The sequence below is a fragment of the Euleptes europaea genome, chromosome 8 (assembly GCF_029931775.1).
Source record: "Euleptes europaea isolate rEulEur1 chromosome 8, rEulEur1.hap1, whole genome shotgun sequence".
Taxonomy (NCBI): Eukaryota; Metazoa; Chordata; class Lepidosauria; order Squamata; family Sphaerodactylidae; genus Euleptes; species Euleptes europaea.
The window spans coordinates 14187012-14252608 of record NC_079319.1 but is presented as its reverse complement, the minus strand read 5'-3'; the positions used below and the strand labels follow the sequence as shown (position 1 = coordinate 14252608).

Genomic DNA, 65597 nt, shown 5'->3' with positions numbered 1-65597 from the left:
ACTGAATTGCCCAAGCAGCAGTCATCCCCCCACCCCATGCCAAGAGGAGTGGTCAAAAGCATTTTGTGCACAGGGGATTGGCCATTCATCAGACAACCCCTAACTGGGAACTTTGGCTGAACCGGTGACATGGTCGACTGGCCTAATTGAGTATTCTGACAAGGTACACACGCAAGTATTCAAGTTACCTAGAGATCTCTTCATCAGGCAGAGCGGAACGCTTGGACTCTCTTGGAGTCCTATTGTTACAACTCAATAATCTTGAAATTTAGACGCATGTAATATGATTTGCGTGGCATTTCCATAAGCAGATGAAATGACAAATTGGGAGTTGGCAAACATGAAATTGACTGGGGGGAGGTGGATAATGATAATTCATGGAATAAATACAGGGTTCTGTTTTACTGCCCTTTGTTTTTTGTACATCTATATACACAGTGACAAAAAAACCTGAATTTCTAGTACTGTGAAAACCACAAAGATATTTTTATATTTCACTGACCCCCTTCTAGATGGAACTAAAGAGTATTAGGCTATAATTTCAGGCACTGGGCTCCTTCTAAAACAATTAAAAAGAAACAGTTCTTTAGACAACAAGACATTGGATGCATTACAGGATCGCCATCAGATGTTTGCTTGATCTCTTCTGGCGAGCTGGAATTCCCTCCTGGCCGTTGCTTGAAAAGCAAGGTCAAGCCGATCCATTAAAGTGAGAAAAATATTGATCAAAGTTTTCTTTTTGGCCTTCTAAAACTCCATATATTCTGCATATGCCTGTGTCTTGACTAGAATAACTGTCCTGTTTCATCCTCTCCCTCCAATCACTTGTAAGTTGTTGGGGTTTTTTTGGGGGGGGGGGAAGGGGGAACGTTAACTGTAGTGCATACGTCAATTTTTCTTATTTATTTAAAACATTTGTATGCCTCCTTTCCACTCAGCTTACAGTCCTCAAGGCAGGGAACAATTAAAAACACTAAAAACTGCTTTAAAAATACACACACCAAACAACAATGAAACAAAACACCTAAACGGGACGGAGGGTCAGTGAGGGACTAGAGGAACACACAAATATCCCTGGGGAAGGAGTTCCATAACCTTGGTGCCACAAACGAGAAGGCCCTTTCTCAGGTTGCCACCATCCTAACCTCCGAAGGCAGGGCCTCCAATGAAAACTGGAGTGGTTGCGTAAAGTAATAGGAGAGTAGGGGAGTCCTTACGGTACGCCGGCCCCAAGCTGTATAGGGCTTTCAAGTTTAATAGCAGCACCATGAATCGAGCCTGGAAGTCAACTGTGAACCAGTGTTACTTTATTATTATAGTTTATCTGGATAGACCAGGCCAGCTCGATCTCATCAGACCTCAGACGTTAAACAGGGTCAGCCCTGGTTAGTATTTGGATGGGAGACCACCAAGGAAGTCCAGGGTTGCTACACAGAGGAAGGCAATGGCAAACCACCTCTGAATATCTGTTCCCTTGAAAACCTTATGGGGTCGCCATAAGACAGCTGTGACTTGACAGCAATATATTCCCCTTTTCGGGAAAAGGGTTTTATAAGTTTCCCCAGGCTATTGCCTCTCCCCAAGACTGATTACAATTCTCCTCCAGAATGGGTACAATTTCCCTTCAGAAGGGCCAATTCCCAAGTCCCAGATTTCTACTGTGAGCTCTTTGGCAGGAAGAGAAAGACAAATCCCTTGTCACCATAGAGAGAAATTCTGCATTAAGCACATGGTCCCTATTAAGTAGTCCAAATGCATTAAAAAAAGGAGTTGCCCCGAGAGTTTATGAGGGCAACAGGGGCCAGGTACCCTTGCAAAACAGGGGAAATCATAATTAACTTGGGGACTCAACCCACAGTTCATGACCATGACTTTTTTGTGTGGCCTGTTTCTGCATTTCCCAACCTGTGGGTTCCGACTCAAAAGCGTGTCACAAAGCCTGCGAAAATGGGACACGGGTCTTGCAGTTTTATTGATTTAAGTAAAAAATGTTGGATGCCTCAAATGATAGTTATAAAATAGAGAAACTTAAAAATGCATGAAACCAATAGCTGCTACAGGCCAAAGGTCCAAAATTCATAGCCATAAACTGATGGGTCACCATAACTAAGGTAATTTGGGCTTGTGAATCACTGTATCAAAAAGGTTGGGAACCACTGCTCTATTTCAGAAGTGTCAAACATAAGGCCCGAGGGCCAGATCCAGTCTCTTATCTGGCCCGCAAGCCAACCACCCCCTTCCCCACTCTCAATCTGGGCTGGCGTGGCATGACCCAGCCCAACCAAGTGAAATTTATGACATATCCAGCCCTCGTAACAATTGTGTTTGACACCCCTGGTCTATTTGATCCGCACACCAAATTAGTCATATAAATTCAGATTAGCCAAAGGCTAAGCAGCCAGTCAAAAAAAGTTTCTGGTGAACTGGAAGAGAGTTGGGTCTTATTTTTCTGTTCCACCATTTATGCCATCTCTATGTTAACTCGATAGACTATGAGGCAACGAAAAGCCGGGTACTGAAAGGCAGTGCTTCATTGATGGAAAGAAGGCGGGGAAAGTGAGTAGCCTACATAACTGGTTTGCTAGCCTGCCTACCTACGCATGGCTCGTATTAGTCATTTGTTGTGGAACCTTTCACAAACAAAGAAAATTCTACCTTCCCAATGGCATTTGAAAAGTCCTTTTCTACAGCAGCTTCATCTAAATTCAGCTTTTGTCGTCGTTGAGATCTGGACTCACTGTGTGCAAGCCCTAGCATTATGGCATGGCAGCTACCTGGCAACCTCCGCTGCCCATGTTTGTAGTCCCAGGCAGGCAATGGTGGCCACAATACAGATCAGGTGCATCGCATGTGGCTTTGTGGGTCACAAGTTGAGTGGCTCTGACTTACAGAAGTCTCAGCTAAGCATTAGATTTGAAGAATGTGGAAAAAAAATGAGAAAATGTACTATGATTAAATGTATTAAGAATCCTAACTGGTCTTCTTCATGCGTAGATATATACTCGCAAGATATACATGACTTAGATGTAGTTAAAAATGCTAAATACCGGTAAGTCCAGTGACTCAAGAAATTTATTTCAAATGTGTTGAGGATGAATTGAATGTATAAGATAGTGTGGAGAATATGCAGATAAATAAGTTGCTATAAACTCAAATATTAACAGTACCATTCCTTTTTGTCTATAAAGGTAGGTATTAACTTAGTAGAGGGGTATAAAATGTATTGTTTAGATATATTGGCTAACAGGCTTGATTTATAACATAATATAATATAATATAGTGGAGTAAGGTAGCTAATTATATGCAAGGATGGAAGGCTGAGTCAACCTTGAGCCAGCTAACTGAAACTGACTTCCGTCAGGATCGAACTCAGGTCGTGAGCAGAGCTTTTGACTGCAGTACTACAGCTTACCACTCTGTGCTACGGGGCTTCTACTTTTAGCTATACCATTTTAGAGCTACAAACCTATGATTTTTTCCCCTGCTTTATCTCCTTGGCTACAGCAATGATACTCAACTTATGATAGTCGCCATCCATGCAGTGTGGGCCTAAACGCCGAGACAAAGGGAGGGTGGGATTTACCACACAGATGCAGTGACAAAATATCTGTTGCAACCCAAATTTATTCAGGGAGGGAAGGGGCTGTGGCTCAGTAGGAAAACATCTGCTTGGCACACAGAAGGTCCCAGGTTCAACCCCCAGCATCTCCAGTAAAAGGATCTAACAGTAGATGACGTGAAAGACCTCTACCTGAGACCCTGGAGAGCCACTGCCAGTATGAGCAGACAAATACTGACCTTCATGGGCCAACAGTCTGATTTGGTATAAGGCAGCTTCATGTGTACAATATGTGCTTAACACTGTTTATATAGAAAATGTATTTCAAGCAATGTATATGGGTGCTTCCACACGAACGTCTTCAGCATTAGGAGAACCAAATTCAATGCCGATTAGTGGAGAATGGAGTTGGGTGGGCAAGCACAATTTGAGCCAAGGGTTGTCCTGCTTCTCAAGCATAGGGCTGGCTAGCATAGAGGTCAACAACGGGATACTTCCAAGCCAAACCAGTCCCACTGAAAGACACCACCAGCCCTTTGCTGCTGATTTTTGAGTTGCGAACGATGCAGTGTTTGCGGCAACAGAACTTGAAGAGGGCAAATGGGACTGAAGCATAGATCACTACCCATTACTCTCTTCTCAAAATTGTTCTCCAGTTACAGATGAGGGTTTTTAGTTCACTTCTCACAACTACAAGGACGGGAACAGCCGTCTGGAAACAACCAAAGGCAGAATAATAATAGTAATAATAATTTTATATTGTCTTTCCTTCATGGAGCTCAGCATGGTGTACATCGTCTTCTCCTCAAAACAACACTGTGATAATGAAAGAGAGTGACTGTCCCAAGATCACCCAGCGTGCTTCATGACCAAACGGGGCATCTGAACCAGGGTCTCCCCCATCTGATATCAGCACCCTAACCCACTCTACCATGCCAGCTCTCATCCTCCTCATGGGCACAGTGAACTTTTTAGCAATGTCCAGGGTTAGCAGCTTGGAGACTATTTTTCACACCCTTCTGTCTGCCGTATGATTGCTCTCACTTTTAGCAATTATTTCCAAAGTAGCACTTCCACTTTACACAGGCATTTAACACCTCCATTTCTCAAGCTGTGATTTTTTTAAAAAAGGCGGACAGGCAAAAGATGCGTTGTTCAGTTCCTATTATATAGTGGCATCGATGACAGAAGCAAAAGCAGGCATCCTGGACAGGGACAGAAGAGAGGGAAAGGGAAGTTGCAAGAGACTAGGGGATGAATGCAAGAAACTGCCTTCTACTGAGTCAGGCTGCTGGTCTACCCAAGTCACTCTTGACTTCTCTGGCTGGCAGCAGCTCTCCAGGGTCTCAGGCGGAGGTCTTGAATCTTTTCACAGGACATGCCAGGGACTGAACCTGGGAGTATCTGCATGCCAAGCAGATGCTCTACCACTGAGCCACGGGTCTTCCACAATGACTGTAAGCAGTTATGCATGGTGACAAAAAGTGTTATCAAGACGTAGCCAACCCCGTAGGGCTTTCAGCGCAAGAGATGAACAGAGGAGGTCTGCCATCACCTACCTCGGCATAGTAACCCTGGACTTCCTCGGTGCTCTCCCATCCAAGTTCTAAAAAGGGCTGGCCCTGCTTAGCTTCCAAGATCTGACGAGATCAGGCTAACCTGGGACACGCAGGTCAGAGCAAGCAGCTATACATAAACAACTCATTTTGTGTAGCTGGAGTATTTAAGCAAGGTGAATTTTGAAGAGGAGGACCAAGATGTGTATGATTTAGTTGTCTGAGATTATCAGGGGTAACTAAGGATAGAGGGTGGAGCTCTCTGGAAAATCCAGAGGACTGCAGGTAACCAAAGAGCAGTGAGGATTACAAGCAAGGATACAGAAAATAAGTTAGTAAAGATGGGGCAGAGTACGGCCACAGGAAGTACTAAAGGTCAAGAAAATAGTGTTGCATTGGTTGAAGAAGGCACTGCAATTTGAGGAGGGGGTGTCTCAAAGTAGGAGCAATAGGAGATGCGAACTTTCTTAGCAGCAGAGTTGCGGTCAGAGATGAGGGAATGGAGGCAGGATAAGGGAGGGCCAAGGAGGAGGAGCCTGCAGTAGTCAAGACAAGAGATGTCAGAGCACAGCCCAGGGTTTTAACTGCGTAGCCATAAAATTAGCAAGAGTACCCACCACTCTGAGTTCAGGCCCACTTTCAACTACACCCTTTTGTTTGCTTTTGCCAAATCTCCTCTGAGACTCCAGCTCATTACGACCACCATATTCTTGGGGACAGACGACGGACCATAACGTACATCACTCAGTAACCCAAAAAACCGACGGGCACTCTGAAAAACAAAATTATAATTCCGTTTTTACATAGGCTTGCCTTCTTTACACTGCTACAGCCTACCTCAAGAGCACCCCCTAATCCCTAAAGTCCACAATAACTGATATTTATGTACACTTTGTAAAGAGGGTTGGATTTTGACAGGGAATACAGCAAAATACAAACCCTTGGCCCAGTGAACTGTGTTGTGCATGTAGGCAATTTCTCTCTCTCTCTGACTTACCTCCAACACAGGGTCATGAGGGCCTAACTTCACGCATGCCACCCTTAGATGTGAATGACAAATTTAAATGATGCTATCTCTCTCCCTCTAGCCTGTTGGTTCAAGAAGCCCCGGCCATAAAAACACCCCACCGCCCAACACGTAAGCTCCTCCCTCCCGAACAGCCATCGAAGAACAACAACTGGCTCTATGTGCAAGAGAGAAAAGGCAGCTTCTTTCCCAGCCTGTGGCAGCGAGCATGTTTAGCGCCCACATTGCAAAGTAGGTTTTTGCAAAGCGCTATCAAATGGTCAAGGCACGGCACACATCTTGGCAGAACTCCTGTCCAGTCCGGCACCTCTCTATCCGGCTCAGGGCCCAGGCTCTGGGTACCACCCTGTCGACAGTGTCCAATCTCCCTCTGAAGCACCATAACCGGAGAACACGGCATGCGCCCATGCAAACAATAGGGGAAGGGGGCAGAGAGCCTGGGCCAGAAGCGAAGCGCAGAAATCGCCCCCGCCCCCTTCCACATCCCAAAATATATATATATATTTTGCAGAGATTTCTTTGACACATTTGGCCAAGACTTTCCTCATCTGCACGCATGGATTTTTTAGGGTGGTGGCGGTCCGCCCTTCTTTCCTCTCTTACAGGCGAAACTCCCTTTTTCTTTTCCAGTTTCCTACAAACAGCACAAAGGGGTGGGAGAGGGGAGGGAAAAGGGGTGTCGTCCCCCCCCCACAGCCCCTTCTCACCCCACCACTCCAGAAGTCAACTTAGAAGCTCTGAGGAAGGCGGAGAGGAAACATCCGAGCCTTTTCTCCTAGTCCTCAGCGTCAGGAACAACGGCTTTGCAGAGGGGAGGACGCTTTTGCAAACCACACCAGGGAGGGAGGCAGGGAAAGGGGGGGAATACACAGCCCAAAAGCTTGCAGCCCAAACCTTCAGACCCTGCCGTCCCTCAAGCGTTAAGGACTATACAAAACCCCTACCTTGCAGTTTTTGCTGGCTGCCTTTTTTCCTGCCTCCTCTTCAGTGCAAGGCCGCCATCTTGCATTTTTACCCAAAAAAAAAAAATCGACTGCACTTTTGGGAGGGGGGAGGGAAGGAGGGTGATGCTGGGCGAACTTTGAACTTTTGCACACAAAAAAGAAAAAAAAAGGAAGAAGCAGAAGCAGCCCAGCCGCCCCTCCGGGGTCCCCTTTCTGCGCCCCGCTAGAGACCTGGAGGGGCCTCAGGCCCCCCCTCCATCCCCATGTGTCATTTTTTGGGAGAAGGAGCCCGGGGAGGGAGGGGAGCGCGCGGCAGCCAATTGCACGGGCGGCATGCACGCGCGCGCCCCGGGCAGAGAAAGAAGCAGGAAGGCGCCGCGGGGGCGGGGCCAAAGGCAGCCCTGGAAAGAGCCCAGGCGGCTCCCCCCTCCTCCCCTCCCCTCCCCAGAGCGTGAGAAACTAGGGAGTGGGTGGGGTCAGCCCCCCCCCCGCTGCAGCAAGCCGGCCCAGGAGAAAGCCGCCCTCTGATTGGCCGCGGGGAGCTTTCCCACTCGCCATGGGGAATTGGAGCCACGAGGGGGGGCGGCGTGGGGAGGGACGACAAGGGGGGGGGGAAGCAGTTGGTGGACGTCGCATGCAAATACTGGGTGGTACTCTAGGAGGGAAAGGGAAAGTGAGGAGGGGGGAGGAGTTAAACATCAGTACAGCCCCCCCCCCCGTAAAGTTTCTTCAGAAAACCGAGGAGGGTGGGCGCTTTCGCACATGCCAAATAATAAAAATAATTATTTTTTTTAAAAAAGTGCATTATTTTCCATGATTCAGCAAAATTAAACATCTCAACAATATATTCAGTTGTAACTACTTATAACAAAAAAAACCCTCATTGCTATTACTGAGAATGTTATCTATAGTATTCAATGCTATCTATAGTATTCAATGCCAAATAATGCACTTTCAATACACTTTAACGATCGTTTGCTAGTGGATTTTGCCAGTTCGCACAGTAAAATCCAGCTTCAAAGTGCCTTGAAAGTGGATTACTCGGCAAGTGTGAAAGTGCCTATCCTCTCCAGGATCAGAGGAGCATGCCTATTATATTAGGTGCTGTGGAACACAGGCAGGACAATGCTGCTGCCGTCGTCTTGTTTGGGGGCTTCCTGGAGGCACCCAGTTGGCCACTGTGTGAACAGGCTGCTGGACTTGATGGGCCTTGGTCTGATCCAGCATGGCCTTTCTTATGTTATGAAGCTGGAACACACATGAAGCTGCCTTATACTGAATCAGACCCCTGGTCCATCAAGGTCGGTATTGTCTGCTCAGACTGGCAGCGGCTCTCCGGGGTCTCAGGCAGGTCTTTCACATCACCTACTTGCCTAGTCCCTTTAACTGGGGATGCCGGGGATTGGAAAGATGAATGCATTGCCATGAGCCAATGCTCTTTGCATTCGGCAAGCATCGGAGTTAGTCGTCTCTGGCTCAGCAGTATATTTATTTCTGCTTGCTTAATTTATAGCCCACCTTTCTCCCCGTTGGGGACACAGGATGCCTTACATAATCCCAGTGTCTGGTTGAAAGTTGCTTAGCAGGAGTCTCAAATCACCACTTTTAATAATCTGGAGTTAATTTCTTTGCTTGGAGAGAAGTTGGATGACCACACTAAAACCACATTCCACCAAACAGGATGTTGGAAATGAAACAGTGGCTTCTTAATTACTGCCCATAGCGCAGGCTAGCGATCAGAATTTTTTTCTGTAAACAAAACTCTAGGTACGATTTCTTAAACTTTGGCTTTAGCTCAATGTCATTTTGTAGCTCAATTAGTTCTTCTTCCACTACCCTTACTTCCTCTGTATATGAAAATGGATTTAACTCCCGGACTGGAATTTCCATTGAACAAAGATCTTCAAATTGCTTCATGCAGCATATCCAATTAGCAAAAAAACATAAAAAATAAAAAATTGCAGATCTTGTAGCCCACTTTTATCTTATTTGCTACATATTTACAAATTTTTATAAAATTCATTCACCCATAGAATAAAGCTTGACTGGGAATGTGTTTCTATGTCTGAAAATACAAAAACTATTGATGGATACTGGGTAATAGTTTGCAATAGTTTCTCACCTATTGGCTTTCAACCACATTTTTCAAGCAGATAATTTGAAATATTCCCAGTTTTTCTGTCACATTGTCCACGTATAAGGGCTGCTTCTTCATGAGATGATATGCAGCCAGGTAGCATACATACTTAAATATCTGCCATTTACAATAAAATACCTTTATTGGCATCTTCAAATATCTGACATTTAACATTGTTGTTTCTCCTTTGTCACATTACTTCACTGCTTCTGTTTTGGAAATTAAAACCACCATTTTGGTGCTAAGCCATGTCCCTGCCTGATACACTGAAAGGGTTTGAGGTAATGCAAAGATAAGGAAGAATGGGGCTGTGCCTAATGCAATCAATTTTCTGGAAAGAAAACACCCAAGACAGTTTCTTACCCAGCCATCAGGACCCACGCATCAGTGCTGGACTCTGCTGGACTGGAGTCTCAGAAACTATGCCAATACAGTGTTTAATGTTCAACCAGTTACCCATCCATGTTTTAATGTGTAAAAATATAAAGAAAACACACCTGCCCAATGAATTATGTCAAGAGTATATAAATTTATTTTGTTCATTAACATATATTATGCAATATTTAGAGCATTAACAGTCATATTGACATTGGAATTAGTGCAGCGATAAAAACAGATGATGATGAAAGCTTGAGAAACTAGAATACCACAAAGAACGCTGTCAGAAAGCATGTGAGATGTTAAGATACCAACTGGCTTCTTAAAAATAGATATTTCAACATATATACATGATTTGACTGAAGAAAACAGTACAGAATGATAAATTAGCATGCACTTCAATTGTAAAAACACACACAAACAAGCTGTACAGGGATCGCCAGGCACACAGTCTTGACCATTCAGCATCTTTTAAGCTTGTATCTTGACCAATTTGTCACAAACCGCAGCTTCTGAAGCCAGTCTGATTAGAATCAAGATTACAGGACGCTGGAAGAGTCTTGAATTAATCGTCGAGAACACTTTAAATCAGAAGACTTCGTTAAAGGAGTTAATTGAAGACTGTAATTTCTCTTTCCATTTCCTGAAAACGGGGGGGAAAAAGAATGCTCACAAATGACAAAAGTAGAATCAAGCAGTGGGCAAAATTCCTGCTCACACTGCAGCGCCCGCACAAGCAGAAATGCAAGAAAAAGGTTGTGGTAGTAACTTGAGCCAAGTCAAACTTATTGTATCCCCACTTGAGTGCCTGCTTATGCAATCTCTTGTGCAACCAATTTCTGGCCACTGTATCGTATAGGGAGGAAAGTGCTAGGTCTGTTAGAACAAGACTGTGAACAAATGGAGCTGCGCTAACTCAGTTTGTGTTTCCACTTGCACATCACTGGATCCAAGCCTGTATTTTCAATACAACAAGTTTGCTAAAATATTGTTGCTACTGAATTTTATACATTAAATATGGTAATGTTTGCAAATTTGTACTGTGGAATTTTAGCGGGCAGCATACCCTAATCTCTTGTGTGCATTTTCACTCAACTTGGTGGTGAAAAGTGCTGTCAAGTTTCAGCCAACTCATGGCGACCCTGTAGGGTTTTCAAGGCAGGAGATGTTCAGAGATGGTTTGCTATTGCCTGTCTCTGCACAGCAACCCTACACTTCATTGGTGGTCTCCCATCCAAATACTAACCAGGGCTGACCCTGTTCAGTTCCTGAGATGGCTAGACTGGGCCATCCAGGTAAAGGATCATTCAGTTTAGGGAGCCAAATTTGCAAGAAACTGGCTATGTAAGCATACTGTGAAAAGGTTAGCTAAAAGTCCACTGTAACAAAGCCTAGTAATACCAAAAGATATTACTAACTATCCAAAGTTACTGTTGATTCACCGAGAATGATCTGAGTTCTTGTTTAGTTATGTGAAGGTTTTAAGATGGCAACTGAGCATGGTTGCTATATTCAAGTGGGGCCTGCAGTCGTTCAGAAATCAAGCCACCAAAAATAGGCAGCAAGGCAAACCTCCAAACACAGAACCATGAGTTCAGAAACCTACATTCAATATGTAGAAAGGAAACCAGGCTGCATATTGCAAATGCCTGTAATAGACACAATTTGTTATGTTATCCTCCTTTGACTGTACTGCCAGTGGTGAGAGTTTGACCTGGGAGCAAGCTCTCCTTCAACTGCATGTGCACTAAATAAATGCAGACAACTTTTAAATTGATTAGCCTTGATTCTGTACTGAGTACAAAACAAGATCAAGTGCTATAACACTAACCTGAAACTTGGTTCACAACTAAACATTTGTACAACTTATGAAGTCTGATAGTCTCTAAAATATATATAAAGACACAAAATTAGCTTGTTTAAAACATCTCTGCCATGAAGGAAATTGGTATTCAGTGCTATTTTAAAATTGAGGGGAAACCACGACAATGCAAATCAAACTAAGTTCCCACATATAATATCCACAGAAGCTGATATATACAACCATGGCCTCTACTGCAAATGGCAATGTAGTAAGAAATATGTCAACGAATGTGCAATGTGTGCCGCTTAATTCCATCTTGCATTCTTAAAAAAAAGATTGTTAGGACAAAGAGCTACAACAGGGAAGTTAATGTCCCTTACTTGCATCTCGATACCCTCTATGAGGGACTAGCACTAATACAATAGAATGCATAAGTTTAAAAATTCAGAAGGGGATAGCTATGCACAAGTTATCATACCTGGATCAATTTGGTTTTATCATAGTCACTGCGATGTCGGTAAATACATTGACTGAGCAAGGCATACAGCTTTTCCAACTGAAACAGAGTGTGGCTTTTAGTTTTCTGAACAACGGTTTGCAATAATGCCTGGGAAAGGAAAAGAATAGTACAAGATGTTGTACAGAACACATTCATGACATAGACCACAATACAGAGGATAGACATATGGTGCACAAGAACACAGTTTCTCAGTTCCATCCCACCCCCATAAACTTTGAAATTTATACTGTAATTCGGGGCTTAGTGCAGGAACTAGAAGAAATTTTTTGGTATTTGTACATATATATTTCAGTTTTATTAAATGGCAAATAGTCTCTGCGTAGAACGGAACCTTAGATACTCACCGTGAGGGTTCCTTCTGCTCTGAGGTAAGGAGGGCATCTTGAATCTGAGTTTATTCCCACAGCTGCTCAGGGAGGACAGTAAACAACTTGTGCAACAAAGTGGCAAGGGAAAACAGATTATATACCTAAATTTTCCCTAAAATAGCTCTTCTTCCTTGTTACCTAATACTTTCCTATGTTATAACAAAGTTTTCCGCCTGTTCTTGTTAATGTTCTATAGGTGTTATATCCTTCCTGTCATCGATCTAGCTCCGGGAGTATTCAAACTGAGCTCTAGGGTTTCCTGTGCGAGAGACAGGAAATGATGAAGTTAGCCCTGCCTCCCTGAGCAGCCGGTGGGAATAACCCAGATTCAAGATGCCTTCCTCCTTACAGCAAGAAAGTTTATTGCACAACTTATACTTCAGGCAAGTTGCTTTTTGCCCATTGCAGTATTGCGCGCTGGCCTAGGAGTGTGTGTCCAAGGCATCAGAAGCCACATTTATTCTAAAATAAGGATTCTGTTTAGTTCATTTCATCAATTTCTTGTTAATTGAGCATTCAGAAGGAAAAGAAATAGTATACATACATTGAGCTTTTCATAGTCCACAATAAGCGGTGGTGTCTGCTCTGAAAGAATCTCCATTGCTTTCTCAACGCTGATGAGATGCTGTTGTTCCACCTGAGAGCGCCTAGCACGAGTCATGTGAAGCACACATACATCTACAGTGGAAAAGATGTAGTTATATTGAATGCTGGTACTACTGGAAGGCAACCTCTCTTCACAGCGGCAAAGACTGAGGAAGGAATGCTTCCCCCCTTTCCTGTCTTATGCCGGTTTTGGTGGGAACTGCTGGCTCTGAGCAGAAGAGGGAGAGCACCCTGCAGCTTAGAAAGCTCTAGGAAGCTCGACAACTCCTCTCCATAGTCGCCCTGCACAGTCCCATGAGGACACGCGGAAGCCACAACGATGAACTAATGAGCTGCATTTTTCAAGGAGGAAGGGAAACAAGCTTCCAACATTGAGATGTGAATGCTGAAAACTGTGTGGGGGGGTGCTTTTCTGCCCCCCCAAAGACTTCCCTCCAATTTTTCTAAAGGAAAACTGGGAAATTTGTGGAGTACTGGAAAAACCTCCCATGAAATATTTTCTCTTTTTAAGTGAGAAAGTCTGTATCTTAAAACGCATTTCCTTTTTTTGTTTTTGTTTAAATGTAAGTACCGTTGGCAGCAATTCGTATGCTATGATGTTTAATCAATATTTTCAATGTTACAAGGTTTAGCTTAATATCCAAACATGCCGGCAGTCCTACTTACTGCAACTCTATCACAGAGTTTCTGTCCAAATAATATTCTTTTAGTTCATAACAGAATTTGTTTTCTACTTTTATTTCCCCCTACATCTCAGATGGCAAACATTAAAGATACATGTGCTATGGTAGCACAGGGTGTAGCAGTTTGGCTTCAAAGTTTCCAGAAATTTTGTTAGTCTGCTAGGAGGGTTCCAAAAAAGCCTTTGCAGATTAGTAGTGATATAGCTTACTATATATTACTACTAATAATATATCTTCATTTTTGCCACCTGAGATTTAGGGGGGGGGGGGAAAGGTAGAGAACTGCTGTAGTAAAACAAAAGAAACTGTGCTACTTAGATGGAAACACATTCATAAGTCACAATCTGTAACTGATTCTTAATAGAAGAATTTTAGATACAAATGCTTCCTTTTGGGCTTTGATCTAGCTTCAGAGGATAAAAGATCAACCTTGCTTTACTTTTCTAGTAGATTCAGTACAACGAGTACTGCCAATTGTATGCATGCTTACTTGGAAATAACTCCAATTGAACAGTATTTACTCTCCAGAACATGGGGAATAGTACAGTGCACGTCTAAAGTTGCAATCCTATGCACAAAGGCATGCAACAGGTATGCTTTAAAAACCACAAATTCTAACACAAAATCCCAAACCAAATGTTAAAAGCACAGCCTTACCAGTCTAGGGCTCGTGAGGTGTAGTGGTTAGAGCATTGGACTAAGACCTAGAATGACAGGGTTCAAATTCCTCACTCAACCATGGAAGCCTGAGCTCATCACAATCTTTCAGCCTAACCTACCCTCACAAGGTTGGTGTGAAGATTAAGTGGGGGGGAATGATCAGAAAAGCCACTTTGGTCCCCCAGTCAGGGAGAAAAGTGGGATATAAATAAAAATAAAAAGCACCCTAAATCATGATTCACCCCAGCCACTGAATCCCATTCTAACGGAAAGGTTTAAAAAGTTATTTTTGGACAGGACAAATCTTTCAGCCCACATCTACAATTTTTCAGTGCAACTAAACCTGACAATCCGGATTTCACTGAATAGGATTTCTTGATCAGTCTTACAAGTATAGCCAGACAAGTACTTAAAGAACATACTATGGTTAGTTAGGAAGAATGCTTGAAAACAATAATGCAAAGCCATACAATGTTGTCACCAAGAGAATGTAGGAGACCGAGGAAGTGGAAAGGTTACATGTAATAAAATAAATGCTTTGTTGCCACTGGAGTTGAGACATGTTAACAGATGATTGATTATTCACTTACCATTAGTATCCTTGTCTGACAAATGTTCTCTTAGGTCTCCATTGTATCTTTTGCTCTTTTCTGAACATTCAGTATCTTTGTCGCCCTCCTCCGATTTAGACTTGGCAGTATCACCATCAGCCTGCTCATTCTCATTTTCTGCATCAGATTTATTTTCATAGCCGTTGGCTTGCTCCTCTGGAGATGCCATTTCAGATTCTTCCAGCGAAGTCTGAATTGTTTCGTTCTGTTCCATGCTGGAATCGTTATTTTCCAGACACTCCTCTCCATCACTGTCTGGTTCATCTTGATCTTCTCCCGGGGCTTTATTCTCTTTGTTGAAATGAGAAGTCTTCTTTCTCTTTGCTAGGTTACCCAGGCACCACCTGCTCTTTCTTCGGAGTTTTCTCTTGGATAGGGCTATGGAGGAAGGAGCGATAAACTCTAAAATATATACCGTATTTTCCGGCGTATAAGACGACTGGGCGTATAAGACGACCCCCAACTTTTCAAGCTAAAATATAGAGTTTGGGATATACTTGCCGTATAAGACTACCCTCTCCCATAATACTAGAAGGCGGGGACATCTACTCAAGCTGGAAGGGGAAGAGATTCAAAACAGAAGTTTTTTTTTTTACACACAACACACAGTTAAATGGTGGCCGGGTTCTGAGCCGAGAGCAAGGCGAGTGGGTAGAAGTGCCCGAAGAGAAACCGAGGCACGCTGGGAAGTGTAGTTCGCACTCTGCCCCGACCGGGTTCTGAGCCCAGAGCGAGGCGAGTGGGTAGAAGCGCCCGTAGAGAAACCGCCTCTAGCAGTCGCAGCCGGGCAGGTGATCACCCGTGCAAATCTCCTGCCCCAAAGAGTTTCTCTGACCCCATAGGGGAGGGGCCATGGCTCAATGGCAGAGCACCCGCTCAGCGAGCAGAAGGTCCCACCCCTATGGTGTCAGAGAAACTCTTTGCGGCAGGAGATTTGCACGGGTGATCATCCGCCCGGCTGCGACTGCTAGAGGCGGTTTCTCTACGGCAGGGGTGGGGAACCTTTTTTCTGCCAAGGGCCATTTGCATATTTATCACATCATTCGGGGGCCATACCAATGCCATACCGGTTGCAGATCTCCCAGCGGGGGGGTGGGGGGTCGGGTTGACACTAGGGAGGTTTTTGGGGAGAAAGAAAGAAAGAAAGAAAGAAAGAAAGAAAGAAAGAAAGAAAGAAAGAAAGAAAGAAAGAAAGAAAGAAAGAAAGAAAGAAAGAAAGAAAGAAAGAAAGAAAGAAAGAAAGAAAGAAAGAAAGAAAGAAAGAAAGAAAGAAAGGCCATTTATGCATGGGAGGTTTTGCCTTGGATTTGCTGCTCTCTAGATGCACATTTTTCCCATTTGAATTCTCAAAACTCTGCATGGGATTTATTGTTGAGTTTTGAGAATTCAGATCGGGAAAATGTGCATCTAGTCTATAGAGTGGCAAATCCAAGGCAAAACCTCCCATGCATAAATGGCAGAAGGAAGGAAGGAGGGAGGGAGGGAGAAAGAGAGGGAAAGAAAGAAAGAGAGAGAGAGAGAAAGAAAGAGAGAGAGAGAGAGAGAGATGGATGGGGGAGAAAGAAAAGGACAGAGAAAAAGAAAAGGACAGAGTGTGACAGACCAAGAAAGAGACAGAAAAAGAGGGAGAAAGGGAGAGAAAGGAGTGACAGAAAAAGGAAGAGAGAAAAGCCTTCACACACACACACACACATACCTGGCGGCGCTCGCAACCCTGCGCAACTGGACTTCAACTTTCCCGCCTCCCCACCCCGCCCCACCCCACCCCCAGAGTGATTAATCGGCTCCCAGGAGCGGCTGGCTTCTTCTTCTACCCCCCCTCGCCGCCTGTCAGCTGTTGAGTGGCAAGAGGAGGGGGGAAGAAGGGAAGAAGCCAAGCAGCTCCCGGCGGCGGAGCATCCGCACGGGAGGCGATTAGGCGACTCTGGGGGCGGGGTAGGGAGGCGGGAAGGGTGAAGCCCGGTTGCGCACGCCGCTGCGGGGTGCAGGAACAGCTGAGGCAGTGAAAGGGTTTTTTGAAGTGTGCCGCGATGTTCCTGCACACTGCGGCTGTAGGGGCAGCCTTGGGGGAAGCGTCTTTCTCCCTCCCCCCACCACTCGGAAGGAACCTGGGACCTTCTGCAAGCGGGTGTGTGTGTGTGTGTGTGTGTGTGTGTGTGCAGGGGAGGGGGGGAGCCGAGAAGGAACATGGAATCCTTCCCGGTTCCCCCCCTCCCCTGCGCGCGCACACACACACACACATACACAGGCACGCACGTGCTTGCAAAAAGTCCTAGGTTCCTTCCCGGTCCCCCCTCCCCGCAAACACAGAGGCACGCACCGGCTTACAAAAGGTCCCAGGTTAGTTCCCGGTTCATGCCCCTCCCCCGTACACACACAAAGGCACCCACCCGCTTGCAGAAGGTCCCAGGTTCCTTCCTGCATGAACCCGGCCACGCACACAGGGGCCCGCTAAGCCGGCGCCGCAGCCAGCATGCAGGCTGGCGAGGCCCCGGAGGCCCGAGTCTCAACCCCGCCTCAGCATTCTCCAGTCCGGCTCGGAATTCAGCACCCGCCCTCATACATCCGGCGTATAAGACGACCCCCGACTTTTGAGAGGATTTTCCGGGGTTAAAAAGTCGTCTTATACGCCGGAAAATACGGTACTTTTTTATACATTTCAGTCTTTCTTAAACGTCCTCCATATGAAAAAGGCAAACAAGGAAGCTTGATGCATTATGGTAAAGGATTAATGGTAGGTATTTCCTATGTTAAGGAAAAATGCTCTATAGGGAATGAGAGACCATTTGTATCTTAACAGTTACGTGAAACTTGGACATAAGGTTTGCATATGGGCTTTCCACGTAATAGACCAATCTTCCCTGGAGTACGGTGGTGGCAATACATCTTTCTCGGGACTACCCAACCAATTGTCTGGAAGAGTCAACATCAAGTTTGATAAAAAAAAGTTGATTGTGTTCCACACATGGGCTGATTCACCTGGCCCACACTTCTAATCTTCAGAAGTATATTTTAAGGTGGACCTGGTTACCCCACACAAGCTCAGTCTCAAGGGCAAGCCTACCAAGCAGCAATAGGGAGAACGAACAATGCTCCTGGGCTGGTTTGGCTCAGCTGGTGAGGATTCTGGCAATGGAAGCAGTCTCTAGTGCTGTTGCTCATCACTGCTGTTCTCCCATGGTTAAGAGTTTGGCCTCAACCATGCCCAAAACTCTGATTCACTTTGCCTCCCTCCCGAAAGATGGCAGACAACAGCATTTGTAGCAGTCAAATCCAAAACTTCAGTTCTTACCTGACTGCATATCAGACAGTGATGACAATGAACACAGCAAGGCTACAATACAGCAGTCAGTGAGGAGCTAGGTAGCAAACAATGATCTGAGCAGGCTGAAGTGAGACGGGTGTGGGTATATGCATGCATCTCTTACTGTGCCACCTGCATGACTCTGGCCCCCTTTGTTGCATTCTATTTAGGTAGTCTGTCTCTATGCATATGAAAAGTAGAGTGTTGGAGCCACTTATTTTCATCCTGGAAATTATCTGATGAGGATTTGAGGATTAACTTTTGTGCTCTCTTTTACAGAACTATTCCCCTCAGTCTTACAAAAGGGAACTAATTAAGCTTCTATTACCATTTGAAATCATCTCCTATGATTCGGTCTTCCTGGTGGAATACACCAAGAGAAAAGCCATTTAGTGAATCCATAGGAGGTGATTCCAAGTGTTAATGGAAGCAAGGCCTTATTCAGCACAACTCCCCCACCCGAGCTGTAGCCCAAAATGTTGCTCCTAGGACCAGGATATTTTGGGGAGGCAACAAAATTATGCTCCACAGGAATCCTTCCACACAGTTGCGTTAATCCAATATAGCTAACATTACTGCTGCTATGACTTAAGGATTCTCTTAGGGAATAGTGAGGGGGACAGAAGAGAAGGGAAAGTAGCAAGACAGAGAGACACTGCCTTATATAATAGGTCTTGATTCTGCATGCTGTCATAATTAGTTCCTTGCTTAACAATAGAATTGCTTGTGGCTTGAAGCTGCATCAGACACTGGTGTGTTTGTGCGCGTGCTGTCAAGTCGCAGCTGACACTTAGGAACATACAAAAGACCAGACAGCTCTTACCATTAGAAAGGCAAGGAGAGCTCGTTTCCACAGGTACTGCAGGAATTTTCAGTTTCTCACCACATTCAGAATCCAATTTCTTGTACTCCAAGGAGGTACTCTGCTTTGGCATTACATAATAGTAAGATGGAGCATATTTTGCAGAGCTGCAACCTTTAAAAGAAACAGAACGCTGTAAGCATCTTTTACTAAATGATGCTGAAATTCGTGGTGTATTTACGCAGAGACTGCGATTCAAAAGGCTGCATGCTGAGGCTTTTCCGGCACTCATATACAAACACTGCAGCTGAAGGTTGGGGGAATCTGGGTAGTCACCTAATGTAACGCAAGGGGCTGCAACTGGAAGGGGACACTGAAAACTCATTTGTGCATTTGGAACTTGGCCATGCTACCTATATAAATAAAACTGACTATGGACGAACAGTGGCATTCATCCAGCCATACACTTCCTTTGATGGAACAGCATTCCTGCTTGCAGAAGAGGGGGCAGCGATTTCCACTAGTGCCCCTTGCCCACTGAAGCCCTCCCCTTGCCTCCTATGCTTTTCTTGAAGGTCCACAAAACCCCAGAAACGAAATTTCAGGGGGGGGGGGGGCGGTTAAGGACCACAGGAGAATGAGGAAGTGGAGGAGTTCTGCTCTGTACAGTAGTTTGCTAGATACGCACTTTTAAAAATCAGAACATATCACACCTCTCTTTTTGCGCGATTCTTGAATTTCTTCACAGAGTTGTTCAAAGTCTTCATCCATTTCCTCTTTAATTATTGCATACGCTGTATCTCTCAGCGAACAAGCTCGGTGTCTGATGAGACGATCTAAAAACACAAAACACTTTGTAGCGGCTTAATCACACTAGGTTTTTTTTATTAACTTTATACAGAAGTATTTCACCTCACTTTGTATAACAATCTAGCTTACAAAAAAAAAAATCTGAGGCACAGCATCTTTATATGTTTTTGTTATAGCAAAATAGTTTATGCTTACCTCCGGGGTCTCTGTCTGGATTATACTCCAATGCATTGCTACAGATTAGATCAATATCTTTCAGATAATCTTTTGCAGTCAGATACTGGTGAAGATCAATTTTGGAAATAATTGCTGAAAGATCCATTGGCTGCTTGATAACAGTGACATAGTCTGGTACCTACACGTTTAACATAATACAAGTTAAAAGACAATCTCAGAGCAGCTTTTCATTTAAGCTATGAAATGAAGGATCTTTATGTGTGTCCAAGAACGTTGGCACCATATGGCGGTGGTCTTCATAGGCTGAATTTCAGAAGGATGCCTTTTATATCATGATATTGTGTCCTGAGACGCAGCCTCTCGCCGCACTCCCAGACCTACCTGGGAGTCCGACGGGGAGGAAGCCTCTGGAAGTCAGACGGAGGAGGCCTCGTTGTCGCTGCCTGAGCCACCAAGATCTGAGCCTCCGGGAAAGCAGCGGGAAAATGCCGCCAGGCTGCTGTAGCCCGAGCCGACATAACCCAAGCCTCCGATGGAGGACGCCGCTGCCGAGGCCCGGACGTGGCCCCCACCACTGGCCTTGCCAAGCAAGGTATCGCAGAGGGCGGCAGAAGGACCAGCCAGCTGGGCCGCCTGGGCCACCCAGGGCCTGTGGCCACCTGAGGACCAGCCAGCTGCGGTTGAGAGGCTAGCCATGAGGGAGAGGGACGGAAACGCTCTGTCCCGCGGCATTGGGGATGAAGGGAGGGTGAAGAGGGGCCAGAAGGAGGAAGTCTGGAGAGGAAGGGAGGCATGAAGCCAAGGCTCCCTTTGTAAGCTCAGACAGGGGTGGAAAATAGAGGGCAGGAGGGGATAAATGCCAGTGAAGCGTGGAGGCTGGGGAGGAAGAGAAAAGGCGGACAGTTGCCAGCCCCAATGGGCCACTGGAGCCGAGCAAGGGCAACCTTCCTTGGATCCAGACTCTGAGGCCAAGCAAACGCCGACAGCAACCGGGCAGGGGATGGTGGAGGGGCATGGAGAAGCCAACCCTGGGCAGACACCTCACATATTGGCAGGGAAAGTTAAAGCAAAATAATTTGTTAAATCATTTATGCTACAGGGGCTTACAACAAGACACTTGTATAGCTTAGAGATTAGATGAAGAATAATGAGCCCACGCCATCCCTGGCCGCCAAAAGGTCAGGAATGGGCTGTTAGTGTGCAGAGCCTGCACTTTTTAAAGCAAGGAGTTTGGCCACATGTGCACCAGAGTGAATGCTACCTTTATAAAGGCCAGTGTTGAGGCAAGTGCCAAGGGGGCTGAGGCACCGAAGAGTAATGAATGCAATGTGAGGAGGGGAGAATAAGCTGGTTCCTGATTTTGTCCATGCATTCTGGCTTTAACCTGCACTGTTATTTCATTTAATTCCTATAAAATGTAAGTATTCAGGAGGGGCATTTTGCAGCATTTCATAACAACACTTAATTGTTTTATCATGCAATCTTTTAAGCTCTAGATGAATTGCCAGGAAAAAGGGTTCCCCCTGCCCAGGCAGCTTATTTGGTAAGTTGAAGTAAAATACTAATTCTTACCTCATGCAAATCAACTGGTTTTGTAAAGGCTCTGAAGCGCTTGTCAATGGCAAGCCTGTGAGTCACGTTCCTTAAGAAAATCCTCAGTTCACGTAAAGTGTCTTCTTCTTGCTCCTCAAGCCGTTTGACCTCCGCCTCCGTCAGCGGCTGCGGTTCAGCGGATGGTGCTACTGGTAATACTTCTAAAGCCTGCAAAACTTAATTAGATGGAAGATTGTGAAATGTTTTAAGAGTTGACCTTTTAGTTCTGGCTTATCTACGCAGTCTACACAGGGCTTTCGCACAGTTTTACCTGCTGCACATACTAACCTGCTTTCTTTTTTGATGCAGGAGGTTTAGCAGCTTGGTGGAGAATTAAATCTTCAAAGAATTTTTTTCTTTCTTCAGTGGTAGGCAAGCGGACATTGAAAATTTCCCCATAATCACTAGCAAATAATTCTTGTATCTAAAAAATATGGAAAAGGGTATTGACAAGCAAAAGTTATCACAAGCGACTAATTTGTGTCAACAGCGTTGTATGTGAAAAGCAAAGACTTTCTCCTAAAGTCTACAGCATTTGATGCCTGACAAAAGGACAAAGGATTCAGTGGATGGGAACAAGGAAGAGACTTAAATAATAAAGTCTGCCTCTTTTCCTCATTAAGATTGCTTAGAAGGCTGCAGCATCCAGGCAGTTTAAAGTAAAGGGCGACAGATTAAAAATATCTTGGATGAACTCATTCAGCAAGTACCTCATCTGGCAAACCTGCATGATGCACATCTGATGTTGACAGCAGCAAAACTGGAGCAAAGGATGGAATGTTCTGCAACAGTGTAGTAAATGTAGCTTGTAGTGTGTGTCCAACCGTCTCCCACCATAAGTGAACATTTGGAACGTATATTATACTTGGCGTTGTCCTCTTGGCCTCGCTGATCAACTGTTAAATTAGAAGAGAAAAAGTCATCCTGCATTCCATTAAGAGAACATGTGCATAAACATCCTCCCTAGATTTATAGATGGGACCTGAAGTCACCAAAGGGCTTGCAGCAAGTACAAGCAATACACACCAGTTTTATGTGTACCCAGCACATGGAAACTAGTTGGAAGGAGTCATGTGTCAAAAATTTATTTTTGATTAAAAGTTGGGTTTGTTTACTCCTTTGGCACAAAGGGAATCATGTTTTAATGGTTTTTAAGATTAATTTTTATTTTGTATGTTTTGTTAGCCGCCTTGTTGGAAAGGCAGGGTGTAAAAAAATAACGTTCCACGATACTTGTGGCCACTGGCTTACTCACTAATATTCTTAGCTTTCAAATTTCTCAGTCTATCTTTGCAAAATGAAAGTTAGTTTAGTTTATGAACTAATGTAGCATGTTAGCAGACTACCTTTTCTCATTCCCAGAGAAACCTAAAAAGAAACTCTATAGGGAGATGCTTTATCCATACCATTTTCTTCCATCTCACGTTTCAAACCTGACTGAAACCAAACTCAATCCAATCAATAACTGAATACACTGTTTTCAGTATTTCATTAGCTTCTGAAAGTCAGTTGTGCTGAAATCTTATCTAAAACCTGGAGTAAATTATTTTTTTAAAAAACTTAACAGAAGCAGTTCAACTCGAACTGCATTACTCGAAAATATAATATTTCTATACGCCTCAGTAGTTAATTGCTCTAACCTCGGCCAAACTAAAAGATTTCATTCTTCCAGGGAAAAAAATCTCCCAAACCTAAAAGGTAAAGGTCCCCTGTGCAAGCACCGGGTCATTCCTGACCCATGGGGTGACGTCACATCCCAACGTTTACTAGGCAGACTTTGTTTACGGGGTGGTTTGCCAGTGCCTTCCCCAGTCGTCTTCCCTTTACCCCCAACAAGCTGGGTACTCGGAAGGATGGAAGGCGGAGTCAACCTTGAGCCGGCTAACTGAAACTGACTTCCGTCGGGATCGAAGTCAGGTCATGAGCAGAGCTTGGACTGCAGTACAGTAGCTTACCACTCTGCACCATGGGGCTCCTAGCTTAATGTGGATGCAAATCTGTACATGTACGTACCGAGGTTTCGTACATGTTAAATAAACCAAGCACTTATCAGTTTCACTTCAGTAGTGATACAAAAGAGGTAAAATACCTGTGTGCATTTTTCTTCTGGTGTTTCAGCACCAACTCCAAAGAGAACAGAAAGATCCAGGGTATACACTGTGAATTTTTCCAAAGCGTGTATAACTGCCGGTGCCAAGTGAGAGGCCTGCCCAAACCCAGGTTCGCCAGCTATCAGAAGTCTTGGTCGGTATGAAGTAGGCTGGTGATAAACACTTCTAAAAAAATTAACAGTATCTATTCAGCACATTTATATTTAGCTTTTCAGTCAAGAATAATGCTTTACAAACCAGCAAAAGGATCGACAAGCCATAAACCTACTTCTCTTCATCCTTTACAACTGCCAAGATACTACGCCACATTGAAAACGCCAACACATATGTTTTAGGTTACCCTGTACATGAATACTGTACATGCAAGTAATACTTTTCAAAAAGCTTACTGTTTTCCACCACTACGTACAGAAACGAGATAAATTTAAATTTTTACCGTCTTTCTTCTGTACAGACCGAAAACAGCTTATTGTTAAAACAAATATTATAATAATCCCAATCTTTCCACATACCCAAATGGCAATCAAATCTCCTTCAAGAATCTACACAATTTAATACATGTTGAGTTGTATTCTAGCAACCACAAACACAGCAAGTTCACAGATCTGATGTTTCGCCACTGCAGCTTCCTGCATACCTGGAAAACCTGTTTCTGAAGGTTAGAGGAACGAGGACATATTATGGGGGGGGGGGGGCTGCAGCAACAAGAAGGAATCAGCAGAAGTCAACTTCTCACTTTTTGTGCGAGTGCTTACTCCGTTCATGGGAAAGCTTGTGGCAGGGGAGGGGGATAATTTCTGCCAACTTCTCCTCAAATCATGTACCCTGTAACACATCTGGTTCTTTCCCCAAGGGTTCCTCAACCCCTAGAAGCAACTTTTCAGGAGGTGCAAGAGAACGCGATTTGTTCCTTAAACTCATACTCACAGTTCGTCAGATTCTTTAAAACCAGTATTCTTTAACAACTGGAATTTCTTTATAATATAAATCTGTATACAAAAAGTGTTGTAGAAATACATTGGAACAGCCCAAGTAGTCAACTGATCAAGTGTTCATCTTGCCAACTTGTCTTTCTTGTCTGTGTCCTGTTTTCAGATTTATTTCATTTCTAGCCCTTAAGTTGTAGGACTCAACTTACAACTTAAGTTAGCCCAGTTTAAAAGATACCTTAAGATGTTTCAGCTATTCTAAATCAGATATTAAAAGCTACATCCTACTCTTTCTGCAGAAAAGAGACAAGACCAGTGTCTTTGAGAAGGCCAAAACTAACCTTGCATTTTCAGCATGCAAACTGGGTAGAGGTGAAGGGGGGTTAAACACCTCCCTCAGCTTTCTGCTAAAACTCCCCTCTAATAGGAGCCCCTCCATGGGATTTTACACACACTTAGAATGTGCTAGGAAGGGGGGACTAATTGCATTTTAAAAGCAGACAAACATACCCACACCCAATGTATTTCTCAACTCCAAATCAACTACTTTCCACTTTTCCTAAGCAGCATCAGCCATTTTGCCCAGACACACATGCTAGTAAGACTGCCTACTTTCAAGCCCCAGTATTCGTCTTCATTTAGGATGGAGTAGTACATTGATCTATAAGGCAATATCAAGGTATAGCACCATCCATGAAAATAAAGTTTTACAATCTTAATTTCATAGAAACATACTCGCCTGTTAAAATTAAGAGTATTTCCTTTCTGTTTATCGGATATTGTCTGGCAACGTTCAGTTTCAAACACTGATGGTCCCTCTTCATCACTGTACAGCAAGTCATTATCCAACACATTTGAAAAATCTTAAAAAGAACAAAAAACACAAACAAATCTTCTTTGGAATTCTGTGTACTGTTTCCCAAGTTTGGACTAAATGAAACATTCTTTGTCAGTACCATTAATCTAAATTAGTCTAGTACTTGGTGCTGTGATGAGGCATCTTTGTTGGCCGAGTGACCCTGAGGAATGGCATGGGATCTAGCATGTCCATGGCTGCAGCAATAAGGGGAATATCAGAAAGCCCAAACACCCCATGGAGCAACAGCTCACCCTTATTTGCTCCTATGGAAGCATTGGTATCACACACTTATTTATTAAAAATAGATAAATGTGTAACTGTATTAAATTAAAAATGTCTCCCCAAATCAAGCAGAAATCAATATGCACATACCTGGCTTTCCCTTGCCTTTTTGTGCAAGCTCTGCATGAGGAAACACCCTCTGCAGGGTTTCCAAGATTTTCTGAAGTGTGTTTTCAAGTAGTGGTTTTGCAATGGTAGAGAGGGCTTGGCCAGGTGAGGACACCGCCCTCTGAGAGGCAGGTATGGTTTTTTGCATAGCCGCTACAAAATCTTTAGCTGTTATGTTAATAGAAGAAATATCCAACTGCAACTTTGCACTGCTGGTGTAAATCTGAGGATAACGTCGACGCAGGGCACACAAAGCAGCTTCAGTACATATGGATTTAATGTCAGCCCCACAGTATCCTACAAGGAAAAAAGCATTTCCACATTAATTACCTACCTAGCCTACAAACAGTCTACAAACACAGAGGTTTAGCTGCAATACACTGTTAAGAGAAAAGGCTGACAGTTGTTTCCATCCAACACACGCCCGCACATACTCCTATCACAGCCATTAATTGAATCCTAGGTGTCATTGTGTTTACTCTGCTTTTTCTCCATGGAACTCAAGGTAGTATCCATAGTTCTTTCCTCCCTCATTTTGTTTAGTAATTAGAGAAAATTTCAGATAATGTAAAGGTGAAACATGAACAGAATTCTTCTGTACATTAACATTTTGTGCAATTGGAGTGTGTTGTTCTATTGACATTCGTTATTCAACATGCAAAAACTTTAACGTTTGAAGAAAATGTTTTATTTTGACATTGGAGACTGTCAGATATAACAGATGTTTCATTTACAAACTTCTGCATAAAGGTACCTAAGGGCAGCCATACTTTTCACATTCATTGCAATCTACAGAAACTCCCAAAGCTATTTTGCTTCAGAGTAATACAAATTTTCTAAAACTGTCAAGAGTTTACATAGGGCTCTGCTTGCACTGAACTGCAACGTTCAAAGAGTTGTACAATATTCAGCGCATTTCTTGACCTTATTAATGCAAATACAAAGAGGAAAGTCCACCACAAGCTCAGAAGCGGACAAGAGAAACTGATTTTCAGTTGTCTTCGATTTAGCATTCTGGTTAGTTCCCCTCCTCCTCATCCCACCCCATTAACAGTAGCTGAATTTGATGTAATGGCCCACTGTATGCAAGCTGACTTCATTTATATCGGCAGTTTTTAATCTACCGTACCTGGTTTTTTTTAAAAAGCAGCAGATATCTCACTGTCATAAGCAACTGGTGTATCATAAAAGATATTTTTAAGGATTGAGACAACAGAAGCGTATTTTCATACACTGAACTTGATTTTCATCTTACCAACACACTTTTCAGCTAACTCTTCAAGAAACATCTCCGATGGCTTGGGGGACCACTCTCGCGTATGAATTTTGAGAATCTCTCTCCTCGCCTAATAACAAAAATATTTATTTTTGAAAAATTCTTCCAGTCTCAGCAACATTTTTTGTAAAAAGCAACAACTATATCCCAACTTTTGATCAAGTCAGCTTTCAACACTGATTTTTCTTCCTTCCTTCTTGTCCATAGCTCATTTTTTCCATCTGATCTTAATCATGTTCATCCAAAAAGGCAAGAGTTCACTAGGATTTACTTTTGAAGTAAGTCAAAAGGACAGTTTTCTCCAACTCATTTGCAAGTATCTATTATTGGAATCTGAATAGGTGCTACTCAGAACTCAATGGATTCAAGATATACCATACCATGAATTTTGCACATTCTAAAAGCCACATATTCTGAAAGTCACACACTATTGTCTGAATTTGTCTAAAGAAAATCAGTTATCACTGACAACCAAATTTACATTTATTTGTATATGGTACATATAGTAAAGTCCAAAAAAGAAGAAGTATATGCTTAGGAGTTTGGAACAAGATAACAAAAACCTAACGTAAAGATATAGAATAGGGCCTATATTCATGGGAGAACTGGCATTCAACAGCCAGGGCACAGTGTTAGTACTTTACTATATGAAGGTTCTGAAATATATTGTGAGAAACTAAGTCGTGCTGATTCCAACACAATCTATTTCAGTTTGGGCATCCCTTTATAACAGTGTTTTGTTATACAGTAAGTTTTTCTTCCGACAATTCTGTCTCACTTCTGGCAGTGAACGAGAGAATCCCTTCGAGCCCACATGCCTGCCTTCCGTATGGAACCATTTGGAGCAGAATGGGGGCACCTAAAGCAGCAAGACCGACTGCGATTGAAATTGAGCTGTTCCAGCTGTCGGATGTTTATCATCTAAAGGCCACCCCGTCCTGTGGGCCATGGGGAGGACTACAGATACTCGTAAATGAAAAAGGAGATTCTTACATCTTTATCTGGCAATGTGAAAAGAAATTCTCTGTCGAAACGCCCAGGCCTCCGTAAAGCAGGATCTATGGCATCCAATCTATTGGTAGCTCCGATGACCACGATCTCGCCTCTGCTGTCTAAGCCATCCATCAGCGCGAGCAGTGTGGATACAATGGAACTTGAAAATAAAAAATATGTCATCAGCTATTTGGATTCCCCCCAAAATCTACAACATCAGGGGAATCCTACTAAACTTTTAGAGATGATTAGGAGGGCGGTGGGGACATTCGAATATATAGATAATAATATATGAACTTATTTTTCAATATCCAGGAATTATTTTTAGAAATTTATGTTGAGATTCATAATAGTTAACACCACTTCAAGATTATTTCATCACCATTTATTCTCTAATATTATTATCAAGTATTGTATAGTATAGCATGTTATATTTTCTCTTATTATTTTTCTTTGCAAAAACGGACGATGTCTTTATTTTCTATTTTTTCTCTCTCTCTTTTTAATTAAAAAAAGGAAACTAGTGACCTTCCCTGAGTAGGCTGAAGGCAAGTTCATGACACAATTTCTCTGGAATTTGGCTGAAGTTCATATGAAAAAACTGTTCCCAACCAGGACATCTGGAAACTCATGATACTTTCTAATGAAGTTTTGATCCTGAACTTCAAATAACTCCACCAGTAATGTCAAAATTAGTCACCGTGTAAGACAACCAGAATACATATGACACAATCATGGCAGTGCTATACTTCTCTGAGGACTAGTGATTCTGACATAATGCGCCAGCTGATTAGTAGATGTTGATGCTTGGCCTCTGATCCAGCCACCATGCCAGAGGTAACATATCAAAGCACTCTTCGCATTACCAGGATATGTATTTGAACATGGAGTGGCATTAGCCAGTGTCACAGTTCAACAACTGTTATTTTAGATGTGGCTAACTGAAAGGATGTTTGAGTGACTTAATTGAGTTACCTCCTTTTCCCCATTACAAAAATTGAAACAGTGACTCATGAAACAGAGTATTTCTACAAGTACTACTTACAATGAGTTTTGTTTCAGTGAGAACAAATCAATAATTTGAAAATGCAAATAAATCCTCAAATGAGGTTTCTGAATCATGTTTAAAAGAGAAAACGTGAAAAAGTGTTGATTACCACTAATTAATCTTGCATTCACATTAATTCATTTTTATTCTACTCTCCAAACAGAACAGATCCATGACAGGTCTACCCTTTCTCACCTCTTTGGAACTATTGTTCTACTTTGAGGACCACAAACATGAAACCAAATTTAACCGATCCCAAGTTTTTAAAGCCAATATCAAAAAGACAACCATAGTTTTAAATATTAAGTTCGTACCTGTGAATTTGATCTTGTCTACTGGACCGTACAGGGGCAAGACCATCTATCTCATCAAAGAATATAATTGACGGGCGCATCTGATAGGCCTACAAGGAGAGTTGAATACATAAGTACTAAAGCAGCGACACAGAACACAATCGAGATTACCTGTTACCATGCAAGATTACCTGATCAAACAACAGGCGAAGCTGCCGCTCAGATTCTCCAACCCACTTACTGAGGCAATCGGCACCTTTTCTCATAAAAAATGCGATTCTTCTGTCACCTTGGCTGCACTCGTTAGCAAGGGCCCTGGCAACCAGAGTTTTTCCAGTACCTGGTGGACCATAGAAAAGGCAACCCCTGTCAAAAATAGAAATTTAAAATCTTCAGTTAGGAGTATTACTTTGGCTATAATATTGAATATTTTGGAGGTGTCAATCTCATAACAGTATACGATTTCAAGTGACGTTTCTAAAAAGGCACATAAGAATGCATGCTTCTCTAGTAGATCTTTCATTCTCCCTTCTCTTCCCTGCACCCCCACATAAATTGTTTCTTAAGCTCTCCCACTGGCATGTGTATACACTTGAAGACAAATGGAAAGATGGTAAAGGTCTATAACCAAGATTTCAAGAATGCTGCTTTTGCTAACTAGAAGCCACATGTTTTTAAAATGGTGTACCTTGGAGGCTGAATTCTGAACCTCTGAAACACTTCTGGATAAAGCAGTGGAAAAACCACCATCTCCTTTAAAGCTGAAATATGGCTAGAGAGTCCACCCACACTGTCAAATTGTACCTATGGTGGGAAAAGGTTTACAGATGAAAACAGGGCAACCAAGGTCACAGGAAAGCCACACAGAAAGACATCCAATGCAGTCTTCAAAATTGTTCAAGCACCAGCAACCAAGCAGCCCATAATCCCACTCTTTAGAAAAGTTTATTGCAAAGTGTCTAGTTATCAATTACATAGAAACATGAAGTAGCACAGACTTACTGAACAGTCAATTTGCATTGGATCAACATCAGCCAGGCTTGCTCCAATTTTCATACGATCCTTGCGGATTCCTTTCAACTCATCTTTTCTGAAGTTCAGAGGAAGGCACCTAGTCCAAACATCAGTTGTGTGTGTGTGGGGAAACAAGAACACAGTATCACAAAAAGTGTAATATTAATTCATCTTGCTAAATTAACATTTTAAATATTAAAGTGTCTAGAGACAACTTCATATTTGAAGTTACAAAGCAGCAGCATACGTCTTTCTCCTCGCCTCTGTTTTGTCATCACAACCATGTAAGGTGGGTCAGGGTGAGAAAGTATAACTGGCCCAAGGTCATCCAGTGAGCTTCCATGGCAGAATGGTGATTTGAACCTAGGTGCCCAAATCCTAATCTGAAACTCTAACCCAACAGTCCCCATGTAGTGCCCGCCAAATGCATTTAGAAAGTAGGAGGGGGGGAGGGAATTTGCCCAGCAGGATTCCTGATTGGATGTGCAGATTAAAGGCACCTTGTTAAACACAACTTCTGCCTGAAATGTCAAATGTTACTATTAGAGTTATGTATAACTTCACTCCCTGACATCTTGTAGTCCTCGTGTGGCAGCCATGTTATGATTGACTCCACCTCCTATGGAAGCCATATTGTGATTGTGCCCACCACCCTATGTTGGAATTCCAAATGTGCCAGCAGGCTCAAAATGGTTGGGGACAAACCCCCCACCTCTAACCACTACACCACATTGGCTTTTGTGGGTGAATGCTGTTGAACAGTAGTGAGCGGCCAGACCTGGGTGAGTCATGCAAGTTGCATGGTAGCAAGTCACCCTGTGGTTGCTGCCAGGCCTAGACCCACTGAGCCCTCCTTCAAAAGCTAAAATAGTCCTGGAATGGACCCTGCCCCTTCCCCTGCATTTTACTGACAGAAACCAAGGTTGTCGTTGTTCCCCAGCAACCCCATAATGGCCAGTGAGAGGGTATTCATTTTTTAAAGCTACAGGTGCTGTTTCTATTGGGGGGGGGTTAACTTCTCAATTTTTACATATTTTTAGGTTTTTCTGCAAACCTGGGGCTATTTTCAGGTTTGTAGAAAGATGTACTTTGCGGGTTCATGACTCCAGTCTCTGGATTTAAATATCCACAGGTTTAGCCATGTTGAGAATTAGATATATAGATGCTTAACCCCAGGAAAACAGGAATGAACAGTTTCTCACTAACCATATTTTATTCTACAGATTAAGGTTACAAGATACCACATTCATACTCTGAGTGGGAAAAGTTACAAAAAGGATACCTGCTTAATGCTTTGTTCAGACTTCGGTTCCTTCGCCTTTCAAAACGCTGTTCGTCATCAGATGATGATGTAGAATCACTGTTATGAATTGCATGCTTGCGTCTGTTTTTATTTAAAGTAAACCACTGTAAGTATACATGTAGTATGAAATGTTACATACTTCACAATCAGAAAGACACACAAATAATTCCTAGCATTACTGAAAATGTGAGGACCCATACGAAGGCAAGCTATCAAGTGCATAATTTGCTAGCTTTCATCATAGGGCAATGAAGAACACTTATGAAAAGCCTGTACATAAGTTTTCAACACTTGCCAACATAGACAGAGGTTATCACAACTCCACTCTCAGACAAACCACTCGATTAAACTGTAAAAGCTGAAGTATTGTCTATTCAGACCGGCAGCAGCTCTCCAGGGTCTCAGGCAGGAGTCTTCCACATCCCCTACTCGCTTAGTCCCTTTAACTGGAGATGCTGGGGATTGAACCTGGGACCTTCTGCATGCCAAGCAGATGCTCTACCGGTGAGCCACGGCCCCTCCCTCGAAACAGAGAAAACATCTGAAACACTAACAATGGACCGTTTTCATAACAGTAACAGACCTGTTTATCTTTTTGCAGTAAGGGCTCCTTGGTCCTGCAGCGCTGAAGGAAAACCTTCGCCTTACAGCAGAGGCTGCATTAGGGAAGAATAATTTTGGCTTCCTTTGGTGGCTGGGTTCTATTAACAACAAGAGGAAAGCGTCCATAAGAACTGACATACATTTCTGCCTACATGTTAATGAGTGAAAATATATATGTCAATAACCAGCTTGCTTAGGAAGAATCAAAACCTAGTAGCAGCTTAAGTTCATTAATTTCAGACAAGCTTTCTTTTTTCCTTTACCCTGTGAAAGACCTGCTGAAATTAGACCCATTCCATCTGTTGAAAAAGTGGTGCATAATTGTGGTATTTACTTGTGCGGAAAAGAGTAAAATACGAAGGAGTCAGTGTACAATAAGATGAAAGTTTTCTGAGTCACGACAAGTACACAAAATTAGGCCTACAAAAAAGGCACATAGGCAACCTACTTTCTGGTGAGGCTTGATAGCGTACTACAGTTTTTCGCTTTCTGAGGTCATAGCGCTTTTGATTATCTTCTCCATCTTCATCCTCTTGGTCTTCACCTTCTTCTGAAGACTCTGATTTATACAAAATAATTTAACTTAAAAAAACAACGATTTACCCGAAGCAGATTCTGTGAAACATAGCTCTAGGAGATATTGCCCATTTTAGATTACAAACAGCAGACTCATTAAAACAAAGAATATTGCACAACTATTTTCTACTGACTTAAAAATAAACTGCAAAAGGATTTCCGTGGAGAAACTTGTGGGGCTATAAGCTCTTCTTTAAAGGTGTTGTTTTCTCCTTTTCTAAAACCCAGAGACATCTATGTAGGCAACATCCCCCAAAGATGCTGAGACTGCTATGATATAAAAGAACATAAACAGTGCAGTACAGAGTTTAATATGTCACACGATCTCAAAACATTCAAAGCAGCACAATGACCTGCACTCCCATCCTGGTTGTCTGTGGTTTCTTCATCAATCCTTCGAATCCCTCTTTTTGTTTTCCCGCGTGAATATACACCAATGTTTTCCTAGAATGACACGAGAAAAAATTGAGTTGCTTTCTATGAGCCATGAACAGAAGGAGTTCACAGAACTATGTAAACTAAACTAGTCAAGCCTAATCTACCTCATTGGGTTGTTATGAGGAGAGGAGAAAGAGGTAAGCTGCTTTGGGTCCCCCACTGGGGATAAAGGTGGAGTATAAATGAAGTAAATATATAAAGCTGAAGGGGGACAAACAAAGTTGGTGAGTTGAAAGGAGAGAAGGTAGCAGGGAAAGGGGTGAAGATATACAGGCTGCCAGGTGAGAAAGAGGATATAATATGGGGAATGGGATGCCAGAGAAAACAAAGTGACCCCTGCAATTTCTTCTGGGTTTCCTATCTGTTATTTTATTTTAAAATTTAATTGTTAAGTCTGCCTAGAGAATGCACATGGGTGATAGGAAGGCCCTTAATTCTAAGCAAATAAAATGTCTAAGAGCATGTGCATATATCTGCAAAATGCTCCTTGAACAGTAACCCATTCTGAAGAAAACATTTGTTTAATACTTATCATACTTGCTCATGTAGGGAGCAAACATAAGGTTGAACACATGAAGCTGCCTTCTACTGAATCAGACTCTCGGTCCATCAAAGTCAGTATTGTCTACTCAGACCGGCTCTCCAAGGTCTCAGGCAGAGGACTTTCATGTCACCTACCTGCCTAGCTCCTTTAACTGGAGATACCGGGGATTGAACCTGGGACCTTCTGCATGCCAAGAAGATGCTTTACCACTGAGCCATGGCCACATATACATTTAACAAAACTAAGTAAACAATACTTTCTAAGACACACTGTTTTTTAGACAACCTGAATATGATTTACCGCTTCAGCATCATTGAACACCCCAAGGTCTTCCAGATCCATTATTCGCCGCCGGCGCATTTTTTTCATGTCATCCATTTTTTGTAATACAGCTTCTGCAGTGCTGAAAAGCGTGTACAAAATATGACATTGTTTGTTTTAATGTTTGCTTTATCTACTAGGCTAAACATACCATGCAGAACTGCATTGGGAACAGAGAAGCCAACCACTTAAAATGGACAATGAGTCTTTACTGTACTTGGGTTTAACACTGTTCAAACATTATTATTGAGTAGTATAATAGTTTAACACAGGATCGCACCCAGGAGTCCCCACAAGAAAGTCCAATGGAAAAGTTCATGTCTTCTTTCCCACTTGCATCCCTGGAAAAGCCATTCCTGAAGGTGAGAGGACCCTCTAGTCCAGGGGTGTCAAACTAATTTGTTACAAGGTCCGCATATGGCATAAATGTCACTTGGTTGGGCCAGGCCATGCCTCGGCAGCTCAGAGTGGAAGTGGGGGGCTGCCTTGACTGGCGAGCCTGCCATGGACTTGCCAGCCCAGATCTGGACGGGGTGGTAGTGGTGGTGGTGGCAGCCTTGCCTGGCAAGCCTGCAGTGGGCTCGCCGGCCCAGATTGGGACTAAGGGAGATGGCTGCCTCACGGGCCAAGTAAGAGCTCTCAAGGGGCTGGATCTGGCCCATAGACCTTATGTTTGACACCCCTGCTCTGGTCAGTGATATGGAGCAGAAATTTTTCCAATGATATTTTTGGGTGGAAAACTTTCTGCCCCACAAAATAGCTGTTTAACTATATTCACCAGGGCTGTTGTGCTGCAAACCATATTATTTAATTCATTTGTACCCTGCCCTTCTCCCTAATGGGGACCCAAAGTGGCTTACATCATTCTCCTCTCCTCCACATTCTCCTCACAAAACCCCCGTGAGGTAAGTTAGGATGAGAGGGTATGCTTGTACCAAGATCACTCAGCGAGCTTCTATAACACAAGTGGGGATTCGAAACCAGGTTTCCCCAGATACTAACCCCAACACTCTTAACCACTACACCACACTGGCTTTCATACTAGATGAGTTAAATGTGGAATATGAAGCATGGACAAACCCCAGTGCTTGTACATGGCCCAGGCATTTACATAGTATTTAAATTGGAAAATTTTCTGATTCAAATTTTCCTGGAAGATCCACATCACTGCCTCTAGTGCATCAGCGAACATAATACAAAGGACTGTTTTTTTTAAAGCTTTTAAATGCTTCATGGTCTTTGACAATATACACAAAAACTTACTTTGTAATAAGCTTGTCAAACAGAACTGATTGGTTCATAGTGCTGTAACGGCTCTGTCTAATTCTGCAACTGCGACGGACTTCAACATCTCCATTTTCTTCTGAAGCATTCCCAGGCTTACCATTTACTCTTGGTCTCAGTGATTTTGTGACAGGAACTACAGTACCTAATCATCAAAAAACAATCCAAAAAACACCTTCACTAGTCTATTTGTTTATGTAAAGAGAAAAACATTTTTAGATAGTGTATCTTGAAGGCTAAAGTTGCTTCACTTATAGATGCATGTGAAATCAAGACTTAATATTTATGTAGCACACCCCGGGAACTTTACAATATACAATTTAAAAGAGAAATACCCCTATGGAGTATAAAAGGCTTCCAATGAAAAGAGGAAAAAAGCAGGCACAAGTGAGGGGTAAGAACATAAACTGAATCCTTGTTATTACTGTGGGGCCCCTTTGCTGTGCGGCACATTGTGCTGGAGGATCCCAACCCCTAGTAGCTTTACAGCAGGTGGTGGTGGAGGCTGGTAAAAAAAAAAATCTACACACTCACACCATCTGTGGAAGCCTTGGATGCAACTCACAGTAAAGAACAAGTGAATGCTCTAGAAATACCCAGAGAGTAAGGTAGTCTTCAGAAAAAATTTAAAGCAAAGGTAGGATTGAACAGTAACATCTGGTACGTACCGTAATGTGATAATTCAGAGCCAAATATATTTGTCTTCATTATTTTATGGTTACTAACCTGAACTCTACTAACCGTGCATTCCTAAGGAGAGCTGCTCCAGTCTAAGCTCATTCATTTCAATGGACTTAGACTGGAGTTACTCTCCTTAGGAACGCACTGTAAGTGTCCTGTTTAAAAACCTGCTTCAAATGACAGATCAGCTGTATACATTTGACAGTATACACTAGCCTTCGCTACCAAAATATAATCTTTTTTTCAATTAAGCAACTTTGTCTAGGAGTATGGGCATGGCTAAGAGAAAAATGTAAACTCTGGCTTTTCATAGTTTTCTGATACACTGGTGTCTCCTGAGTGCATGGCTGTGAAAGTAAACAAGCAATGGCCAAGGAGCAGAAGGGGTCACATTTTTCATGCAACCTAATCAAGAACTAAAGAGTTAGAAGATGGTATGAAATATTGGTGTCTTGATGAATTATGAAGGAAGTACCTTAGATCTGTGCGATCTTAAACTGTAAGGTGGCCAAGAATCTTATAACAAACTCTGCTTTGAAAAGTAGCTCCATTTCTATAGCACCCCAGAAAAGACTGATGCTTGCTAAATTATAGCAAACTGCATTGCATTGCAACATAAAATTATAACACATCAGAAACAACAAGAATAATATTTCTATCCTCCCATACTGGCTGCTGCCTCCTCTCCTCATTTGCCGCCCACACCAGGTTCTCCCAGGTTGACAGAAATCTCTCCCCTTTCTGTACCTGGCACCAATGCACAGATGTTTTGATCTGCACTCTGAGGGAGAGTCCAAAATTAGATATAATATAAAAATAACGTATACACAGAAGTGCTTTAGTAAAGATGCTGGAAATTAAATATTGTTACCTCTGAAAATAATATGACCTCATTTCAGAACAGACCCAACTAAAGCTGAAGTACTATGCCAATATTCTGGAGAATACACTTCAAGACTTGTATTTATGAATTGGAAATACATGGAAAAGAACTAGAAGGACAAAGACTTGAAGGCAAAACTTGTGAGGAAATGTTACACAAAATCAGAGGGATGGTGCACACAAGTCTGCAAGTACCAGAAGCCTTCAGCCAGATAACTGGCTGGTTAGATGAAACAATGAGTGTTCATTTCAGCTGTCATGGCCCCCTCCAGAATGCCAGATCACCATGGCGCAATGGCAACAGAAGTCTTACATGGCAGAATTCCCTGCCAGAATCTAGATCACAGATGCAACAATCCTTTGCCTTCTTGGTCCACAGAACCTACCCTCCAAGTCTCTCTTACCTGCCCACCTCTCTCACCATTACTGCAGTCAAAGCTCTTCTTCCTAGGACTTCCCCCATCCTACTGTCTTCAGCTTCATATCTCCCCTACCTGAGGTTTCCGTAGATTCCTTGTTTTTCAGGCCATGGCATGCTTTCTCCCACATCTTTTGGGCCATGATGTCTCAACCTACCTTTCTAGCACCTCCGCTCTAGTTCCCTGAAGTGTTCAGCTCCTCCTGAAAATTTTAAGTGCTACCCCTATGAAGATCCTTCTAATTGGTTTTTGACTCAACTTGCTGCTGACTCTGCTCTTTTCTTCAAATCTTCTTTCTCAATCTTCTCTTCCATCAAGTTCCTCGTTCTCTACCACCTACCATTCACTTGCTCTCAGAAACCTTGCCCCTGGGGTCCCTATTACAGCGAGGAGAACAAGTCAAACCCCTTCCATCAGAGAGTAATTTAACTTTGGTACCTCTGTAGAATCCTCTCTTACATATAGCCACCCACCTTAGCTGATAGGAAGCCCCAAGGCAGAAGGTATGATGGGCTCAGTGGTCCACTAAGTCCTTTTACAACTCTACAATTCACAAAATGTGCATTTACTAAATTACCTTCTTCACAGTCTTCATTCTTTTTATTATCTGCCTGCAGTCTGGCCAGCTGCCTACAGAAAAGTAAAAACAGTGGTAAAATCTTAAAACTGCATGTCCAGTCTAACATCTGACTTCACCGTTTTTCTCTAGAAGCAGTACTAGAATTCTCTCTATCATGAAGACACTCTGTTTCATTTGACGAAATCCAGAACAATTCTGTTCAGCTGTAAACAGAGAATGGTTTCGGAATCAGAAATTGACGTAGCATTTTATATTTCTTAATGGCAATTTTAAAACATACTAGTCCTTGTGTAGTGCCTAAATTATTTTAAATGATTTGTTTGATCACCAGGGCCCTGGAACTTTCAAGCTATATCAAGTTGTCATATAACTGTGGAAACTGCTCTTCTGATGCTATACTATAATCCTGATATTTTATCAGCTAACACTGAGAGGCTAGAATGCGCTAAACAACAGCTAGGCAACTTATAATCAGCTCCAGGGTGAAAGCTCACCCTCCTTTTAAATGCTATTGCTGAGGCTAGAGGAAAACAGAGGTAGTAAGCAGGCATTCTTCCAGTGGTCTTATTAAAACTGTAGTTTAATCTCTATTAGTATTTGTTTTGAATTTGTGTAAGCTGCTTCAGGAGCTCACTTTTTGTTTGTAAAGTAGAGATATGAACACTAGGATTCAATAAATAATGTTGGCATGTAAAATATTACACTGAAACTACAGCTTGCACTGTGGGATATTCCAGATGGTTGTATTGATTTAGGAACTCAAGCATGCATAGTGGCTTTCCCACAAACTATGAACAGCAAAAGGTTTGCAGAAGCAACTCTGCTGCCCTCCCCTTCTTACTAGAGCTCTCCCCAAAAGCAGCTCCTAAGGATCCAGGAACCCTCAGGATGCAGTACTAAAAACTCTGTAGCTGAAGGGAGCACAGTGCCCCCCCACGGGGTGGGGGAGGTCTTGCTCTGTTCAGAAGGGGTGACAATTTCCATGTGGTCTTCCCATAGGGTCCCTGATCTTTAGGAACATATCTGGTGGGAACTCAGTGGGAAACTATATCTTCCACAAACTCTATTCATGGTTCATAGGACTTAAGTCTTTGCACCCAGCACATTTCAATCTACATCACTTCTAACTAGATTTGGGCTATATCAGGTGTCAGTTCACAAAGATTTTACTGTTCATTTAGTATGCCACAGAGCACAGCACAAACAGGAATTTTTCTACATTGCTTATTAGAACATGGACACTATTACTTGCAGTGGGTTGGCACAGATTCAGAAAACAAAGGGATCTTGCTAATGTATTTGTAAGAAATAGAAAGCAATTACCGTGTAAAATGTTTCCTGTTAATACCATTCTCACTTAGCATTGCAATGCTTTTTTCAAAACTCGAATCTGAGTAATGCGGGTTATTTTTCTGCAGAGCTCTTACAGAATGCCTTGTAAAATGTTCACAGTCTTTGTGTGAAGCAAATTCCTGAAGAGGTACAAGTAGGAACATATACAGATTACATTTAGAAGCTTTGCTCCAACCTGCAGCCTATAAAATTGCCACCCTTTCTGTTACCTTATGGATTCTAGACTGAACAAACTTGCCAGCTATGGTTATAACACTAAAACACTAATCAGTGCACGCCCATTTCTTCTCCCACCCAGCCCCTTTTGAACATCCCAAATGTCACAAAATGTGACTGAGCCTGGAAAATATGTTGGATGTCCGTTTCACAAACATTGTTTTGTGGCAGGTGTGTGTATATGTTGCATGGCTGTTCCACTACACTCATCAACGAAAAACCCTTTTTAAAATTCAGGCCAACCAAAACAAAACACTCCAAAGCGCACAAGCTTTCCAGGATGAGTCTTTATATTAAGTATTAAAGAATTTCAGACCTTAAGATCATAGCCCCCAAAAAGTTGTCTTTCCCTCCCCATTTTGGTTTGCATCACTGGGCCTGAAGAAGCATTCTGTGTAGCTCAAAAGCTTCCATGCCACTGTGTGCCATTCTCGGTCGTCTAAATTAAAAGATTGTGGGCACAGCTGGGCGTTGGGGTTTTTTTTTTTTTTTTTGCTTTGGCCCAACGTGCCCACCAGGAGCCTCCTCCTGTGGTTTTTCTTGGCACCACATCCCAGTCTTGGCTGGTACGAGAAGTTCAAGAAAAACAGAAAAGGAAGCCAGAGCAAAGTTCTAAGAAATCCCTGGAAATAAAAGACTGTCAGCAGAGTTTCCTCTTGGGGGCAGGGCTGTCTTAACAGCATTATAGGCTCCCGGCCAAAGCAGTGCATTGGGGCCCCTACCTACACAACCATTCACAGGAATAAAAATGTTAAATAGTCGATAAAATTAAAAAGATATATTTATTGGTGCTTCCATAACGAACAAGCCCTTTCTTACATTATACTGGTGTTTTATTCTTGACCCAAACCCAAATCAACATTAATATTAGAACAGTGCAAGAGTTCAGTAGAACCTTAAAGACGTAACAAAATTTCTGACACTTTTAAGGTGCTCATGAAAGCTCATACCCAGCCAGAAATTTTTAGTCTTTAACTCTTGCTCTTTTCTACTGTTAGTGACAGACTAACACGGCTACCCACCGTGACCTAATGTTAATATTGTCCATCACCTTTAGTAAAACACATGCTAAAATATACATTCCCCAATAGCAAACATTTATAGCTTAGCATAGTATTTATTTATTCATTGGCAGCAAGTCACAACAAACATAATAGGGTGCATTCACACGTGCAGAATAATGCGCTTTCAATGCACTTTGCAGATGGATTTTGCTATGGCCATTTATGCACGGGGAGGTTTTGCCTTGGAATTTGCTTTCTATTTTTATTTTTTAAATTATTTTTCAAACTTGTTCAGATTCTATTATGTCATTCCATTCATACAGTATATACTGTAAACAATTTCTCTCTTTTCATTAAACAAATATATAGTTGACTTCCCCTCTCCCCCCCCCTGTCCATTTGATATTCTTATTTATCTCTTTGTATTTGATGTCTAATTCATTGTAATAAACCACCTTTATCATTATCTCAAACTCTACTCCTTCACGATAATTCACAGTGGGTAGCCGTGTTAGTCTGTTTGCAGTAGTCAAAAAGGGCTAGAGTCCAGTAGCACCTTAAAGACTAACAAAAATATTTTCTGGCAGGGTATGAGCTTCCGTGAGCCACAGCTCACTTCTTCAGAAAGCTCATACCCTACCAGAAAATATTTCTGTTAGTCTTTAAGGTGCTACTGGACTCTACTCCTTCACGTTAGTCTTCATTACTTCAAGGGATTTGAATTGGATCAAAACGTATCCCTTAATGTTTCCCAAATTAAATTCATTTGCACAGCATGTTGTCCGTGCCTCCCATCCTCCCACAACTTCAGCATTTCCTTTTTGATCTATTAACGCAGTAAGTGGACTTGGCTGCTTTCTGGATGCACCTTTCCCCCATCTGAAGTCTCCAAACTCTCTGCACGGGGGGGTGGGGGGGGGTTATTTTTGAGTTCTGAGAATTCGGGTGGGGGGAAAACGTGCCTCGAGAGAGCAGCGAATCCAAGGCCAAAACCTCCCGTGCGCAAAAGGCCAACGGCAAAAAAAAAAAAAACCCACTTGCAAACGATCGTTAAAGCGCATCGAAAGCGGATTATTCAGGGTGTGTGAAAGCACCCCTAGGGGGAGCATGGGGCCCGTAGGCGCGCGGGGCAACTGCCCAGCGTGCCCGTGCTTTAAGACGACCCTGATGGGGGGGGGGGTCAGGCCGCCGAGTCTCCCCCCTCCCCACCCCCCGCATCCCCTCACCTCGGCGGCGGCTCGGGGCCCGTCCGGAGGCGCGGCGGGGCGGCGTCTGCTGCCGCGTTGGCTGCGGGCCGAGGGCGGGCCGGGCGTCTGCTGAGGGCCCAGGCTGAGGAAGACGGAGCTGGTCTCCATCGCGTCGTAGCGGGACCCCGGCGGCGCGGCGGGGGAGGCGTCGTCCTCGTCCTGGGCGCCGGGGCGGCCCGAGCCGCCCCAGCCGCTCCGGAGCATCACCATGGCCGGCCTGAAGCGGCGGCGGCCCCGAAACCAGCGGCGGCCACGACGCGCCTCCCGCCCTCCGTCCGCCCGTCCCTCAGCCCGACTCCGAATTCTGGCGCCACAGACCGAGGAGGCGCCTCACCCACCGCCTCGGGGGATCCCTCCGCCCCACAGCCCTTTCCCACTCGGGGCATCCCCCCCCCCAAAAAAAACCGAATAGAGAACAAACCATTTCTACGTACCTTCTTCTTTTTTTAACTTCCAAGGCAGGCTGTAACCGCAATTTGTAGACTTTTAGAGAGAGAGAGAAAGGACTATTTTGGGGGGGGGTCTGGCTAAGAAGTCCCGACGAGCGCGGCTATCCGCGGAAGGAGACGCTACTGAGCGCTTTCCCCCGTTTTGGAACTTTTGGCGCGTCCGGAAGTTTATTAAGGGGGGGGAAGAGAGAGAGAGAGAGAGAGAGAGAGACTTGTTTTGCTGGGCTCTGATTGGCTAGCTCGGCTGCGCCCGATCAGCTTGGCGCTGCAGGCGTGTGCCAAGCTGAATTCAAATAAGACGCTTTTTAAAAGAAAAGGGCCAGAGCCCAGTAGCACCTTAAAGACTAACAAAAAATATTTTCTGGTAGGGTAGGAGCTTTCGTGAGCCACAGCTCTCTTCTTCAGATATTTTAAAAGAGACACACTCTCTCGGTCCCTCCTTATGAAAGCCCCCTCGCTGGTATTACTGGGGTGGGAAGGCTGGAAGTTGTCAAAATGCACATGCATGCTTTAATGAAGTAATAATGAAGCTCAAGACTATGCATTCTCCGAGAGTTAACTGAGATCTGCGATTTCTGTCTCATTTCCAATGCTGATTTCTCCTCGCCTACCTCTCCTTTGCATATTACACCTAATCCAATCACGCCTGCTAATGTCTGTAGAGGAGGCCCAGGAAACGCAGAGTGCTTTTCCTTTACAATGTCCTTTACTTGCTTTTTTACATTTGCATTGCCATTGTGTGTCTAATTCACTCTGCTTAAGAATAGGTGGCTGTCAAAGATAGGACATTTTGGAGGACTTTCATTCACAGGGTAGTCGGAAGCGACTTGACGGCACTTAACGCACACACACAAGAATAGGTGGAATCACATTCTAGCTGTATCTGAAGAAGTGAGCTGTGGCTCAGGAAAGCTCGTACTCTGCCAGATATGTTGTTAGTCTTGGTGCTCCTGGACTCCTACTCTTTTCTACGCATACTTTAATGAGGAACACACACACAAAGCCACAAAGGTTTGACCGCAGTTGTATGAGTGTCTCATTTCACACCCATTTTGTTACAAATGCCAAAGGAGACACCCTTCTAGTATGCAAAATTAAAAGGCTTTACCTTAGAAGACCTTACAAATTTATTGCAGCATGAGCTTTGCCCAGCTTAGTTTCATAATAGGCAGGTTTACATAACTCAAGTACAGAAAAAGTGATTTTAAAAATAACAGGTCAGCCAAAACTAATACAGAATACATTATTACTATTATCCTGTCTTCCCTCAAAAGAGCTCAAAGTGGACCACATGTTTGAAGTAGCAATCTTTAAACCTAGGGTCTGGGTGACACAAATTCAAATCCCCTCTGCCATGATGTTTGCTGGGTGATCTTGGGCCAGTCAATCAATCAATCAATTTATTTGCAGTCATAGACCATCAAATAAGACAAATTTGCATAGTTAAATAGCATAGGATAAAAACAAACACAAAATAGACTGGCTATTAAAAATGGTTAAATAGTTAAAAATGGCAAGATTATCAAAGTGTAAAGCTAATTAATATCCGAGCAAATACTAAATGTGGGTACAATTAGAATGCTTGAAAATAATCAGGCAGTGTGCTTAACAACCTACAATAGCTAGCGAAATAGGGAATGAATCTTGGGTCATAGACTCAGCCTGCCCTAACCTATCTCACAGGGTTGTTGTGAGGATAAAAGCGAAGTGAGGAGAGAGCCATGTATGCCCTACTGAGCTCCTTAGAGGAACAGCAGGCTTACAATATACAAACGAAATACATTCCCTTTTCTCCCCACAACAACCTTGTGAGGTAGAAGCTGGATTGGTACAACACAAAAAAATACAAAAACAGAAGTCAGTTAATACCTTTTACTTTCTGAAGAAGTGAGCTGTGGCTCACGAAAGCTCATACCCTACCAGAAAATATTTTTGTTAGTCTTTAAGGTGCTACTGGAGTCTTGCCCTTTTCTACCACTGCAGACAGACTAACACGGCTACCCACTGTGAATTACCTTTTATCAGTAAGGTTGCCAACCTCCTGTTACTGACTGGAGATCTCTCGCTATTACAATTGATCTCCAGCCGATAGAGATCGGATCACTTGGAGAAAATGGCAGCTTTGGCCATTGGACTCCATGGCATTGAAGTCCCTTCCCTCCCCAAACCCCACCCTCAGCCCCAAAAACCTCCCACCAGTGGCGAAGAGGGACCTGGCAACCCTATTCATCAGGACCAACCTTAGATACAAAATACAAGCCTTCTCATGTGAATACAATGCTGTAGATCCCTGATCTGCAAACAGTTGCCAGAAACATTCGCTTTAAAAAAAAAAAGTCCTCTGGCTAATGCTAGTGACATCAGGAATCTATAGCATTGTACTGATGTGAGAGGCAGGCCTATTTAATAGGGTTGCCAGCCTCCGGTGGGGGCTGGAGATCTCCCAGAATTACAACTGATCTCCAGGCAACAGATACCTGTTCCCCTGGAGAAAATGGCTGCTTTGGAAGGGGGACTCTATGGCTAGGGTTGCCAACCTCCAGGTAGTTAACAGAAATCACAGCCGCTATGGCCATCCAAGCCCTGACCCGGATGGCCCAGGCTAGCCTGATCTCGTCAGATCTCAGAAGCAAAGTAGGGTCAGCCCTGGTTAGTATTTGGATGGGAGACCACCAAGGAAGTCCAGGATTGCTATACAGAGGAAGGCACTGGCAAACCACCTCTGTTAGTCTCTTGCCTTGAAAACCCCATAAGGGGTCGCCATAAGTCAGCTGCGACTTGAGGGCACTTTACACACACACACTCGGCCATCCAACGTTCACACAATGAAGACAATAATGAAGTTCAAATGTCACTCATATTTATATGACCAGTATTATATGTATGCATTCAATTATTAGCTAGCTAAGTGCACCTAACTAATCAAACAACAACAGTTACAAAACGCTGCAACAAAAAACAAAACAGTAAATGAGCATTACATAGAGCCAGCGCCATTGGTGAAGAGGAACCTGGCAACCCTATCTATTCACAGTGGGTAGCCATGTTAGTCTGTCTGCAGTAGTAGAAAAGAGCAAAAGTCCAGTAGCACCTTAAAGACTAACAAAAATATTTTCTGGCAGGGTATGAGCTTTCGTGAGCCACAGCTCACTTCTTCAGATAGTGAGCTGTGGCTCACGAAAGCTCATACCCTGCCAGAAAATATTTTTGTTAGTCTTTAAGGTGCTAGTGGACTCTTGCTCTTTTCTAACCCTATGTATGGCATCATAGCCCACTGAGGTCCATCCCCAAATCTCAAGGTCTTTCCCAAGTGGCAGTTAGCAGCTCTTTCTATTAAAAGGGCTTTTACCTGTGAGGTAGATCCTTCTGAGAGAGTGTGACCTTATGATCAAGGAGGGGACATTAACCCAGACTTCCCCAGTCAAAGTCCAACACAAAGTCCAAGCCTTCGACAATATTTCCAACACAAAGGTTCAAGCATTGTGGGCGTGCTTTGCTCAGACTAGCAGAGATCCTGATGGCTGGGAATTGTAAGGCAAGTATTGCCAACAGATAACTAAAGAGGGACAACAATTCCCAGGGCCAATTCCATTTCCACAGTTGTCATTGAATTTGTAGAGCTCATTAGGTAACAACAGACTTGAGTGAATTAGGAGCAGGTCACTCCCACCCCGCTGATTGGATCTTGAATGAATTTGTGCTCTGTGTTTTATAATGGATACATGTCCTTGCTTACAACTTTCAGGCGATACCTGGGAGAAAAAGTACTCCCCCGCCCTTATCCCTGCATTCAGGTTAATTAAATAACCTCTTTTTCCTTCAGGGAAGTTGGCCTCTGGCCTATGAAAGATGATCATAAGAAACTTAAGACGCTTCCAGGGCCATTTATGCACGGAAGGTTTTGCCTTGGATGTGCCACTCTCTAGAGGCACATTTTCTCCATCTGAATCCTCAGAACTCTGCATGGGGGGCTTCTTGTTGAGTTTTGAGAATTTGGATGGGGAAATGTGCATCCAAAGAATGGCAAATCCAAGGCAAAACCACCTGTGCATAAATGGCCCAGGTGTATTTCCTGGAAGTGCAAACTCTTTCCTCTCCCATCTGGACTCACATCCCAAAAATTTCTGAGAAGTGTTGTGCTGCGATCCTGTGCACGCTTCCTTGGCAGTGACCCCCACGGAACGCAAGTTCAGGATGCTACGGTCAGGCTACGATCCTATCAACACTTGTGTGTGTGTGTGTGTGTGTGTGTGAAGTGCCCAGGAGTAAATCCCCGCGAAGTAAGTGAGGCTTACCAGTGCCGTATTTATGTATAAGCTAAACAAGCTATAGCTTAGGGCCCCGCTCTCTTGGGCCCCCCAAAAAAATTTAAAGGAAAAAAAACCTGGATGTCCATTTCCAAAATATAAGATAAAAAACAAATAAAATAAAACCTACATACAGCAACAGTGTTTTGTGTTGTGTGCAAATGACTTTAGATACCTACTAGGTCCATAAATTATCATATAGCATATATTCAACACAAAAAACAGCGACAATTTGTTGTTGACAAAGGACAGCTGGACATAAGGGCCCCATTACCTTCAATAGCTTAGGGCCTGAGACTAGCAGAAATGGCTAAACTTACTGCATTAGTAAATCAAAAAGAAAATGTGGAATTCATGGGAGAATGGGAGGCATGGACAATATATTGTGTTAATGAATTTAACTTGGGAAATATTAAAGGTTATGGTTTGATTTAATTCAAATGATCTCAGTAGAAAAAATATTATTGTTATAATTTAGATTATAAGAAAGTGTGATATATAGTTAAACTTATATATGAAAAATTATAATGAATTAGAATTTAATTACAAAGGGAACCACAAATATATAAAATAGATAGAGGAGGGGAGAGGGGAAGTCAATAAAATAGAATTATTTGTAGCGATTAGTTTATGTTTATGTTGTTTATGTTATACATATGTTATACATTGTATAAAAAGATTGTTTGTGTTATACATTGTTATGTTATACAAGTGAGCTGTGAGCTGAAGAAGTGAGCTGTGGCTCACGAAAGCTCATACCCTACCAGAAAATATTTTTGTTAGTCTTTAAGGTGCTTGCCCTTTTTGACTACTGCAAACAGACTGCAAAAAGTCTTGCCCTTTTTGACTACTGCAAACAGACTAACAGACTACTGCAAACAGACTAACACGGCGACCCACTGTGAATTATGTTATACAATGTTATGTTATACATTGTTTATGTTATACATAATTGAATGATGAAACTAAACGTGATATAAGTGGAAAATAATAAAAAATAAATAAAGGAAAAAATAGCTTAGGGCCTGATCAAACCTCAATCCGGCCCTGCTTACATCCGAGTAAGTATGGACAGGATGGAGGTGTGAGCTTATGCGCAACTTTTCTTGGGAGTAAAATCCCAATGAATCAAGCGGCGCTGGCTTCCGAGTTCAGCATGCACAGGGGCGAGCCATTGCACCACTTTCTTGGGAGTGAATCCCAATGCATCAGGCGGGGGGCTTCCTTCCGAGCATGCACGCCAACGGCCGCGCTGCAACCGCCGCTCGGGGAAGCGCCCCGGGCCCTTTGCTTCCCCTCCGGCGCGGCGCTCCCAGCCCGTGCAAGACGGCGCGGTTTCCCGGGGAAGGAGCTCCTTGCAACGCGCCCTCCGCGCGCGCTTCCGGAGCCTCGTGCAGCTTCGTGCAGCTTCGTGCAGCTGGGAGGGAGGGAGGGAGGGAGGGACGGCGGGCGGGCGGGTGCGCGCTTGCGAGGCTCCTCCTGGGCCATAGAGCCCCTCCACCCGCCCCCATCGCCAGGTGAGCGCGGGGCCGGATGGACCCGCCGCTTGCAGCCGCCCTGGACGCCTACCTGCCGGCCGTGCCTGCGCCGCCCGCTTGCGTTTACACCAGCTGCTACTGGTAAGCAGTCCCTGCAGCCCTGCTTGGGGTGGCTGGGCAGCCCCCGTCCATCCAGGCCGACCCTTGGCTCCTATAAGAAGGGAATCATCGAATTGGAAGGGACCTCTGTATTAATTTTCATATTAGGTCTTGATTTAATAACGTTGGATAGGACAAGAACAGGTTAATTAACATCCCATTGGGATTAGCTCCGTTAGCAAAAGTTTATGCAATTTATTTTTAGTTGGAAGAGGGGGGGGGGAAGTCCTTTGATTGTCCAATTAGAGATATTACTTGCTTTTCTTTTTATTATTACTATTTTATTGTTTTTGTTGGTGTATTAAATGAAGGAAATAAAAATTATTTTTTAAAAAAATAGAATTGGAAGGGACCGCCAGGGTCATCTAGTCCAAGGCGATGAGAAAGACCTCTTTGCCTGAGACCCTGGAGAGCCGCTGCCGGTCTGAGTAGACAATACTGACTTGGATGGACCAAGGGTCTGAGTCAGTAGAAGGCAGCTTCATGTGTTCAACCTCCTGCTCAATGCAGGAAATTCTCAACTACCTCCTCCACCCCCACACACACACAGTGACCCCTACTCCATGCCCAGAAGATGGCCGAGATGCCCTCCCTCTCATGAACTGCCTAAGGTCATAGAATGAGCATTGCTGACAGATGGCCATCTAGCCTCTGCTTAAAAACCTCCAGGGAATGAGAGCCCACCACCTCCCGAGGAAGCCTGTTCCACTGAGGAACCGCTCTGTGTGTGTTAAGTGCCGTCGCTTCCAACTCATGGCGACCCTATGAATGAAAGTCCTCCAAAATGTCCTATCTTTGACAGATAGGAACCGCTCTAACTGTTAGAAAATTCTTCCTAATGTCTAGACGGAAACTCTTTTGATTTAATTTCATCCAGTTGGTTCTGGTTGATTTAATTTCAACCCGTTGGTTCTGGTATCATGATAGAGTGTGTGTGTTGTGCCGTCAAGTCACTTCCGACTCGTGGCAACCCTATGAATCAGTATCCTCCAGAATGTCCTATCCTTAGCAGCCTTGCTCAGGTCTTCCAAACAGCACTTGGCTTCCTTTATAGAGACCATCCATCTCTTGTTGGGTCTTCCTCTTTTCCTGCTGCCTTCAGCTTTTCTTAGCATTATTGTCTTTTCCAGTGACTCTTGTCTTCTCATAGTGTGACCGAAGTACGACAGCCTCAGTTTAGTCATTTGAGCTTCTAGGGTCAGTTCAGGCTTGATTTGATCTATAACCCACTGATTTGGGGTGGGGTTTTTTTGGCAGTCCACGATATCCATAACATTCTCCTCCAAGACCACATTTCAAAGGAATCTACTTCTTATCAGCTTTCTTCATTGTCCAGCTTTCACACTCATACATAGTAATAGGGAATACAATGGCATGAATTAACTTGATCTTGGTCGCCAGTGACACATCCTTACACTTAAGAATCTTTTCTAGTTCCTTCATGACTGTCCTTCCTAGTCTCAGTCTCCTTCTGAGTTCTTGGCTGCAGTCTCCCTTTTGGTTGATTAAAATTATGATAGAGGATGTACTAAAACAAATGACAGGAAAGTCCACTGGAAACTCTGGTAGCTGCCTGATAGCGCTAACCACCTGAGCTAACCTAGGTTTACTTTCCTTGTCTTTTTCACAGTGAGGAAAACGTTTGGAAGCTCTGTGAATACATCCGAAGCCAGAATCAATACCCTTTGGAAGAATTTTATGCTATTTTCATTTCTAATGACAGAAGGATGGTGAGTGGTGATTTGAGGATTGAAGCTGGAGCACAAAATGGTGGGAGAAGCACAGCCTAGCACTTAGGTGACATAACGATTCTATGTTTTCTGTAGCTTCAAGCCATTTGATATTGACCATGTATCCAAATCAGGGTGGGTTTTTATGTTTTAAAATGGCCCTGCTTCTCTGCCATTAATGGTAGCCCAGCAAGCATCAGTTAAAGTCACGAAATTGATCTCCAAATGTTGCCACCCACTAAATTCCCAGGAATTGGGCAACAGTTAAAGGGAAGAGAGGAGGAGGAAGCAAGTCGAGTGAAAAGAAAACAAGTGGCAGTCCTAATCCAGATGAGTGTAGTGGTTAGAGTGTTAGAGAGGATCTAGGAGATCTAGGAGATCCAGGTTTGAATTTCCACTCCACCATGGGTGATCTTGGGCCAATCACACACACTCACCTAACCTACCTCACAGGTTTCTTGTGAAGATAAAATGGGAGCGAGGAAAACAATGTAAGCCATTTTGGGTCACCCTTAGGGAGAAAGGCAGGGTATAAATGAAGTAAATAAATAAATAAACCACAACTTAGCCATTAAGCTCATTCTATGACCTTAGCACAGTCACTGTCTCTCAACCTAGCCTACCTCAGAGGGTTAGTGTGAGGATAGAATTAGGCCATGGAGAGCCATGTACTTTTTGGAGGAAGGTCAGGATTTTTAAAAAATGCAGTTAAAAACAATTGTTCCTTGTAACCTGTAGGTACCACTTTGGAAGCAAAATTCAAGATGTGGAAACCAGCCAGTGATTTGGGTGAGGAAATACACACTTTGCACTCTACTAATTCTTGCTGGCCCTTACAACTGTGAATGTACAAAACTGCCTTTTATTGAATTAGATCGCTGTTCCATCCATCTGAATACTGCTTTCTTCAGCTGGTGGCATCTTTCTGGTCAGGTGGAAATTTGTTCTGGCCTTTTGGCCTGAGATCCTTGGTCCTTCAGTCTGAGGACTGAACTGGGGACCTTCTGCATGCAAAGAAGAAGAGTTGGTTTTTATGTGATGACTTTTTCTACCACTTAAGGAAAAATCAAACTGGCTTACAATCACCTTCCCTTCCCCTCCCCATAACAGACACCCTGTGTGGTAGGTGGGGCTGAGAGAGCTCTAACAGAGCTGTGACTGGCCCAAGGTCACCCAGCTGGCTTCATGTGTAGGAGTGGGAAAACTAATCCAGTTCACCAGATTAGTGTTTGCCTCTCATGTGGAGTAGTGGGGAATCAAACCCGGTTCTCCAGATAAGAGTCCACTGCTCCAAACCATCGCTCTTAACCACTACACCACGCTGGCTTTCTAAACATTCCCTTTACTACAGAGCTGTAGACTGAGGCAGTGTGGTGTAGTGGTTAAGAGCAGTGGACTCTAATCTGGAGAACCGGGTTCGATTCCCCACTCCTCCACATGAAGCCTGCTGGATGACCTTGGGTCAGTCACAGTTCTCTCAGAACTTTCTCAGCCCGCGCAGAGGCAGGCAGTGGCAAACCACCTCTGAATGTCTCTTGCCTTGAATATCCTATGGGGTCACAACAACAACGGTGACTTGAAGGCACTTTCCACCACCACACTGAGCTAAAGCACATGGTGCATGTAGAATGGCCTCAGCCATCCTGCTGCTGCTGCCTTCCTACAACACTCAATAATGTAATTTTAAATAATTTTAAGTATATATATAGAGAGAGAGTGAGAGAGAGAGAGCGCGCAAGTTGGCATGCACAGAAGGTGTCAATCCAAAGAAAAGTAGAACCCAAGGCATATCTGCACCCTCTGAACAAGGCCCAGTTAAGAAAGCTGAACCACAGATATTTCTACCCAATGTTAGGGTAAAAGAGCCAGCGTAGTATAGCAGTTAGAGTACTGGGCTAGGATCTGAGAAATGTGGGTTTGAAACTCTGTTTTACCATGGAAGCTGCTTGGGGCAGTCACTCTCAGCCTAATCTACCTCACAGGGTAGCTGTGAGGATAAAATGAGGAGAAGCGAATTAAACTGTAAGCCGCTTTGGGTCCCCATTCAGGAAAAAGGGGTGTGTGAATGAATAAATGAATAAAATTACATAGCAGAGCAGCTTCCTCGCTGTGATCTATTGAAAGTCAGCCCTTGAAAAAAGCTGTGCCTTGAAAGACCCTTGAGGGGTCACCGTCATTCAGTGGTGATTTGACAGCACTTTTCACCAATATAGATTTATAGTGGTGGAAAGTGCCCTTGGGTCATAGCTGACTTATGATGACCCCTCATGGGGTTTTCAAGGCAAGAAAGATATAGATATAAAGAAATTAATCTCTGTTGAGTTCACAGTAGAAGAGAGTCTTGAACCAGGGATTCCCCAGCTCACTGTCATGACCCCTAAAAACACATAAAAGGTAACTTTAAAGTTGTTACATGGAGTTTGATACCTTTTTCCGGCTTCTGTAATTATTGTACATACTTGCAGTTGATAAGATTTCCTCCCCCCCCCCCATTTACAGGATTACCATGTTATTTTACTTCACGTATCAAACGGAAACCAGAACTTTATTTATGATCTCGACACGGTGCTACCTTTCCCGTGTCCTTTTGACACTTATGTTGAAGAGGCCTTTAAATCAGACGATATTCTCGAACCAGGATTTCGAAGGTGAGGATGTAAAGCATGAACATGGACGTGATGCACTGTGCTGACTTTAGAATTGTATGGTATCATTTCGCAGCTTGGAGCGAAATAACATCGCCTGGTAAATAACATCCCAGGAAGCTTCTGTTAAAAGGGCGGGATTTCCCCCCCTCCAGGCAGTTGGCAGCCCTAGACTTTCATATCACCTACTGCCTGATCCTATTAACCGGAGACACCAAGGATTGACCCTGGGACCTTCTGCATTCAAAGCAGATCCTCTACCACTGAGCTATGGCACCTCTGCAGATTCTTAGAGGCAGTCAGCCTGAAAATTTTGGCTCAGTGGTAGAGCCACTGCTTGGCATGCAGAAGGTCCCAGGTTCAATCCCCAGCATCTCCAGTAGGTGATGGGAAAGACCTCTGCCTGAAACCCTGGAGATCCACTACCAGTCTGAGTAGCTAATAATGACCTTGATTCAGTATGGTCTGATTCAGTGTAAGGCAGCTTTATGTGTGTTCATGTTGGGCCAAACCACCTTGTCACCAACAGCACTGCTGCCATTTTGGAAACCTGAGCTATGTACATTATTTTTGAAGCATCAGAGGAACTGCTGTCTCCTTCAGGGACCCCTGCCCAGTAGCTGGTCTTACCATCTTGTTCAGCAGAATGTCTTAGTCGGGCAGCTCAGTCCTGTTTCACTCACGGGCTCTCTGGGAGCTTAGCTGCTGGCTTGAGTATCATTTTTTAAAGTTGTGCCCTGATTTGAGGTTTTGTGGGTGCAATTATGCTTCAGGAATATCACTGAGCACTGGCTGCAGAGTAAAAAATAAACTTCAGCTTGTATTCAGATTTCCATTCGGTGAGACTGAGGTAAACCGGGATGATAATGAGCCCAACTCCCTGACCTGGATGGTTCAGGCTAGCCCAGATTCCTCAGTTGTCAGAAGCTAAGCAGGGTCAGCCCTGATATTTGGATGGGAGACCACCAAGGAAGTCCTGGATCACTACACACAGGCAGGCAATGGCAAACCACCTCTGTTATTCTCTTGCCTTGAAAACCCTAACGGGTCACCAGGAGTCAGCTGTGACTTGACAGCACTTTACACACACAGTGGAGCCAACATACAAGTAGGGGTGGCGTGATTGTTTGTGTGTGTGGCCGTCAACTCACAGCTGACTTATGATGACCCCGTAGGGTTTTTGAAGACCAGAGACAAACAGAGGTGGGTTTGCCACTGCCTACTTCTGCCTAGCATGGTGTAGTGGTTAAGAACGGTGGTTTGGAGCAGTGGACTCTGATCTGGAGAACCGGGTTTGATTCCCCACTCCTCCACATGAGTGGCGGAGGCTAATCTGATGAACTGGATTCGTTTCCCCACTCCTGCACACGAAGCCAGCTGGGTGATCTTGGACAAGTCACTGCTCTCTTAGAGCTCTCTCAGCCCCACCTACCTCACAGGGTGTCTGTTATGGGGAGGGGAAGGGAAGGTGATTGTAAGCCGACTTGATTCTGCCTTAAGAAGTAGAGAAAGTCGGCATATAAAAACCAACTCTTCATCTTTTTCTTCTTCTAGTAACCCTGGGCTTCCTTGGTGGCCTCCCATCCCTGCGTAGGTGACCCTGCGTAGTTTCTGAGATCTGACAAGATTGGGTTAGCCTGGCATGCCCCAGAATACTTGCCGTCATCAACGTTGAGTTATACATGGGAGTGAGTTGAAGATTAAAAATAAAATTTTGTCAGGGTTTCCCCCCCCCCTTTACTTTTTCCCAGGGCAGTTTGACTTCCTATAACCTAAGCTGGCATACAGATGGCAGTTTGTAAAATTCACGTGTTTAAAGTGGGTTTTCACTGTTCAGATTGATTGTGCTCATACAGTTCAATGCTTACAATCAATAGTTGGTTCAGATGTAAAAATACAAGGAGCAGAATCTCTTGCTTGCTGATGTCATCATCATCATGATTCCTTTATTGGCATAAAAACACAATTCAACAGATTACAAAAGGAATGGAAATATTAAAAGGTGCCCTTTGTAATATGGTTAAAAGGTGGTTACATTGAGAAATAGTGTTTTTTGATGTCTTGCTGATGTCTCTGCTGTGGATTAGACAGTCCCCGACATTTAACTGTTTGGCATGTTTAGAAAAGTCAGAGCCGTTCGAGCGGATTTGTACCTGAAGACTTTTGCTTCCGACCGGTCCCATATGAAGGACGCCAGCGGGAACTGGCTGAAGCTGCCTCCCCCGTACCCATGCATTGAAACTGCAGGTAAGCTCTTGTTGCATTTTATCAAAACCAGATCCGATGACTACTACTGCTTAACTTATATAGGTATTTAGATATTGGAGCGGTGGACTCTGATCTGGAGAACTGGGTTGGTTTCCCCACTCTTCCACATGAAGCCAACTGGGTGACCTTGGGCTAGTCACAGTTCTATTAAGAGCTCTCTCAGCCTCACCTACCTCACAAGGAGTATGTTGTGGGGAGAGGAAGGGAAGGAGATTGTAAGTTGGTTTGATCCTTCCTTAAGTGGTAGAGAAAGTCAGCATATAAAAACCAACTCTTCTTCTTCCTTTGCCCCCCCCCCCCAAGTCTATAAGAGAGCTACTGTCTCCGAGTTCTCTGCCAGCCTGCATTAGCAAGCATGTGGGCCGGATGATCCTGCCTCGCCCCACCCGCTATCTCCAGATCGTCAGCTGTTTGTCGGAGGGCAGGGCTGCAGGTGGCCTAGAGCCCAATCGGCCCTCCTTCCCTCTGCTCGGGCTGTGTTGGCCATGTGCAGGGCAGCGTTTTGGCTGCTGGAGCTACCGGGCTGTCCTGCACAGAGCGAGAGAGAGACCCGGTTGCTCTGGAACCCCAGTTGGCGGCAATGGCGGCAACGTGGCTAGGATAACGGTGGCCGGCTGTTGGGGGCGGCAGGTAAGCGAGCTGGTGGGGTGCAGGGGAAGGCCTGGCAACACAAGCTCGGCCTGCTTCTCAGGACAAGGAGCAAAGCTTCCCAGCACGTACCGATCTGGAGCTGTTTGTAATCAACAAAAGTGCCCGGAGGTTTGTGCGTGTAAAGTGCGGTCAAGTCGCAGCTGGCTTTTGGCAGCCTTGTAGGGTTTTCAAGTCAAGAGACGAACAGAGGAGGTTTGCCATTGCCTGCCTCTGCGTAGCGTCCCTGGACTTCTGTGGTGGACTCCCATCCAAGTACTCACCAGGGGCGACTCTGCTTAGCTTCTGAGATTTGATGAGATAAGAGTAGCCAGGGCCACCTAGGTCAGGGTCTACACAGTTTAGGAGACTTTTAAAAAATTGCTGTTTTCTTCACTTGCTCTCCATTTTTCTTTCTTTTTTTAGACTTCAAGATGAACCTGGACGATTTCATCAGTATGAATCCAGATGTAGGATCGGGGACCGTATTGCCGCTTTCTGAATTTGTACAGAGGTTTGGCAATCAGAGCTGATTGCAGCTCATGATGAAGGACAGTGAAATCATTCCAGCTGAAGCACGGCTTTGAGGATGTTTGCCAGTCTATTTATTGATTTTCATTTGTATGAACTTGGAGTATTATTTGTTGCATTTTTGGAAATAAAAAGAATGTGTTAAACTAAATACAGTGTTTTAATTTTTTTGAAGTCTCTTCCAAGAGGTTTTTAAAAAATTCCACCAAATGTTTTTTATTTATAAAGTTTGTAGCTGAATACAATTAATATATTTTTGGGGGAAAGCAAAAACAGGAACTAGCAAGGATTTGGGCTCTTAGGATGTAGTTTTAGCTTTGACCAGCAGAGGGAGAAGTCAGCATCTTGAAACCTCCTGGTCATATACTGAATTTCAACATGGAAAAAGAGGGATTCAAGTGGTTTGCTACTCATATCCCATCCCGTTATGATCTCTAGGACGGGTTTTGTAGATTTAAAAAATCTATCAAGAGCCCGCAGAATGTGGCGCTGACAGTGTTAGCAGTGTGCAACTCTCTTTGAAATGACAGAATATTGAGAGTTAGCATGGGGTAGTGGTTGGAGTGTTGGACTAGGATCTGGGAGACCCGGGTTCAAATCCCCACTGCCATGGAAGCTTGCTGGGTGACTTTGGGCCAGTCACATCCTCTCAGCCTCACCTACCTCACAGGGTTGTTTTGAGGATGAAACGGAGGAGAAAGATGTAAACCGCTTAGGGCGCCCATTGGGAGGAAAGGTCTGGTATAAATGAAGTAAATAATAGTAATGGTCATTAGTTTAGTTGCTCTTTTTAAAAAGGACTAGAAAATTCATGGAGGGTAGGTCTGTCAATTGCTAACCTGGAATGGCTAAAAAGAACCTCCACATTCAGAGGCAGTACACCTCTGAATAACAATTGCTGGGGTGGGGAGGCTATTGCTTTCTTAAATCACCAGTGTGGGAAACAGGATGCTGGACTACATGAATTTTTATCACCCATGATTCAATTGGATTTGATTTCCTTGTGTAAACTCTACATGGATACTTGTTTGTTTATTTAAACCTTCTGGATCATTCTGTCTCTTATTAATTTTGAATATCTCCATTTAAGAAGCTGCTTTGATTTTCTTCAGTCTTATTCAGTGCTTTGATTATGGGAGAGGGTTTTCCTGCCTTATAACTGTGAGAGGAGAGGCTGTTTTTCTGCTCGGGGACCTCTATTTAATCATGAGAAGGCTAATACTGTGTTCTGCCACTAGGTGTCACCATTTGCAAATAGTCTCATATTAGGAGAACTCATCTGTAATACACTCCAGTATATTTTCCAGCCTGGATTTGGGGGGGGAAAGGGTCCAGCCCCTTTGATAGAAGCTTAATGGGACGATATTTACCTCCATGCCATAAAAAGTTTCAACTGCTCATCTCCACACATTAAGCCTCTATTAAGGGGGCAGGGGATTTTTTCCTCCAGATTGTTGGCATAGCATCCCTAGGCTTAACAAGGGAAATTAAGCCACAAAGAGAATCCTATCCAAATTAAATAAAAGTTAACGATCAGCTATGAAAAGTATTATTACCGACACTAAATAACATTAATATTACCAACCAAACATTATCACCCCCCCCCCTGTTTTTTCACTGCAATCAGCAGGGTCCAGGCCTCGCCTACACTGGGCCATGTGAAAATATTACCCTTTAATACATCTGGATTTTTCAGTTACCAAAAAATGATAAAAATAGAGCTTTCCCAGTGGGCTAAAAGGAAGGGCATAACAGAAATGTTTGCATAGTATGTGAATCCCCCCTCCCCTGCTTTGTAACGGTGGCTTTATTCTATCCATAACTGAATTTATTCTAGAGCAACACCATTGCCTTCAGTAAGACTTATGCTGACAGAAACAGGTTGAAGGTTGCAGTGATTTTGGCTGTGAGGTTTTTGTGTGTGTGTGTGTGTGGGGAAGTGGGAGTCGTCTGTGCCACTTCAAAATACAAATCTGAAGCAAGCTGTTTTCCCCAAGCAATCACGTACTCATCAAAACTTTTTAACATCCCCACTTACTCTGAAATGCAAGACATTTCCTGTTCTTCTTGTACTGCCCTCCCCCCCCTCCACAAAACTGTCTAGACACCTCTGTAAACTGCTATTAACTCTGCTGCATTCCACCATTGGGTTAAAAATAGAGGGCACATAAGTATTAGGTTTGTGGCGAAAGAAAGATTGTATGTTGTGGTCTAGCCCCAGGAGTGAGCTTTTTAAAAACTGTATTTATTTCTTTTTGCTAGACCTATTGAATTTGTACGAGAAGGTACTTGGGGAAACCAGATAACAGAGCAGAGTAGCAAAACGTGCCTCCTTTCTGTTGGCCAAATAAACCACCCATTTGCTTTCAAGGCCCCCAAATTCATGTTTTTTCATCAGTGGACTTCTCAGAATCATGGAATTATAGAGACATATTTGCACTTCAACATTCACTGTGATTGGATTCCTGTTTTAACAGTCGGAGCTCTCCCCGTCAAAATGAATCTTGGGAAATGTAGTTTGGCAAGGGAGTTGAGCATGCTGTTAAAAGATCCTATGCCCGCACCCCAATGTAACTACATCTCCAGGGTTCCTTGGGGAAAAGGAAAAACTAATACATGACTTTAAGTCTATGTTGTCGATATGCAGCACATTTATAACCATGGGCAACTTGATCTACTGATTTTGCCAGGTTGACTCAATACCCATCGATTCTCAGCTGAAGCATCTCGGTTCAGAGAACAAATGATACTCATGATCCTGGTAATGGGAAGAGAGTTGTCAGTCAGTGGTGTCTCGGTGAAGACCAGCCCACAAAAACCACATATGAAGCTGTTCATAGCAGTTAAGACCAATGGCTAGGGTTGCCAGGTCCCTCTTCGCCACCGGCCGGTTTTGGGGGTGGAGCCTGAGGAAGGTGGGGTTTGGGGAGGGGCTTCAATGCCATAGAGTCCAATTGCCAAAGCGGTTATTTTCTCCAGGGGAACTGATCTCTATCGGCTGGAGATCAGTTGGAATAGCAGGAGATCTCCAGCTAGTACCTGGAGGTTGGCAGCCCTACCAATGGCCCATCTAAGCTCATCACTATCTGGCCTCCCAGAAACTCAGAGACAAGCCTTTCCTGGCATCAAGATCCGTTAACTGGCAACGTCAAGGATTGGGTCTTTCAGCATGTGCTCGGCCGCTGAGTTACAACCCTTTTCTTAACTACCTTCAGACCAGAGGCACAACAGAATGTAATGTTTCCCCAAATCGTAGCAGATAAAGGTTACCCAAAGTCCGGTAGCGTTAACCCAGAAGTCTGAACACGCTGAAGCAATGGGAGACACCAGTGTTTATAATATCTGAACATTTTATTTATAATTCAGTGTCAAAAAACAGTTTACAAAAAAAAAAAATACATCACTGCTTGGACCAAACAGCTGTAAAAGTTAAGGGGTTGAACATGCAAGAAAAAGAATGTGCAAAATTTATATGGAAGGATTTTCAGCCACACCATGTTATTAAACATAAGAGGTTTCCATTTCTTTTTACCTCTGAACCATCCCATTGAACTACATCTTTTTATTTAAAAACAACAGAATCTTTCAAACAAATAAGCATTTTCTGTATACATATATATACAGGCAGGTATATATTAGTACTGCTAACAAAGTTCTAAAAAGAAACGTCTGACTTTATTCAAAAGAAACGTTTCATTCTGGAGCTGGCCTATTGGCATGATGTAATGCAAAATATGACAAGAGCCCTTTTTCCCCCATTAGAGTTTGCATTTGAGAGGGGAAAGGGCAAGGTCTGCTCTAGGGCAAAACGGATGCCTCTCCCTTCCACTCCAGTTCCTGCACGACCGACTCCTCACCATTTGAGCAGAATGATTCTTATGAAGCCGTCCTAGAGCTCTATATTCACCCTTGATCGACAGAGTTTGCAGCCACCGAGCTCTTGTCATTTCAGGGGTTCCCCTGAATACACAAGACTGCAATGTCCTCCGCTCAGCTACTTTGGGGTAGTCCTACTGAGAGCAACTGGACAGTTCTGGAGCAAAAAGACAGGTGGGATTTTCTCAGCGCCACACATGATCTCAGCAGCAAAGGCACACATCCCTAATCCTGATCTTCGAAACCAAAGATGATTTGAAAATGGGACGGGAGTGCCTCCGTTTGTCTGGGCTGCTACTCCTAGCGCCCAGTGGTTTGCCTGGGTTGCTACTCCTAGTTATTAGGAGCAGTGCAAATCCAGCAGCTGAGAAACAGTAAGTATGGACAGCAATCGAGAGGACCAGAGGACCAGCAATGCATTACGGGTCATCTAGGTGAGAAGTGGGAGCCAACAGGCATGGCTGCTAGAAAGACAGAATCCTCTTGGCGGGTCCCATGAAAGACCTTGGAGGGAACAGTGTCTAAGACAGGGGTCCCCAATGTGGTACCTGTGGGTGCTATGGCACCCGGCAGTACCTTTCCTGGCACCCGCCCATTGTTTTTAGAAAGTCGGTGGGGCCAGGTGCAGCTTTCGACCAGCACGGCTTCTGACTGGCCAATGGAGATTTTTATTGGCTGTGCAGATTTTTAAAAGTGTTGCTTTGGCAGCAGCTGTCACCACAGCACAAGGATCTTGGCCATGTGGCTGAAGGCAAGCTGTGGCAGCCATTGTGGCTGGCTCCACCTCCTTTGGAAGCCACTTGTGGCTGTGTCAGAGCTCCAAAGACATCCGCAGACTCCCAAAGGTTGGGGACCCCCTGGCCGAAGACCACCTGTTCTATCTGGACCTCCCAGGCAATAGAATTATTTGGACCAGACGGATAACCTCATCGAGGAGAATAAATTCACCATCTTCAGTAGCTTTCCCCCCACACACTATGTTATTTTCCTGATAGTTCCCAGAAACTACTGCTGGAAGTTGCGGAAAGGGAGAAAATCCAACTTTAACTCATGTTCTTCTAAAGACACAGACGAGGCCCTAAGAGTAGTGGGCTTGTTTTCCAAAGATTGCATAGTTAAGTGGGGAGGGATGTCACTTTTAGTAAGAAAAGGGCTTTAGAGCTGGTTTTTTTTTTAAAAGACAGAATCCAAGCCTGTCTTTTCTTTGCATTGCATGTGCCACTGGCGTAACTCCAGAACCCTGAATCTCATAAACAGCCAATCTCATCCACAAAAGGAACACGACTTAACAGTCATAAAGGCATCACATTTACAGCAAGACATTGTTTTTGCCAACAAGACTGCCAGCAAAAGGAAAAGTTATAATTAAAGGGACCTTTCTCCTCTCTTTTTTGGCAAGACCCGGGGCCGTGAAAATCAGCCATGAAACAGGTTGCTGAGAAGCCTCTCCCACGTAGTAAATGGAAGACTTCAAGCCCAAGAACATTCTGTCAGATTTATTAAATACTTTGCTGCACGAGGAATGTTCCTGGATTATTTCAGATCAGGCCTGGTCTCCACACGCGTTGCTTCAGGATGCCATTTTTTAAAAAAATGCTCCGCCACATGAAACATTCCTCCACAATGAAAAACCTGAAAGGTTCCAGCCAAGTCTCCTCTCTCTACCTGTGATGCTAGTTTCTTGCGCAGAGCCTTTTTATGCAAGGGGGCATCCAAAACTGTTGATTTCCCCCTCCCATTTGCATCCATCTGAACTAGAGTAGTCCCCTCGACTATCTCAGAACTCTACCACCTCTTTACCACCTCCTCAGTCTAGAGTACCTGCAGTTAAGGCCAGAAGCTCTCTGGCACGTCATTTGGTAGACAGAAAAAGTAACTATACTCCCAAGAGTCTGTTGTGCAAAATTGAAGTTCTGGAGCAGGAACCTACAATCACATCTCCCAACATATTTATCAGCATCTGACCTTATTTAATGGAGATCAAAAGAAGAGGAGTTGGTTTTTATATGCCGACTTTCTCTGCCAATTAAGGATCAAACCGGCTTACAATCACCTTCCCTTCCCTACGACACCCAGTGAGGTAGGTGAGGCTGAGAGAGCTGTGACTAGCCCAAGGTCACCCAGCTGGCTTCATGTGAATGAGTGTGTGTGTGTGTGGGGGGGAATCCAGTTCACCAGATTAGCATCGGCCGCTCATGTGGAGGAGTGGGAAATCAAACCTGGTTCTCCAGATCAGAGCCCAAGAGCTCATATGGACCACCACCAGATGAGTTCTCTCTCAGACATTGATCTTATCTTGCCAAGTGGAAAGAGGATTTTAACCACCCACTTGATGCAGTCAAATAGGTGGCTAGAAGTCACTTTTCTGGACTCATACTCAAATAGGCATGACTTTTGAATTTGGCTCATTCAAAAGCTGAAAAGCATTCAAAATCTTCCTATATACATACAGCACAGACCTTTATTTACTTTGCATAGGAATTGTGTCTGTGGAACAGTGTTTCTATAGTAGAGAACTCACACATTAAAAAAAAAAAATCAAAACAATAGAAAGCCATAGTATAGACCAGCAATGTTCACTAGGAATTTGTGTGCCAAGGGCTGGTTTGCATACAAGAAATGATTAATGGGGTCACAAGAAATACAAAATGATCACAGTTACAGATTAACTGGTTTTACACTTAGTGTAATACAGTGGAAGAATTTTAAAAATTTACGTCTCTCTTCACAAAAACATGGACACAGTTGCATGCTTTCTCTCTCCTACACTCAAGTAATGGCCTAATAGCCAAAAAGCCACCTTCCTTTCTTTCCAGACCCCTTCACTACCATTACAAACTGTACAAGCTTCTTAGCACAGCTCCCAATCTGCAGTTCAAACATACCCAATTCATAATAACTGTCTGTTTCCTTCAAAGATTCCTGGGAAGAGGAAAGAAAAATGTCCTGTCACTTTAATAAAAGGCGTAATATGGTGAAATGGGCAGCTGAAGCTTTTCACAGTAAATCACACCACATAATAAATGGTGCTGATAAGAAAGTATTGTCGAGTCACAGCCAATTTATGGTGACCCGTCATGGGGTTTTCAAAGCAAGAGATGAACAGAGGCAGTTTGCCATTGCCTGCCTCTACGTAGTGAGCCTGGCCTTCCTTGGTGGTCTCCCTTCCAGGAACTAACCAGGGCCACCCCTGCTTAGCTTGTGAGATTGGGCTAGCCTGGGCCATTTAGGTCAGGGTCACCTGATAAATACCATCCCATTATGCTTCCTATTACAGGGACAGGACATTTTTCACCTGGCAGTTGGCAACCCTACCTAGGTGTCGGACTTTGGTGACCATACTAAGAAGTCTCCATTAGAAGTCTATAGCCATCTCCTGTCCAGAACTGGTAACTAGGTTTCCCTGGATTGAGGGAATTACCTAACCCAGTTTTAATCTGCATGTGTGGACACGCATGGCCTCAAAGCATCTTTGCCCTCCTCCGTTTCTTGCCATGCACTCCTCAAGTATCAATGCAGGACATTTTGTAGCAGTATAAATAATTTCCACGGAATTCCTGTCTGATAGAACTCAAGGAATCACTCTTCTTTTACAGTGGTTTAACGAATAGTGATTCATGACAAACAACCTTCCACACACCTGCCACAGTAAAATGCATGTCATGTAAAAAAATTTCATATTGTATCATGGGGGAATTTTATATTTTCCACAAAAGCGTATCCTCAAGTCAGTTCCTAGTTCACAGTAACTGTACATGTATAAACAAGGAGACCCCCCTTCCTTCAGCACAAGCAGAGCTTCCTGATACTTGAACATGACTCTTAGTGCGACCATTTAAACCATGCTGCAACTGAATAAAACTTTAGCATCGCGAATAAGAAAGTTAACATTTTGCCGTTCCACTGAAACACAGTGCAGTAAGAAAATCTTTTCAAGCTTGTATCCAAGCTTTCTCTCTTGACATGATAGTTTTTCCTACATGGATATTCTTTTTTTAACCCGAGGGAACAGACAAACATTTAATCCTTCTGTCTGCCCTTTGAAGTGGTTCAGTCTAGCAACAGATACATCACGAGGTGGCAGCTGATGTCTTTGGCTTCCCTAGGTCTGACATAACCCATCCCACAAAATTCTTTAGCCAGCCATCAGAACAAGCATGCAAAGATCCCCTTTAACAACATACCTCCGGAAGCACGGTGTTTTTCACTTCTCTGATGCTTTTTGATGGCGGGTGTACTTATGCACCTAGCAAGGGGCTGGGTGACGCTTGCACCCAACTAGGCATATGGGAGAAGCTGCCCCAAAGAGAAGATGTAATGTGGAAGACCCCTAACCTTTTTATTTTCGGTCTTGTGGCCTACTCTGGCCTGGCGTTTAGTCAACTGAAAGATGACAGATGAGCCTTGTGCTAAACTCAGGATGTGTGTGGCTTGCAGGGAGTTCGGTATTCTCAAAAAGTAATGTCTAAAACCTGATGAAAACCACAGTTGGACTCAAAGGCAACAGCTGGTACCATTTCTGAATGATATTCAGCTCAGACTCAACTGTCAACATAGAATGGAATGGTGGAGACCAATCCAATGGCTTTGCTGAGCTCCCAGCCCAATTCCATTGCAAGTTTTTCAACTGGTTCTGCAAGAGATGTCCAGAATATTAGATATGGCTTTTCTTTGGAATGCAGCAAGAGGGTGAAGATCTTTCTATCATATTCCTGTTCACAGGGAACAGCAACCATCTACTACCGCTAACCTGCACTTACATGGAAAGGATTATTAACAGATTTACTTTGCATCAATTATGTGGCATCTTTGCTTGCAACAGGATAATCCAAAATAACAAAAACAGCAAAAAGAATGTCTTGTAGAATACTTAATAATGAACTCAAATACCCCTTCCTGATATCTTGAATTTCTTTCTCTTCAAATACTAACTTTCCAGATTTGTCCTTTACAAGGCACCTAAACTTTATATACATTATTTTCAAACAATGAGAAAGGATCTTTATAATAATTCTTCCCCCGTTTCCAAAAATAGGAATTTCTTCCTTGAATACAGTAATTAGATTCTGGAGTTAAAACCTGGCTGGTCCTTAGGATATTAATATAGGGAACAACACTTAGACACAATACATTGGAATTTTACTGGGGCAAGCTAATAAAATCAGGATCCTCAAAACTGGAGTCAAATCTCAGGTGTAAATTCAGATTAATTCCATAGAAACCCAACTATTCTAAATTTATACTAGTATGACATCGGAGTATATTCCCTGCTCCAATTCTAGTCGGATATATGTAAATATTTTTAGGAGCAAAAGTAAGTCATGATGGAGACATTGCCTGGGGGATTTTTTTAAAGCCTTTCATGCTGATAAATGTTTTTGTGAGTGGATCATGACCACCCCTGGCCAACTGGCTTCTCCTTGCAAATTCCTTACTATGATATAGAACAGCTGCTCAGGGCATGTCCTGATGCGTTACGGCATGGGTGGGCTTCCTCATTCACTTCAATGCATACAGAGCTGTTCGTTCCATTGAAATGGATGAAGACCTCAATATAATTCATGACTAGGTGATCACTACCCCTCTGGCTTCAAGTAACTGAGATTCAAAATGCTGACATTGTT

General features: G+C 43.6%; 2 protein-coding genes across 2 annotated transcripts; one reads left to right on the top strand and one right to left on the bottom strand.

Annotated features, from left to right (window-relative positions):
* Window positions 1-10204: 10204 nt before the first annotated feature.
* Window positions 10205-42113, bottom strand: ATAD2 (ATPase family AAA domain containing 2). Its single transcript, XM_056854667.1, has 28 exons — window positions 41883-42113; window positions 39407-39555; window positions 38081-38133; window positions 35501-35666; window positions 34217-34319; window positions 33288-33378; window positions 32807-32917; window positions 32339-32456; window positions 31735-31836; window positions 30441-30549; window positions 30127-30242; window positions 29630-29804; window positions 29460-29548; window positions 28098-28257; window positions 27084-27174; window positions 25811-26125; window positions 25319-25442; window positions 23629-23815; window positions 22250-22435; window positions 21828-21963; window positions 21519-21715; window positions 19965-20124; window positions 19673-19795; window positions 18981-19133; window positions 14833-15231; window positions 12838-12971; window positions 11884-12012; window positions 10205-10244 (listed from the first exon to the last, which is right to left on the bottom strand). Exons 1-28 carry the CDS (start codon window positions 42111-42113, stop codon window positions 10212-10214), a joined length of 4140 nt encoding a protein of 1379 aa, XP_056710645.1. The 3' UTR covers window positions 10205-10211.
* A 6073-nt stretch (window positions 42114-48186) lies between these two features.
* NTAQ1 (N-terminal glutamine amidase 1) lies at window positions 48187-56130 on the top strand. The gene is made up of 6 exons (XM_056854840.1): window positions 48187-48278; window positions 49927-50026; window positions 50765-50815; window positions 52526-52674; window positions 54794-54918; window positions 55993-56130. Exons 1-6 carry the CDS (start codon window positions 48193-48195, stop codon window positions 56097-56099), a joined length of 618 nt encoding a protein of 205 aa, XP_056710818.1. The 5' UTR covers window positions 48187-48192; the 3' UTR covers window positions 56100-56130.
* The last annotated feature ends 9467 nt before the right edge of the window (window positions 56131-65597 follow it).

Coding starts and splice junctions, on each gene's coding strand:
- ATAD2 (XM_056854667.1), bottom strand. CDS start 42,113: ATGGTGATGCTCCGGAGCGGCTGGGGCGGCTCGGGCCGCCCCGGCGCC. Junction 29,805..30,126: donor TTCAGAATTCAGCCTCCAAG/GTACACCATTTT, acceptor TATTTTTGACAG/GGGTTGCCTTTTCTATGGTC. Junction 19,134..19,672: donor AGAATCGCGCAAAAAGAGAG/GTGTGATATGTT, acceptor TTTCTTTTAAAG/GTTGCAGCTCTGCAAAATAT.
- NTAQ1 (XM_056854840.1), top strand. CDS start 48,193: ATGGACCCGCCGCTTGCAGCCGCCCTGGACGCCTACCTGCCGGCCGTG. Junction 48,279..49,926: donor GTTTACACCAGCTGCTACTG/GTAAGCAGTCCC, acceptor TCTTTTTCACAG/TGAGGAAAACGTTTGGAAGC. Junction 54,919..55,992: donor CCCATGCATTGAAACTGCAG/GTAAGCTCTTGT, acceptor TTCTTTTTTTAG/ACTTCAAGATGAACCTGGAC.